Source organism: Microtus oregoni, unplaced genomic scaffold (assembly GCF_018167655.1).
Source record: "Microtus oregoni isolate MIOR12 unplaced genomic scaffold, Mior012 000035F_ref0000213, whole genome shotgun sequence".
NCBI lineage: Eukaryota > Metazoa > Chordata > Mammalia > Rodentia > Cricetidae > Microtus > Microtus oregoni.
The window spans coordinates 16089912-16162000 of record NW_024543094.1 but is presented as its reverse complement, the minus strand read 5'-3'; positions in this window follow the sequence as shown (position 1 = coordinate 16162000).

The window sequence follows — 72089 nt, the reverse complement described above, 5'->3', positions numbered from 1 at the left end:
GCATTTGAATTGAATACAGAAACACCAAAGAATATTTAGTGTGGGACCATGTCAATTACCTTAATTTTCTAATCATTTTGCCTGAATCAAGAAGCCACTTGAATATTTAATTAATATACTTGTATAAAAACACATTCCACACTGAAAAAATATGGTAAATAACTTTCTTACTCTTTGAAGGATCATTTTATATAGAAAGTTAGTAAAAAAGAGATGTTTGTTGCCATAAAACAACATCTTAGCATGAACTTACTCTATACAAGGTAATAAACAGGTTAGGATAAGATATCCATTAAGTAACTGGAAAGATGGGTTAGGCATGATCTGGGAAGACTGAACAGCTCCCTTCAAATAGTAACAAGAAATATTTTTGATAATGGACTTATAAAACTTTGTTATAAAAACATTGTTAGACTGATACAGTGAGATGTACAGTCAGTGCCAATATATTCAGTTTGTAACTAAGCAGAAGACAATTTAAATAAACTAAGCCATTTTTTGAAGATTAAATACTGAGAAAATAACAATTTCCACTTGTTAATTCTCAAATGGAGGTCATTTCTTCCCTGTTTTTTGAAATTTAGGACTTCTTTTTTAAAATAAAAAAAGAATGTTTGACTTATGTACACCACTTGTATGGTCCAGAAGATATAAGATTCCTTGAAGGTAGATTCGTAGGCATTGTAAGCTGTCTCTGGGTGGTGTCTCGTGGGTGCTCGTAGCTGACTCAAGTCCTCTAGAACACCAGTGCTCTTAACAACTGAGTCATCTCTCAATCCCCTGATACCCTTCAATAGAAAGCTTTAGAGTGATGGCTTGGTGGTGTATCCCTAGTCTGTATCTATACATTTACAATCTACATCTATAATCCCTCCACCCAGGAGGCAGGAGCAAAGGGATTGTAGGAAAATTAGGGGCAGTGTGGTCTACATGGCAAAGGCCAAGCAGTATTCTATGTGGCCTTCATCTCTAAATCCAATCAACCAACCAACCAAACAAACAAACATGTTTGGAGAATAACGAAAGTGAAAATGTAGGCTAATCATGGTAACTCATGCTTGTAATCTCACCACTCATAATAAACTTCTGCTAGTATCAAGTAGAAGAAATTAAGTAAAAATTTTTATTGAAAGGAATCCTTTTGCTAGTCTTAGACTAGTGATGCACCCAATAAAGTGAATAACATCTAACTCGAAGTTATTCAGAGTCCATGAAAAACTAATAAAGTTAGCTAGAAATACTGTTTAAAGGTAGCTGTGGTCACATCAGTATCAGAGATAGAGAGTAGAAATTCACTCGCTCTTTATTGTTAGAAAAATGAGATTGAGGCTACACATTTTTGACTAATGCATGGAACTTAAGGCTACACAGAAAAGCCCACAGTAACAATGTTGAGACGACCAATACACTGTTTTGTTTAAACAGAGGACCAATTAGTTCATTTATATAAGAAATAAAACTTGATCTTTAATATAGTGCAAAGAGAATCTTTAATTACATCTTTTTTACATTGGTTAGTTGTATCTTTGTTGAGCTGAATGGTTATTTCACCTGAAGGGATTATAATACTGTTGATCACATCGTATGTGAGTCCTTGCATTTCAAGCATTACAGCACTTGTGTGTGTGTGTCTGTATGTGTGTGTGTGTGTGTATGTGTGTGTGTGGTGTGTATTTGTCTGTTTTTCTATATGAGATGGATGGTATTGTTGTGTGTCCTATATTAAGGATAGGTTAATGTAATAAGGTGAAAGGAACCACATAAAGTTTTTATTTTCATAATTCAATCTAAACTTTGATGAAATGCTTACCATTCCCCATTAGCCAATAAATTACTTTCATTTCTGTTGTGAGGGGAATGCATATATATCCAGAGTTGTAACCTAAAACTCAACTGGCAACCTTACATGAGTGAATTTGGCTGTACCATATCTCCAAGGGCAAGGCTATGTTTAAATGGCTTGCCCACAGGGGATGGGATTCAATGGGCATGGTGGGTGGCTGCTTGCACTCTCTCTGCTCTTGTCCCTGGCTCCAGACATCCAAAACACTGCAGTTGCTCTGTCAGTGCTATTGTGCCAAGTCGGCACAGCGAGCCACTATTTATTTTAAAACGTTGATAATGACCGGAGTCACGAGGAGTGCTTTCCAGTGATAAATGCCCTTGAAAAATGCCATTTACCAACTGGCAATATTTGGCTCTTTCAATATGACATAATAGCAGAGTATTCTAGATGAAGAAAATGGCTAGGTGTTTGTAATATGTCACTCAGTGTTTTGACTGCCACCATTCTGTGGAATGTTTAAGTGCTTAATGACTACTGGCTATTTTCGCTTTTCTCCAAACATTACCTGTTCCAGCCTCAGCTATGGATCCTGCCTACATAATAAACAGTAACAGATGAACTTGCCTCAGGTTATTCTCCTTCTGGGTTGAACAGACAATTTCTGAGTTTCTTTCCCACTTAAAGATACCCTGATTTTATTTGGATACTAGGGAAGTCAAATTTGGCCTTATAAATTTTTAAATTGGAATTTATACCCCATAATAATTCCTTTTAATGACCTTTGTGCTTATCTCAATTCTCACCTCGCAACTGCCATTGAAAATCCCCAAGTTAGTCACTGAGTGCTGTTTGGGAGAATATTCCTTTAGTGAAAATGTTACTCTCTAGGACAGAAAATTTTAAAGGACTCTGGGGAGACATTGAAACCTGGGAAGAATTTATATCTAGAATTAGTGATTACCATGAGTATACTGTTTCTATAATTCTGTAATTATGCAGACGCATCACTTCACAACATTACAGATATGGACCACAATGCCAACATTAAGTAGCTATCGGAGCTTGGATCATTTTAACTGAAAAGAAATCTTTACTTTTATGAATTTTATAACTTAATCCTTATTACATTTTGCAATTATTTATGTTGATACTAGTATTTTAAACTTTAGTTTTCTTTACCTGAAATGTTTCGTTTTATGATGCTCATTTGATATCAATGTCTGAACAAGACACAGTATTTGTTGATTAACAGAGAACTTATTCTGTTGTCCCTTTGAGTGCGACAAGCTTAGTAAGTGGTTCTTACCCACATTCAACTCCACTGCCATAAAACAGAAAAGTCTCCTTAATTCTAATATTGAGAAAAAGTAAGTCTTCTCAGTCTGAAAAAAAAAAAAAACGTGCTGGAGACAGATATGTCTAAATGCATGGTATAGCTTGTTTGTCATGTTATAGAAATGTGTTGTGAAGGCATTTATCTGTTTCCATCCTTAAAGACGTAACAAAAAATGACAACCAAATTAAGAAAGGGGCCGTCTGAGAAATTTGAAGTGCAAAGTGAAGAGAAATACATGTGACCTAGAATATTTATAGAAGCTTTATGCATATATAAGCTTAAGACAAATGTGGACCTGATCAAGAAGAGAAAAATCAGAAGAAACAAATACGCATCTTCTGTCAGTGCCAGCAACTTTGAGGAACACGGTCCTTCTTTGTTCAAACCAAAGGGCTCGCCATATGTCAGAGGTGCTCCTAGGAGTCATCTCCATCCTCAGGAGGTTTGCCCATCACTGGTGACAGCCATGGACAGAAAATGAATTCTAAAGAAAGATGATACTTAAAGAACAGATTTAATAAAGCCACAAGTGTATGCTTGTTAAAGGAGCTGCTTGATAAACAGCACAGTGGCTGCTCAGCACAGGAAGTAGCTGGAAGGGCTTTCTGGGCATATTATCTGATATTAGGTCTAGAAGGATTAATGCAGACCTTTTTGCTATGTCATGTACATTTTTGATTGCAATGATTAGAACCATGATTAAATGACCCCACACAAAGCAACCGGAAGAAAAACAGAGCTTACCCTCTGATTCTCATTTCTCCTTCTGTTGAGTTTCTCTGCTTTAAATGTGTGTATCTGTCATAAATATTTTCAGCAATCTGAACCATCTCTGTCAGAAATTTATCATCAGTATATTTTACTTGTTTCATAAACTCAAATATGTACCTCAGAGCACAAAAGACTCTTATGAAAAATTGTTTAGTAGAGAAAATGACCAAATAAGGATTTTGCAAAGGCAATAATTTTACCTGGTATAATATATGCAAAAATAACTTTTAAAATTGGTTCATTATAATGTGCTTTATGTAAATAATCAAAATTTGAAGCAGTAAACTTTACAATGGATATAATATATATTAAAATGTAAAATAATAATTTTATTCATTGTTCTAATAACAAAATTTTTTTAAGATTTATAAGTATGCATTGTTTATTTAGCTGTGAATATTTTGTAATATTTTTCTTTAATAATGAAGGAAGCAACAATAGTGCAGATTATAAAGAAATCTTAATTCAATTGAGTTCAAAAATAGTTATCACTACTGAAGTCAAATGATGAGCATGAAGAATTTATGCACTGGAAATACTTTACACGGTCAGAACTAAGAGAAAGACCCAGGGACTAGGGAGTCATCTCAGTGGGTAAAATTCTTTCATTGAGCAAGGATGAAGACCTGAGTTCAAATATTTAGCACCCATGCAAAAATCCAGACACAGCTACTCCTGCATTTAACCACTGAATTCAGCGGCTAAGATAGTTCAATCCTATGAACTGACTGGCAGTTATCCTAGGTTCATTGGTGATATTCTAGTTCAGTGAGATGTCCTGTCTCAAGGCAACAAGGTAAAAAGTGATGAAGGAAGACACTCAAGTTCCTGCTTTGGCTTCTGTGTATTCAAATGCCTGTGTATTAACCTGCAACCCAGGTGCACCACATATAAGACACACACAAACAAAAACAGAAAGAAAGAAATATGTTCTACTTTGCTTCTGGTGATGAAATTAACAACATGATCAAAAAGTAACCTGGGGAAGAAGGGGTTTGTTGATTTGCCTTCTATGTCCAGTCCATAACCCATCATTGAGGGAAATCATGGCAGAAGCTCACCTAGAAATTGAATAAGAAATCAAGGAGGAATAGTAAACACTGACTTGCTTTCTGCTGACTTGTTTGTCCATGCTAAGCTAGCATTCTTGCATACATACTTTGGGATGGCACCCTATGAAAACAATCTCTCAGGCCAGTCTGTAATAGAAAAGGCCTCAATTTAGTTTCTCTCTTTCCAAATGACTTTAGACTTTGTCAACTTGACAAAAGCAAAACAAACAAACAAACAAAAAACTGTAAGCATGACAGACCATATTAGTTGATGTAAGAAAAATAAGGAGTCTTCCTAACTTTTAAAATTCTGTCAATAACATGATTTCTTACTTCAGTCTTGCTAGTCGGGGTGGTATTGAAGCTATAACAAATAGCTCATAAGAAGGCAACCTGTTATTGAAAATTATTTTAGTGTTGCGTATGTCTATGATTACTTTAATCACAGCACTTTTCAAAGACAGATGGGTATCTGTGAGTTCAAGGCCAGCTTATTTCTACATAGCATGTTCTAGGTCAACTAGAGTTACATAGTGATACCAAATATCAAAAAAAAATTTTTTTATGTGTCTAGAATCCAAATAAAAGGAAATTATAGGTTTTGGTTGGAGACATTAGGATGTTGGACTGGTTGTAGACGTAAATGGATAGTAGTCTTATTAATAGAACTTGAAAATAGACTGGACAGAACAGAGCAAAGAAAAACCTCCATTATCACGTGTATACCAGAGCTAATGTCAGGTCACATGATTGACAAAAGAGAATAGTTTAGGTCAAGAATAGGCAAGTCAGGAATCTTAAGTTTGGACCTGTGAAAGCAGTATTCCCTTAACCCTGATCAGGTCCCCCCACACCTTTGGAAGTAGAAGCTGAAATTTGGAATTCCTATAAGAATGGTTCTTTAAGGTGGAGGCAGAAATCCTTAATTAAATAAATAAATTAAAAAAAAAGAATGGTTCCTTAAGGAAGAAGTTTCTGCAGCAATTGCTAAGAGTGAGGCAAGGACAATGGGAAGGAAAAATAGGTAAAAATAAATAGTTTTCAGGTTGTGTCTTAGAATCTGAATGCAAAGCAAAGTCCCGAAGCCAAAGTGAGAGTGGTCTTCGTCCAATGAGAATGAGGTAGCTGATTGTCAAACCACAGCACCAAAGGATGGGATGTTCCACAGAAATAGATTAGAGAGAATGTATGATACCGCAGCAGGTGGGTCATGGAACCCTGACTAGGGCCAGGGACCAAATTAAGAAAGGTCAGAGAAACAAAAGGTGGTATGAGATGGGTTACAGGCATTCTGGTAGAGTGGCACTAACTGGCAGCAATCTGGAACCTCGGGGCTCTCAGTATGTCTAGCACAGAAGGAGGAAATAGCTAATCTTTGCAGAAGGTCTCTGTAGATAACAGACTCAGGCTATAAACTTTAGGGAGAACACAGCTGAAGTTGATGGTTTATTTTGCACCTGGACCCCTTAGGAAGACTTTGTCATCCTTCTGAGGACCATCTGGGAAGGATTTGTCACTCTCATGGGGTTGAGGTGTTGGGGTCTTTGACATGACCACACAATGTAAACAATACATATTCACTCAAGACTTCATTCACATAGGGATTCCGCCACTGAGTCTTCATCAAGGTACTAAAGCTGTAAGAAAAGCCTTTGTGGCCAAGAAAAGAGTGGTTAGAACACTCCATACCAGTAGTTCACAAAGACTGGGGTAGAATGTCTGCTCTGCTATCTAGGTTGGAAATACTCTTGAAAGTCCTTATCCCAATTATAGGCATAATTGCAGGCCTAATGCCACCTACAAATTGTAAAGCCAAGATCTAAAGGATCAATAACTAACAAATAACTTGAACACATTGTCAAAGGTTGAAAAAGTCAGAAGAAGCTTATATTAAAATTATGGTTGAAGGAAATTGTGCCAACAGTAAAAGAAAAATACCAAATGAGATGTGAATCTATATTCACAATACTTCGAGACAGTAGAAATAAAAATGTGTTGTTCTTCACTCACAAGTAAGCATATAGAAAGAAAATATGAGATTGTTTTCATTATACTTAAATTCTCCAAAGAGCAATATTGAGAATGAGGATTGAAGATTTCAACAGGGAACAACACACACCACACAACATGGCAGACTCATTGATGAATGTCTGGAATCTCAACAACCCAGGGGGCTGAAGAATTATTACACATTAAAGCCATCTTGGCTAACATAGCAAGACCCATCTTTGTATGAACAAACAAGCAAAGACCTCCAGACCTATGTTTCCACTCACAATAAACATGTGGTGCATTAAACGAGATTGCGGCACATACATGTAATGTTTGAATATTCAAAACACTTAAGAAATAATAATTTTAAAAATGATGAAGAGCAATAATATCTCCTAGCTCAATACTCTGACATAAAACTAGATAAACATTTTTCAAAGTGTATAACCAATAGCACATAAAGTGTGTTGTAAGTTTTCTTATCTGTTTGTTTTGCTTGTTTGTTTATTGAGTTCAATAAGATCTGATTAAACTCATTGTACAGCCTCAAATTTGTGATGATTCTCCAAAGTGCTGGGACTGAAGGTATAAAACATTAACTTAGTTGAAACGATTCTAAGCAAAGCTCTTGCAAATAAAATCCAGTCATATATAAAAAGATAACTGTCTCATGATCAAATCCACTTGATCTCAGAAATTCAAGGTTGGGTTAACAATTGAAAACTGCATAATGTATATTTACAAAGTATATACAGTAAAGACTATTTACTATACTATTCACAGCATATGAACTATGAAATGTAACATGATTCCATAGTAAGCAAATAGTCAACACCAATACATGAGCAGTGTTTACTAGATACTTCATCATGGAGCTCTCTTAGCTTAGCAAACAGTGTGCCATTCTCATAGATACTTCATCAAATAAAATATAAGAATTAAATAAAAGGAATATGAGTAGAATAAAGATATTAGGTGTTATTCACTACTAGTAAAATGATGGTTATAACTAGACAATTTAGCTGTGTTGCTGAAATCGCTCCAACTATTTACCTTCACAAATGTTTTCAAGGATATTTTAAATGAGCCTTGTACCTTGGGTGAGATATAAAATATTTGGAAAAAAGTTTGAACATTTGCTTAAACTTTAATAAACACATAAACTCATTATGGGACATTTCTTTTAAAAAAATGTGTCCATACAAATAAACATATTTCTTTTTATTTAGAAGTATGACATATATCCCAGGCTATCCCCCAACTTGATCTGTAGACAGGGATGAACTTGAACTCTGATTTTTATAAACCTACCTCTGAGAACTGACAGTACTGGGTTGTGCCATCATGCCCAGTTTATTAGGTCCTCGTAATGAAGCCCAGGGCTTGATGACTGTGTCAAAAGCACTCAACTAATTGAGCTATATTTTCAGCCTATGCAAATTTCTACATATGTGTTCAGTTGATAGTCAATGGATAAGAATGACCCACTATCTACTAACAAGAAAATGTTTTTAATGTTTAGCTACACAATAAGATAACTACCAGAAATCATAAAAAGCCAAACTCTTGATGTCCATTGTACAAGTATGAATATCAAAGTAATTGCATTGAATTATGAAACCTTGTGTATGCTTGTGTGTGAGTGTGAGTGTGTGTGTGTCCACGCGTGTGTGTGTATCCAAAATCCAAATGACCTAAAGTGATATACACTTGCTGACTTCTCAGGAAGACAAGGTAAGTGCACAGAGATATTTCAGCGACAAAACATGAAGTATGCAAGGGGACTCAGAAAGTAATGAACATATTTACTACTTTGGTAAACATGATGGTTTCGTGGGCCACTGGAATCATGATAAATTTTACTGAAGTTTACTCTTTTTTATTTTAAATGATATTTATTTTATTTAAATTGTGTTAATGCATTTGTAAAGTTCTTATCAAGAATTTTGTTGAAAAATGAAATCATTGAATCTTGAATATAATTTGTGGAGAATACTGTGCTGTCTTACATATAAGGCTAGGTTAGGTAATGCTTTATAAATTTCCTCTATCTTTATTTATTAGAAAGCATAGATTTCGGCCCCCAGTCAGATAACATGGTTTGTCTCAGTGATGACTAACAGAACTTGACAACACCAGCGTTCTTTAGTAGGGAGGAAACATTCAGTTCTCCGAAGCACTAAAATGTTCTTAGAAGCATAGGCTGGGCCAGCTAATCAATGTATTCTTGTAGTTGATTTACTGATTCTTTTTCTTTTTCATTTTGAGAACGATTTAGTTGAAAATGGTTTTTTTCTCAAATAATATATCCTGATTTCAGTTTCCCCTCCCTCTATTCTTTCTAGTTCCTTCCCTCCTCTCCTACCATCTGGATCTACTCTCTTTCTGTCTCTCATTAGAGAAGAACCAAGTTTCTAAGGGATAATAATGCAACAATATAATTAATATAGTACAATATTATATAAAAGATAAAACCAAAAATAACAAATTGGAATTGAACAAGACAAAGAGAAGGAAAAGAGCTCAGGAGAAGGCAGAGAACCAGACACACTCATTTGCACACTTAGGGATTTCATAGCAACATTAAATTGGATGCCATAATATATGCACAGGGGGCCAGGTACAGACCCATATAGGCCCTATGTGTGCTGACTTCAACTCTGTGAATTCATATAAATTTCTATCATGATAATGTAATGGGCCTTGTTTTCTTGGTGTTCTTCATGCCCTCTGTCTCTTACAGTCTTTCTGCCTCCTCTTCCACAGGGTTCCCTGAGCTCTGAAGGGAGGAATTTAATGGAAAATCCCAATTGGGATGAGCGTTCATGATCTGTCACTCATTCTATAATGTCTGGTTATATATTTCCACATTTGTTCCCATCTGCTTTGGGAGGAATACTCTCTGATGATGGTTGAACAAGACGCTGATCTATGAGTATAGAAAAATGTCATCAGGAGTCATTTTATTGCTACTTTTTTTTTCCTTTCTAGAACAGAAGTAATTGAACGTACTCTAGGTTCCTGTGCTTTTTAGTCTCTGGTTTTTGATAACCTAAGCAATGTTGGGTATGGACTCCATCTCATAGAGTAGGCCTTCAGACAAATCAGGCATTCATTGATTACTCTCACAAGCTCTGTGCCACCATTGCCTGAGCATGTCTTGCAGGCAGGAAACCATTAGAGATCAAAAGGTTTGTGGCTGAGCTGGTGTTTTTTTCTCTTTTGGAAGCATGCTGAGTACATTCCTGTACCAAAGATTCTAAAATGTAGGGCTGAACTCTCCATGTGAGCATGAGTTTAACTTCTCAAGTTCAGTGAGTTGTGTAGGTATTGTATTTAGTAATGGGGACACGTCATTAGTTTGTAGAGAGCAGTCTATAATTTTTGCAACAGCCTGATTATTTGGGAACTCCCATGGAACCCCTTTGGCCAAAAACTCAATTAGAGGTACTCCAATCCCAGTACTGGAAGCTTTATTTGGAAAAAAAAAAGGGGGGGGTGGTCAGCTGGGACTCTTCCCCCCTCCCCCATTATTTGGCAATCTGGGTTATATTGCCCTCAATATACATACATATGTATATTGAAGTTTCTTCTTTATTAGATTTTCATACTATCCCTGAGATGGCCCTTAATTATAGCTGATTCTCCCTGTATTTCCTCTATCCTCCCATCTCCACTTTCTTTCCATACTTGATCCTCATCTTCCATCTCCTCCCATTTATCCATAGCTATCTATTCTATTTCCCTTTCTGAGACAATCTTAGTTTTCTCCTGAGTACATTAATTATAAACATTTCTCATTCAAAACCCTAATCTCGTGCTCTTAGGATGCATTCACTCACAGCAGGAGAACACAGAGGGAAGACTTTTCAGGTGAAAAAATGTGAGGGGGAGACGTGCTACAGTCAATGCAGACACATCTATGAGCCTGGTCAAGTGGGAGGGAAGCTAGACCAGGATGTGCTGTTAAAGGGAGATGCTTGATCACGCTGGCATTTTTAATAATTGCAGAGAAGTAAAGAGCTTTACTCATTCAATTCTAGGCAGGTAGGTAAAACTGTAGGAGACTTTAGCAGAACAGGTAAAAAACTCAGTGTTTATGTAGCCTTGCCTCTCTGTAAGCAGTAAACTATTTGAAAGCAAAGAGATGAGCTCCTTCCAGGGTCTCTCTGCCAAATAATAACTAACTTGATACAAAGCTCAAAATGTCTCGAGGAACAAAGCAATAATTATAGAATTTATTCTTGGAAGTTGTTACTACATCTCCTTATGAAACTGTATCTTTACCTCTATTAAATGATGTCAGGATAATTCTTGGTAATTTGCACACATGAATTATACCTTAAAATAGGCATTTTATAAGGTACATGTTTAATAATTCTAGACAACAATCCATGATTGAAACATTTAAACAAAATACAAACAAATAAAAAAGGGGGAATTACAGTATTTGATTAAAAAAATCTACTATATCAATGACCATGCCTATTATTTTATATTTAAATTCTCTTAAGCACTTCACAAAAATGTTGTATATTGGTAGCTGGATAGATGACTCAGCAAACTGACACCGTCCTGATACACAAGCATATGGATCTGAGTTTGAGTCCTAAAAGTACCCTAAAAGATGCCAGTTTTACCACTGTGCATAAATGTGTCTTGAGAATACCATCTTGAATCCATATTTTCTTTATTTAACATGCATTCACTCAAACATTCATATTCAGTTAAATTTGATCTGCATCACTTAGGTTTTTCACAAGTTTCTCAAAAACCAGAAGCAATAATAGCAATTATTTTCTGCCATTACAATACAGAGAAAAATCAAGTAAAAAAGGCCATAGGGTTACACAAAAGTCATCTAATGTTCTACTCTCATATCTGTCTATCCCTATCTGTCTAGATGCCTCTGTATGGCTTTATTTAAAATGTGCCAAAGTAAATGCATATATTTCCCTTCAGTTAAACAATCCAAGTTCCTACACAGAAACTCATTCCCACAGAACCCAAATAAAAACATCACGACTGTTAGTAGACTAAATAACATTTCAAGTAATTTCCAGGTTTCTATTTCAATGCACAATCTCCCTTACACTTGGTTTACTCTCTTTTCTATTAAGCCCTGGTGACCAGAACTTCTGTCTATGAGTTTTCAAAGCAATGATGACAGCTAAGACTAAGCAGGCTCACATCAGGTCTAGGATAGCAGCAGAAGAACATGGGGCACATTACGTGCTGGACCAGCAGACAGCAATAACAGAATCTTACTTAGCGCCAGCTCCAGAAGCACAACCCTATTTAATAATCACTAGTTGCATTATTATTGAACCATTACTAAACTTGTAATATATCCTATTTCCTGAATCAAAATAAAATGGGGTGGAGATAGCTGACAAAAATACAAAATCGCAGGTTCATTTATTTATTTTGTTCAAGATTTTACTTTTTGTGTAGATTCATGGTTCCATGGTATCTAGTTAAATTTCTGACAATGGATACATTCAACTGCATTTGCTTCATATATTTTTCCTCTTCATCTCTTTTTTCTTTACAATAAACTTTGTCTGAGAAACAATTTGAGGTAAAAAAAAAAAAGTCCAGCCCTTTGAGAAATAGGATCAGAAAGTCTAGCTCAAGAGTGATCATTCAAAGCCACATCCAAGGAATTCGCAAAATAAATGTTGTGAGAGAAATAATTTTATTTCTTATTATCTCCAACAATTCTAGAGCCTTAAATAGGGAAATCATGTATGTGGCATTTGGTGTGTTTTGGAGTGAAAGATGACCTAGCTATACCCATGAAAGAAGAATCACAGTACAGATATTGTTATGCAGCTATGTAAGTCATATGAAGGACTTCAGTGCTAAGCAATATACTGATGATGGTGTTCAGAAAGTCATGTAGAAAAAATTGAATCACGGAGTGGGGGATCCCATCTTATGTCAAACTATATTGGTCTCTTAGTTGAAAGGAAGAGCAGGTGTTGTGTGTTCTGTTCATACATACAGTTCAGAATGTGGAAAAGAATAAGCAACAGAGATAGAGAACAGTGAGGTTCTACTAAAATGGTAACTTTACAAAGAAAATAAAAAGTAGTATCATGAACCAACCTCTCATTTAGTTGTGTGTAACTCAGTTCAAAGATCAATACAGATGCAAAAGTTGCTGAGGAAAACGTCCAATGAACAAAAGATCAAACCATATATTAATGCAGAAAGATACTAAGGAATCTTTGCCATTGTGAAGCCCCCAATCATAATTGCTTACAAGCTTTATAAAAATGACTACATCTGTGAAATTCCCTGTCTAGAGAAAGCAGGGATGTGTTTTGAATATCTTCCCCAAAGACCTCCTACATTTCTCCTTTTTCTTTCCCTCTTATTCTGCCACCAGAAGCCTTCAGTATGCTCAAATAACATCAAGAATGATATATCAGTGAGACATAGTATGAATCTTAATTCTTAGTTTAGAGATATTTAAATATTTTAAAGTTTGGTAATTTAGTGAAGAATTAAATTTTAAGTCTCATTTCTCACCTAATTGTCCCATACAAAAATTTTTATTCTATTCCCAAATTGCTACTTTGGTGTTAAAAGCCATTTGATCTATACATATGCCTCTTTGATCTACCTCCAGCTAAAACTAAAATTCCAAAGACCTGAGTGTCAGTGCAGAAGGTATGCCTTTGGCTAATGTCACAAATACCCTTAATGGATATTTTTTTAAATGTTACCCTGATATAATTCAGAGCTTTGCTTCACTGGCCTCTCCTTCATGTCCATTCATTCTTGTAATAAGTATTTATTCAATGTGTCTAGCTTCCTTTTGAGCCCTAGTCTAAGTATAGGGGATAATATATACACTTCACTGCTAGGTTAGGATTAACAAAGTATGTTATTAATGTATGTAAGTGCATAATGTATAATAAAACATGATGTCAAAAACTGAACCAAAGAAGGGAGATATGAAATATCAGAGATTGCAATAGTGACTCCATTTGAGTCTAGATTTGACATAATCAAGGGGAAGTCTTGTTAGAAGAGTGAGGACTATGTAGAAAGAGAACACCAAGGGAGTGAGTTTGATGATCAAGGACTCTTCTCTAGTATTCTAATATGGAGGAGGACAGTTGTGAGAAGGATGCCTTGGAAGTAACAAAGATAGATTACCTACCATCTTGTCTCTGGTAATGACTTTGGGTGTTAGCAAGCATGAAGTATGCAGAACTGCAAAGTGTTATTGCAGTCATATGAAAATATGTGAATGTAATATTTCATAAAGAATAAACTATGAAGAAGAAAAATTGATTAATTAGTATGGAGGTGAAAGTGATGTCTCTTGAACCAAACAAAAAAGCCTATGAAGGTGATAATGAGGTAGGATGTGTAGTTTGTACCTAAACCATAATCTGGAGTCAGAGTGACTTCAGTCTAGATTACTGCTGAATTCAGAAAGAATTATCAATAACTGGCAAAGTATTCCACTTTACAGAATTAACCACTGTATAGACTAACTTCTGATTTCTTGTTAGTAATAGCCATGGTATTGGAAGAGAGTGTATCATCAGACACACCTAGAGAGTGGATCTGATGATCACTACTCTGCTCTGGTATTCTAATATGAAGGAGGACAGTTGTACAGATGCCTTGGATGTAATGGGGATAGATAAGCTGTAACAGGGTGTCCTAAACACAACAGGTTATGAGTACATAAATTATGGAATCCTCCTATATTAGGGGAACTTATAGAGATGTCACTTATTAAACTTATTTATTTTAGTAGGCCCTTTCAACAATCAAGTGGATTACTTTTCAATCTATCACCGCGGAGGAGTCTATAGATGTTTTCAGTTCTCAAGCCTTGGAGAGACCAATTAAATAGAAATTTCCAAATGTAATTTTGTAAAGAAATTGGCAAAGAAATCCCCGAAATCTCTAATTCATTTTGCTCCTCTTCTCCCTGTGAAGAGCTATTTCCAATGATAGAGGAAGAATATCAAAGACTAGACCAAAATTGTGACTGAAAGCAGGTTGTACAGTTCATTCACATGATAATCTTCACTGGAGTGTTTGACATGTAAAAATCCAAACTCAGTAACTCTTCCATAGCGTATCTATGTCTTATTCAGCAAGGCACTGCCTGCACCAAGTTCTATACTTGGCCCCTCACAGCAAAGCAATAAATCTTTCCTGAATGAATAAATGAGTCTTACCATGCTGGAAAATGATGAATTTTTCAATTTTCTCCCTTGTATGCCACTCGTTGGTAAAGACCCTTTGGTGCTGGGGAATGGAGAGGGTGTGAGGTGGGGGTTAGGGGTGATGAATGAATTACTGACTTAAAAGTATGTTTTAGAATTGAGAGGATCATTTCAACTATCCATTTTTTCATCACTGTAAAATTTTTGCTTCAAAAGAACAGCAGGCTTTTTGAAATGCCCATTGACAAGAATTGGAAATTATTTTTTCTAGGCTTCTTTTCTTTTAATGAATACATTAATGGTAACCTACAATTCTTAGACTACAAATGCCAAATATACATATTTTCTTTATGGAGCTTGCAAACTCATTTTGCACATGAATATTAAATGCAGGTAATTCAAATGGTTATATATATATATATATATATATATATATATATATATGAGTTATAGTATTGAATATCAAACTGGTCGCAGTGTTACATACTTCAATCCAATTAGTCAGGATGCTGAGGGAAAAGGCCAGGAATTACAGGCAAACCTTTGTTATATATTGTAACTGGAACTGCACTTAAGTTTCCAGGTTGCCCAGACCCGAATAATCACACAAAATGACTCAAGTGTATTCCTGGCTAGCTATTATATCTTAAATTAACTTATATCTTAAATTAACTCATTTCTATCAATCTATGTATTGCCATGAGGTTTTGGCTTACCAGTAAGGCTCTGGTATCTTTCTCTTTTGGCAGCTACATGGTGTCTGCCTGACTCTGCCTTCTTCTAGTGTTCAGATTGGTTTTCCTGCCTTCCTATGTTCTGCCCTGCCATAGGCATAATCAGCTTCTTTAGTAACCAATGGCAATAAAACATATTCACAGCATACAGAGAGGAATCCCACATCAAAATGCAATGATTTGCCTCGGAAAGCAAAACAAAACAAAAACAAATAACAAAACCAGTGTTATATATAACAAAGAACACAAAGAATTCAAATAGAGCATTCTATTCCATGAACAATAGTTTAGTACAGGGATATGTGACATAGATATTTGCTCTACTGGAAAAATACGTTGTTCATAATGAATGGAATTTCTCTCCCTCACTAAATATACACTTGAAAATCTTCTGAGAACTTCAGAATGTAACTGTGTATCAAGATAAAGAAAGTTCATGAAAATGAGACCCTCAAGGTGTACTATGATGCAATGACTGATCTAACTCACCTACTTTGAAGAGGATGAGGAAGAACAAGTCACTTGGGATTTGAGTATCTGAGACTACTCTAAAGGGAGTCTAGAGACATTATTTCACTCTTGTGTGTTACTGAAAAAGTAGGTCAGCACCTACCTTAGCTCAGCATTGGGCAATCTTTTGGCCAGATGCTGTCTCTTGACTCAGCCCCTTCCCTGCTTCCAGTTGCTTTGGGTTTCACAATTACCCACCTCTTTGGCAATGCTAGGTAGGCAGCCCTGCTTGACTGTGACAAAGCTGCCTGAGCTTGTGAGGTTTTTTCCACTGGAGACTTCTGAGCCTGGCATAGCTGGTGGAATACACTATGTTTTTCATGTGGCAACGTGACCTAAAACAAGTTCATGGTAGATAGGTTGAGTACAAATGCCTAAGGATGTTAGACAAATACATTACATAATATTAAGATGATGCTCTTCAAGTTCCAGTCAATCATGGGAATGGAGAACATTTTCCACATTGCATAAGCAGTTGGATGCCTAAATAGAGGCAATCTTACAAGGCCAGTACTCACTCAATAAGCTGCCATTCATTTTAAATATGTCTTGTAAAAATAAAATACTTCTCCCAATGCTGCAAAATTTTTGAAAGTAAATGACCAAGAAAGAACATCTGTTTATATCAGTTAAACTTTTTATCCATGGAATATGCAATCCTGATCATGGTGTATTGACCTCTTTAGAAATTGCTAGATTCAGCCGGGCGATGGTGGCGCACGCCTTTAATCCCAGCACTCGGGAGGCAGAGGCAGGCGGATCTCTGTGAGTTCGAGACCAGCCTGGTCTACAGAGCTAGTTCCAGGACAGGCTCCAAAGCCACAGAGAAACCCTGTCTCGAAAAACCAAAAAAAAAAAAAAAAGAAATTGCTAGATTCAAGGTGCTAAATTCTGCCAAATATCTTTGAATTTATGTTCATGAATGATATTAAATTAATATTCTCAGATTCGAAAAATGAGTCTTTTAGGCCTATGGTCAGATCTAATTGATGATCTGGAATATATATTTAGAATACATGATATTTCATAGCTCATTGTATAAAAGAAGTTACTAGTCAAAATAAAATTTGAAATCTGATAACTTGATATTAGAAGGTTTGTAACTAAAAATTCAACTTCTTACATGAAGATATCAGTGTGCATATTTTGTATTCCTAATATATTTCAATAAAATGTACTTAAAAGGAGTTTGCTTGTTTGCTAATAGTGGTAAAAATCATAGGGAATAAGAGCTTCTTTTAATCTGTAGGGTCTGTAATGATGCCTGCCCATGACTCTCAATATCGTGTTCCCTTCACCTTTACAATCCATCTTTAATATTTTTTTAGAAAAAGAGCCTATTTCTAACTTTTTAATTTTTATCATTTGTTTTACACCTTATTGCTTTTTTTGCCTTCATCTACTGTCTATGATTTTCTTATGATATACTTTTTCTAGTTTCTTTAAGATGGATCATTGTAACTTTAATCACTAAGTTTAATTTTTCTTTCATAACCTCAGGATTAAACTAAATTTTAAGTTTATCCTCTCATTATTGATGTTCTGTTTTCATGGCCAGTTTAGAATCATTTTATTTCTGTATTAATATCATCTTTGAGGGTAAATTTTATTCCAATGTTTCCCATTTTCTTTCCCTGCCCCTATTACTACACACCTGATGTTGAGCTTTCTAATGAACTTTTAATATTGTATATACTTTCATGTAATTCTAGGGATTCTATTGTATTCTATTCTATGTTTCTATCTGACTTTCTCTGTCACATATATTAGCCATATCTTTTACATTACACTCATGAAAAAATGCATCATTTTATTCAAAATTTTTGTTACTAGCTCCTAATTCTTAAATCTCTGTAATTGTCTTTTGAAGACCTGACTTTTCTCTGGACCATATGTCTTATCTTTTGCATTCACTCATGCTTAGTAATTTCAAATTGCACCAACTTTGTGTAACTTACTACAGATACTTTAAAAAATCTATTACATTCATGCCAGCCATATGGCTAAGCAGATTTTGAAGGCACTTGCAACTGAAATTGACAACATTAATTTTATCATCTGAATCCAGATGGTAGAAGGAAAGAACAAACACTATCAACTTTCCTCTGACCTCCACATGTGGGATGTAACAAGTTTGTATATCTGCCTGTTGAGTATGAAGGTATTCATGTCCATACATGTTCATGGACAGACCAGAGGAAAATACTGTGTGTCTTCTATGGTTTTCAGCCTTGTTGCCTTTAGCAAGGTCTCTCACTGAACAGGAAACTCATGTTTTGTGGTAGGCTGGCTGGCCAGAGAGCTCTAGGGAACAGCCTTCTCCATTCCCCAAGGGTGGAGTTACAGGTATGTACAATAATACCTAAATTTTACATTTGTGTTGAGTGCTCAAATTCAGGTTTTTACGTTTGTATAGCAAATATTCTTATTCAGGAAATCTCCATTTACCTCCTTCAGCCAAGTTATGGTTTTACCATTTGCAAGTAATCTGGAAATATCAAATCCAAGTTATTGGTTCCTAAGCCTGGATGGTTACCATGTTCCACTTGATTTCAATCTCCCTATGACAGAGATTAAAACACTCTCATAGGAAAAAGTCATTAACAATTCATTTTAAAATGTCCTTATCTTGTATTACATATACCCAGAATCATTTTCAAGATAATCTGATAAAAACATACAGGTTCAATTTACTTGTTTCCCTGTCTAGTGCCTTGAAGTGGTTTCTGCAATTATTTTCATATTAGAAATATATTACTGCTGAGTAGAACTCTAAAACGTATATGTGCCACACCTTCTTTATTCATTCTTTTATTGAGGGGCACCAAGGTTGTTTCCAGGTTCTAGCTATTACAAATAGTGCTACTATGAACATAGTTGAACAAATGCTTTTGTAGTATGATTATGCTCACCTTTCTGGACCTGGGGGGAGCAGGGAGGACCTTGGACTTCCCATACTTGGAACCCTGACTGCTCCTTGGACTGGAGAGGGAGGGGGAGGAGGGTGGGAGGAGGGGAGGGAGTGGAAGGAGGAGAGCAGGTGAAAATTTTCAATAAAAAATAAAAAAATATATATTAATCAATTATATAGAAAAACTTGGAAACAGGAACTTCAAAATTCTTCAAATTTCCAAGCCATTGCACTGAAAATAGAAACAATTTAAGTATTCTTTTTTTATTTTATTTATTTATTTATTAAAGATTTATGTTTCTTCCCCACCACCACTTCCCATTTCCCTCCCCCTCCCCCAATCAATACCCCCTCCCTTGTCAGCCCAAAGAGCAATCAGGGTTCCCTGACCTGTGGGAAGTCCAAGGACCACCCACCTCCTTCCAGGTCTAGTAAGGTGAGCATCCAAACTGCCTAGGCTCCCACAAAGCTAGTACGTGCAGTAGGGTCAAAAACTCATGAGAACCCAAGATCAATTTAAGTATTCTTAAAATAGAATCAGTCATAAGTATCATACAGTCTATCTGCAAAATTGCTTCGATAACACACATAAAACTAAAATCATTTTCATAATATAGTACAATAGTTTTAACATTTTCAAAATGAGTCAGGGAATTCTTTATTTCCTCAAGAACTGTTGGTGTTTTAAAAAAATAAATGAATTTTGATAAATCACTAAAACAAAAAAAAATAGAGTCAAGTAAATGCGCGTGTTCCAGGTACCAATCTAAACACATCATACTGACAGACTTTACACACAAAACAAGACTGTGACATATTTTATAGCCAGACTACCCTTACAAATGAGAATGGGAATCGTAAGAAAAGCATACAATATTCACCCTGAAAACAAATGGCAAAGAAATGAAGCCAAGGCTTGCAGCCTGGCTCCGGAGTCAGAGTTTCTGGACACCTTTTAAATATTCTTTCTTAACCCACGAAAAAGTGGCTTCCCTGCTTGTAACTCACAAGCTACTCAGTCTACTAAATGTTCTGCTTCGTTGGGCCTGTCAGAGGATGCAACATCTTCAGAGATTCATATTAATGTAAATGTCTGCAATAGGTGTACTGGTAACGGAGAGGGAGAACACGAGTTCTTCATCTGCAGCATTTTCCATATCAAAAACTGGAATGTATTTCAGGTTACCAAACTCAAAGTGTACATTCCCAAGAGTTCCAAATATTCACTGTTTGATTCCTTGAATTGAGCAAGCACACTGTTAAGGACTTGTAGAGAACAGACAAGGTTGAAATGCAAAGACGCTTTCCTCTCTCCCTCCCTTCCTCTCCTATCCACCCCTGCCTCCTCACCATCTCTCTCATCTTTCTTCCCTTCTTCCCTGACCACTAACTCTGCCTCTCTATTTCTTTAATAAATACAGAAATGAGTTATAGAAAATTTTTTTCAAAAGAAAATTCTGGGTTTCCAAATGGATAGGAATCCCAACCAAAAGGCTAGATGAGGTGTTCTTAAATTTTTACCTTAATGACTATGAGTAGCAAAAATGCCAAAAATATTAGAAATGTTTAAAGTAGAGGCCACCGTTTAATAAATTTTGTGTTTAGCTTAATGATTTTTATGAGCCTAAATAAAGGACTCTCCTGGGTTCCTTTCATCAGGTTTTTAGCCACATCAACAAATGTAACTAATACTAATCAATTGTCTGCCGCTTCAGGGTATACGGAGGTGCAGTGAGTGTTGTCTTCTTTCCTTGCTCGCTTGGGTGTCCACTTCGCTGTTTCATCCTGACTCAGTGTCTCACTCACCCTAGCATGGTGACTCCTCAGACCTGGTCGGTTAAAGAGTACTCTAGTTCTGGACTCACTGTTGTGGTACCACCGCAGCTCTGCCTCACAGTTCCTAGATGCTGTACTGTTTATTTAGTGATTTTCCTCGTTAAATTGCATTGCTAGAAGCCTCTATTGTTCTAGCCTCAAACTCAGATATTTCCTCAGCTGTATCTAGCCTACTAATTAATCTGTCAATGCATTTATTTTACTCATTACAATAGTGTTGGTCTCGATCGTTTTTAGTTCTTTGTTGGAACCTTCATCTTTCCTCTTTGATTGTTATTCTTGCGTATTGTCTATGTTTTTCAATGAAGCCCAATATCCTACTACAAATCATTGTTGTGCTTTCAGTTCTTGGTTTGAACATTCTAAGACTCCCTCAATAATTAGTTCTGATCTTGGTATTTACTATGTTCAACTATTTTTTTCTTTTATATACTCACCCTTATGTGCTTTTTTTTTGCAGCAGAAAAGTGATTTGATTATGGAATACCAGCAGCTATTATAAATATCCATTTAGTAATGTCATCATATGGTATAGAGAGGAGGAGGTAATATTCAATCTTCTGAGTCAGTCCCTCATTATGTGAGTGTGATGCTGAGGCTCCACTCTAAGACTGCTTCTCAACTTCTTGTACCCCTTTAGAAGAACAGGGGCAGCTTGAGGTTGCCGGAACAGTAGATTTCCTATCCTCCAAAGCACCAAGCAGGTATGGAAGAAAATCAAAAGGTTAGTGGGTTCTTTACTTGAATATTTCCCTTCTTTCATTAGGGACAGAAGTTAATAAAATCCCAGGAGGTGAGGGTTCGGTGAAACAGTCACAACACAGACCTGACTAATGGTCTTGTTATGAATGATATGATTTTTTGGAATATTTCAAAATGGTGATTATCCCAATTGCTTTGACAGAGACGCCAGGAATTTGTGTTCTTCTAAGCTGACTAAGAATCTGGACAGGTTCTTAGGAGTAAATCATAAAAGCTCCGGATCCCTGCACCTACTGCTGTGTTCCCATAGTTACTGATCCTCGCAGTTGCTCTACAGTTGAGCCTCCAGTTGCTTGTGTCCTCTAGTTTTATATTCTCCTGTTCATGCCCTCACTCTAAGGGTGTGTTAAGTTGTGGGTCCCTCATCCAAGAAATTGTGATGTCCTGGTCTCATGTATAAGTCTCTTCCCTTTAAGGGTGGCAATTAGCCTCATTTTTCTAATGATACAAGATAAATTGACTTTGATCTCTGTTATGTTGTTAGGAAGGATGCTGTCCTACAATCATCTTATATACAAGACCAAGTATCCCTGTCCAGCATTTCCATAGCTTTATCTCACATGTATATATTTTCTTTTCAATGTCTGTTCTATATGTTTATCTTTTGTAGTTCTTTTATTACTGAACTTTATACTCTCTCTAAATTATGAATATAAAATCCTTTAAAGTTATTCTTTTCTCTCAGTTAAAGTCTTGTCTTTGTATGTTGTAGGAAGAAAAAAAACATGTGTTCTACTCATCCAGGGCTTAAACAGCAAAAGAAGTGTATGTAGGAGAATTTCATATAAAGTGCACGTAGTGAAGAAACTCTAAGGAAATAGGAATCAGAAGAAGCAAGTAAATATGAATATTTCCAGTGTTAGATATGATGAAAAGTAGAGGTCCATAACAGAAAATATTGGATGAGAGGTGTAAGAGCCAGGTGCAGTAACCTAGGGCTAATGGCTCACAGTTTTAGTTCTGTTCTGTCAAGTTCCTTTCAGAATCCCTGAGTTCAGAGAAAGGCTTGCTCTTTCTTTACAGGTATCAAGAGTATACAGAGGGTACAGACACCAGGGTATTCAGGGCAACTTCCTTTCTCTCTTACTGCTTTATAAATCTTTTTCCCTTAAAGCATTTGGTTGCCGTGGTGCTCTATTTCCAGGGCAATACCTGCAACCTCAAGGTCACTAAAATGAAATCTTCTGAAATAAAAAGAATTTTAACTTCCCTGAAACTACAGTCAGTCAAACGATTTGTATCAAGATAGATGGGTTAGTATAGAAATAGGTCCATATGATTGGACCACATTTTTTATTCAAATGTTGGGATAGTTCCATCAGAATTTTTAGTATAGTAGCATTAAAACAGAATATATTAAAACATATCAATAATGAATATGTATCTATTTCTTTACATGCTATTCATTTTATTCTTTTTTAAAAAAACAAAATTTTAATTTTGTTTAATTTGAATATATATATATATATAATGGGATATGTATAGAAAATAAAATATCATCAAATTGATGTAAATTAGTATATTAGTGTTTTAAAGTTACTCATTTTGTGAATGTGATGAAATTTATTATTAGGGAACCGAGATATATAATCTACTTGCAATGCCCTGTTACTGTATTGTATGTTAGATCTCCAACCTTGCTTATGTTTGTGTTCTTCTATCACTCACTTCTTCCTTTTATTCTGATTCTGGTGCTTGGGGAGACAGTAAAAGAATTCTCGTATTATCTCCTTATACCTGGCTTGAGGTTTTGCTCCATTTTTACATCTATTTCTTTTAATTCTAAATATAAGTAAAAGTATGTAGTATTCCTTTCTGAATCTGACTTTCCAGTTATTATAAAGTCTTCCAAGTTCATCATCATGGCTCTGTCTACAATCTGTCAATCATCTACTTATCATTTGTCTGTCTAATATGTCATCTCTCTACCTACCTATCTAAAGTATTATCTATCTATCCTTCCATCCATATGTCTCTGTATAGATATTGCCTTTTCTTCATCCATCTGTCTATATGTCTACATCTACTCTTGTGAACAATGCTAATATAAGCAGAAGGAAATCTTAAAGGCTGTGCTTCATTTTCTTTGGACACTTGTTCAGAAGACAGTTCCCTGCATTATAAGTAGCTCTACTTTTTAGGGCATTTTTCATAAAGACTTTTTCTTACAATGTATTCTGATTTACTCTCCCCTTACTCCCTCCAGTTCTTTCACACCTTCCCTCCAATCTTGGCCCATACTCCTTTTGTGTCTAGTTAGAAAACAAACAGGCATCTAAGAAATAATAATAAAATGAATAAGATGTTATATACCCAAACAAATCAGAATAGGACAAAACCCCCAAGCAAAGAAAAGCACAAGAAACACAGGTAGACACAGAGATACACATGTTCATATACACGCAAGTAGATCATAAGAACATAAAACTAGAAGATATAATATATACATAACACAGTAAGTTTTTAAAAGTAGTTTAAAAAAAAATAGACCCAAACTCAACACGGTAAGACAAAGGACCTCCAAATATGCTATTGAGTTAATTTTGTGTTAATTTCTGGGCATGGTTCTTCCAAATTCTCCATGTTGTTTTCAGTAAGTGCTACACAAATATACTCTTTTGTCCACAATGTGTGACTCTCCACATATTTACCCCTTCTTGTTCTCTTTTCTTCATGATATATTTGACCCATACGAACATTTATTCACAATAAACATATATTATTAGCTAGATTATGTAGTAGGAGCTGCAGGCTGCCTTCCTGCCACCCAGCTCCTGGCTGTCTGGCTAGCTTATGCCCCAAAATAACAACGCACAAACTGGATTCATATAAACACTGCCTGGCCCATTTCTATTAATGTCTGTAGCACCACAAGGTGGTGAATTATCTTGCCTAACCCATATTTAGTAATCTGTGTAGCACCAGTCTTACCGGGAAAGATTCAGCATGTCTGACCTGGCAGCTTGCTTCATTGCGTCTACCCTGGAGAGCAGAGGCATGGCGTCTGCGTCACTTCCTCTTCCTCCCAGCATTCTATTCTGTTTACTCCACCCACCTATGTTCTAACCTATCAGGCCAAGCAGTTTCTTTTTTAATTAACCAGTGACCTTCCTCCATCAAGATTATGCATATAAGAGAACGTGTTGTTTGTCTTTATGAGATTGTATGGTGTTGCTCTTATTGTACGTTCTAAGTTTCTGCATTTTTCCAGAAAATTTTTAAACTTTATTTTCTTTAGAACTGAGTAGTGTTCCTGACCAAGTTATACTATAAATTAAAGGTGATAATGGCTATGTGGCATAAAAATAGATGGGTAGACCAATGAAATCTAATAGAGAGGTGAGAAATAAAATGGCAAAGCTATGTCCACTTAATGTTTCACAAAGGAGACAAAAACATGCTTTAAAAAAAGGTAGCCTGTTCAGCAAATGGCACCAGAAATACAGGATTTCTACTTGTTGAAGAATGAAATTAGATTCTTATCTTTCATCTTGCACAAAATCAATTCAAAATGGATCAGAGTCCTTAATTTAAAACCTGAAGCTTTTAGAAGAAAACACAGGGGATAACCTTCAAGATATTGGGGTAGGTGAGCACTTCTAAAATAGAACACTAACAGCATAAGAACTAACCCAATATCAGCGCTTAGTCAACATGAAAGGAAACAACCAACAGCCTTAAGAGATGGCCTACAAAAGGGAAGAAGATTTTTAGCAGCTACACAGCTAATAAGAGGCTAATATTTAGAATATATTATTCTAATATAAGAATTACAAAATATGGGGCTGGAGAGATGGCTCAGCAGTCAAGAGCATTGCATGCTCTTCCAAAGGACCCGAGTTCGATTCCCAGAAACCACATGTTGGCTCACAACCATCTGTAATGAGGTCTGGTGTCCTCTTCTAGCCTGCAGGCATATATACAAACAGAATATTGTATCCATAATAAATAAATATTTTAAAAAGAATTATAAAATATAAATTTCAATGGAATAAAACTGACAAAACTGAACAAATAAACTAAATATACAGATTTTAAAAATATTAGTGACCAAGAAGTATTTTAAAAGTTATTCCATATCCCTAGCTATTAGAAAACTGTAAATTAAAACTTTCTGAGATACCACTTCATGTCACTGAGAACAGAAATCTGACAACAAACACTGGAGAGGCTGTAGAGAAAAAGGAGCCCTTATTCACTATCGGTAGGGATCAAATACAACTGTTGTGGAAATCAGTTTTGAGATTCATGAAAAATGTTAAAAATAGAACTACCATATGAACCTGTTGTAGTTATCTCAATTCAGGAAATAACAAGGCTAGCTAAAAGATAAAATAATTGTATTTTATTTATTATAAGGGGGAAACTCATAAAACAGGAATGAGAAGTCCGAGTTCAGTTGTGCTGCAAGGGGAACCACACAAATACTTCTGGGTCCCAAAGCCACACCCTAACTTGGTCCCACCTCTTAAAGGTAATTGGTTGGCAAAGATTCCTCATCACCTCCTCCTTTTGTCTAATAAGAGTTATCCTATCCTGAGTGAGATAACCCAGACCCAAAAAGATGAATATGGAATGTACTCACTCATTAGTGGACTCTAGCCATAAACAAAGGTCATTGAGCCTATAATTCACAAGCCTAGAGAAGCCAAATAACAAGGAGAACCCAAAGAAAAACATATATTGATCCTCCTGGATATTGAAAGCAAACAAGATTGCTGGGCAAAAGTTGGGAGCATGGGGGTGGGGGTGAGGATGGGGGAAGGGGAGAGGGGAAGCGAGAAGGGAGAAGGAAAAGACTGGGGAGAGCTTGGGGGAGTGGTGGAGATGGAGAAAGGGCAGATATAGGAGCAGGGAAGAAGATATCTACATTAAGGGAGCCATTTTAGGGTTGGCAAGAGACTTGGCTCTAGAGGGGATCCCTGGTGTTCACGGGGATGTCCCCAGCTGGGTCCTTGGGCAGCAGAACAGAGGGTGCCTGAACTGTCCTTGCCCCAATATAACACTGATGAATATCTTGAATATCACCATTTATCCTGCAACGGATAGGGATAGAGACAGAGACCCTAATTAGAGCAACGGACTGAGCTCCCAAGGTCCAGTTGAAGAGCAGAAGGAGGGAGAAGATGACCAAAACAGTCAGGACCATGAGGGGTTGTTCCACCCACTGAGACAGTGTGCCTGTTCTAATGGGAGCTCACCAAATCCAGCTGGACCGGGACTGAACGAGCATGTGATCAAACTGGACTCTCTGAATGTGGCTGCCATTGGGGGCAGACTGAGAAGCCATCGATAATGGCACTGGGACTTGTTTCTACTGCATGTCCTGGCTTTTTGGGACCTTAGTCTATTTGGATGCACACCTTCCTAGGCCTGGATGGAGCGGGGGGAGGGTCTTGGACTTCCCACAGGGCAGGGTACCCTGCCCTCTCTTAAGGAGGGAGGGGGAGGGAGAAAGGGAAGTGGGGTGCGGGGGGGGGGACTGGAAGGAGGGGAGGAAGTGTAAATTTTGAATGGAAAAATAAAAATAAATAAGAGTGATACAAACCCAATACAAAGCTCTATACAATAAGAACAGACATCTAGTGTAAAATTACAACCAACATAAACAATATTAAGCAAGTAACACATGATAAATGTCTTAATAGATGTTCTATTCCAAAGAGTCTAAGTCTTGCATTGGAAATGGGCTTGGCTGAACCATAAGAAGATGGTAACTATGACTTTCTCGCCTTCAACTCCATCGAAGGCCTGAGAAGGGACATAATAAGTAGGCAGAAAGTGCAATCAAGCAGCTTCCAAAGCGAGCAGTATTGGCTTCCTGAGCAATCATCCAAAATCTCATTTGCAATATTGAAGCAACCAACTTTGGCGAAGGCTTAGCATAACTGACAGACCATTTTTAGAAGCAGGAAATTTTTCAGAACCATCTTACCCTGTCTTGGCAAGGTTTGACAGTCCTTTTCCTTGTGTCCTGTTAATCCAGTCCGGATACCATGTACTTTGTCAGTGGTTTGGTAAAGTGGTTCTGGTAGTTTTTCTCTGATATTTGTGAACTCACTAACTCCATGTGATTGCACAAGTTTACAGTATAAGACATGATTAATATCTTGTTAAATGGGCCTCATATCTTGGTGATAACTGTGAGCTCTTTACTTATAAGTTAGCATGCAAAGTAGAGTATTTCACTATAACATTATCACATACATATGTGTGTTGTCTATTTCAGATTAATATATTACATGAGCTAAAATTCAGTGTAAATGTATTGTCATTACCTAAGAAGTTAAATTATTATGTTTATATTAGAACATTCATAATATTAGAATATTCAGACAAAAGACTGATCTCCAAAATATATAAAGAACTGAAGAAATTAGCCATCAAAATTCCAAAAACCCAATTGAAAAATGGGGTACAGAACCAAAATGAATTCTCAACAACTGAATCTCAAATGTCTGAAGACACTTAAGGAAATGTTCAACATCCTTAGCCATAGGGAAATGCAAATCAAAACAATTCTGAGATACAATTTTATACCAATCAGAATGGCTAAATTCAAAAACACCAATGATAGCTTATGCTAGAGAGGATGAGAAATAAGGGGACTGCTCATCCATTGCTGGTTGGAATGCAAATTTGTACAACCACTTTGGAAGTCAGTGTGGCAGTTTCTCAGAAAATTGGTAATCAGCCTAACTCAGGATCAAGCAATGCCACTTTTGGGCATATACACAAAAAAGCTCAATTACATTACAAAGACATTTGTTCATCTATGTTCATAACAGCATTATTTGTAATAGCTAGAATCTGGAAACAACCTAGAAGCCCTTTAACTGAAGAATGGATAAAGAAAATATGGCACATTTCCACATTAGAGTACTACTCAGCAGCAAAAAAATAAATAAATAAATAAATAAATAAATAAAATAAAATAAAAATAAAAAAGAAAAAAAATGACATCTTGAGATTTCCATGCAAATGGAAGGAACTAGAAAACACCATCCTAAGTGAAGTAAACCAAACTCAAAAAGATGAATATGGTATGTACTCACTCAAAAGTGGATATTAGCTGTAAACAATGGGTATTGAACCTATAGTTCATGATCCTAGAAAAGCTAAGAACACTAAGAAAAACATATATAGAACTACCTAGAAAGTCAAAATAAACAAAGTCACCTGACAAAATTGGGAGCATGGGGGTGGGAGGAGAAGGGAGAGTGGGATGGGAAGAGGAGCAGGAAGGAGAACTAGAGGAAATGGGATAGTCAAGATAGAGGAAGGACAGAGATGAGAGGAAGGAAAGAGATATCTTGATTGAGGGAGCCCTTATGGGCCTAGCAAGAACCTGGCTCTAGAGTGTTTCCCAGGAATCCACAAGAATGATCCCAGCTAAGACCCTAAGCAATAGAGGAGAGGCCGTCCCAAACTATACTTGCCCTGTAGACAGACTGATGAATATCTCATATATCATCATACAACCTTCCAGCAACTGATGGAAGCAGAGGCAAAGACCTGCGTTTGAACACTGGCCTGAGCTTACAAAGTCCAGTTGAAAAGTGGGAGGAATGAAAATTTGAGCAAAAAGGTCAAGACCATGATGGGTACACACACCCACTGAAACAGTCTACCTGAGCTAATGGGAGCTTGAGCTCACCAACGCTACCTGGACTGGGAAGGAACAAACAGCACCAAACTAGTCCCTCTGAGTGTAGTTGATAGTGGTATGGCTAGGACAGACTGAGGAGCCACTAGCAGTGGCACCAGGATTTATCCCTACTGCATGTACTGACCTTTTGGGAACCTATTCTCTTTGGATGTATACTTTGTTCAGCTTAGATGTAGTAGGGAGGGCCTTGGACTTCCCCCAAAGCAATGTGCCTTATCCTTTCTGTGAGGTTGATGGGGCATGGGGTTGGGTGTTAAGTGGAGGATGAGAGGGAGTAGAAATTTAGATTGGTATGTATAATGAAAAAAAGATAACTTGCTTTCTTTTAAAATAAAATAAAATAAATAAAAATTCAAACATTTAGTGTAAATTTATTGTCATTACCTAAGAAATTAAAATATTATGTTTATAATAGAATATTCCTAATTATGATTTTTTAATTGATTTTTATTGAGCTCTACATTTTTCTCTGTTCCCCTCCCTGCCTCTCCTCTTCCCCCCTGCAACCCTTCCCTCAAGGTCCCCATGCTTCCAATTTACTCAGGAGATCTTGTCTTTTTACCTCACTCAAAATAATGTTTTCTAGCTCCATCCATTTTCCTGCAAAATTCAAGGTGTCAGCATTTTTTCTGCTGTGTAGTACTTCAAAACAAAAACTGTAATTATGATTTATAAACAGTGATACAAAAACAAGGTTGTGAGTTATTTAGTTTAGTTTATTTAATTTTTTGAGATGTAAAACCCAAATCCCAGGGGGTAAATTGTCCTAATCAAGCATGAGTAGTCAGCCAAAAAAGCACACATCATTGTCATTGTTGCACTGTTAATCTTAAGAAAACACTAATAAATCTTCAACTTTCTGCTCACATTTTGTATCATAAGCAATAACTTACTTTTGGGTTCTTATTTTCCCTCTAAATAAATTTTTATGCTCTTCTAGCTGCACACTCTCCTACAAGCGTAAGATACATTAAATGAGATGGTAACTTCCAGGGATATTGTAAAGATTAAGATAATCAATCCACTATCTAAAATACTTCCAGAAAAAATATGGATGGACTCTTTGTAGAAAAAAAAAATTAAACAGAGGAAGAGGAGAGTCTTGTCTAAATGTTTAATGTGTAAACTACTTGGCTATTGGTCGTATGTACACCACAGCATCGTTTAAGTTTTTTCCATGTTGGCAATAACAGTTAGACAGTATGATGGTAGTTTTTTAATCCCTTTATCAAATAAAAATTCACAAAAGTTGTTTGTTCTAGAAATGAAATTAGATCCAAAGCTACAGAGAAACCCTGTCTCAGAAAAACAAAAACAAAAAAGGAACGAAATTAGAATTTCTTTTTTCTGAGTTCAAGTTCATTTTCACCCTGAATACCATCCTTATGATATTTTTGCTTTCATGTTAAATTTTATTACCAAAGAGGCAAGGAGGGGAGCAGAGAAAAATATAGAGCTCAATAAAAATCAATAAAAAATAAAACCTCAAAAAAATTCATGGTAATGCTAAAGCACTATCGAAATGAGGTCAGTAATAGTGTATTGTAAGCAAAAAGTAGAGTGTTGTAAGTGGTGAGTTGAAAAATAAGAGATGCAGACTCAGTATCACTGTGATCTCCCCACTCTATGGTTCCTCGTAAATGAATTGTGTGTGGTCCTTCCCACCACACGCTCTTGGTATCTTTTGCCTTTTCAGGAATGCGCATGTTTTGAGAGATTTGCTTCTTTAAAGAACATGCCCTTAAGCTTCTCTCAGCCTCATTTCCTGAGAAATTCTTGTACTTATTAATCACGGAAATAGAATGAAGGTATACTCAAGACTGATGCATAAACTCAGTGTTCAGAGAACCATGAACTGAGGACAGAATGTTATCTTTGTTGTTTGTACTCCAAGACAAAAAAAAAAATCAAGAAATTATAAGTCATGCGATAAAACTATTTCTCAGAAATAACTTAATCTTACATCAACAAAAACATTGCCCAAAATCTTCTCTTTTGAAAAGTTTTAAGAATACCTTGAGGGATAAAATAACTCTAAATAACCAGAAAAATACGGAAAAACCCTTCAAGATGTAATCACATGCACAATTTATTCATCACTAAGGAATTAGCATGTTTTATCTGGTTTAATTTTTAGAACAGTATGGAGAGTTAACGTCATCCCCATTTCATTTTAGAAGGGAAAGACTTACAGTTCAGAGAGTTTAAGCTTTCTGTAAAGTTTGGTATTTTAGCTAAAAAAGTCAGCAAATGGAAGAGCACAAACTCATACTGAGATCTAACTACATCCCCAATCCATATTCCACTTGTATTTCACTTCCATCTTCTGATCAGATATTTACAAATTTATATTCAAGAAAAGTAGTCACATCGAAGTGATAAATTAAAAATCTGCTTTAAGAGGTTCAGGTTCTTTTTACATTTTTTTTTTACATTTGTTGTATGTATAGATGTCTGTTAGTTAAGAATGTGTGCCTTGCTTACTGTGGCACAACGGAATGCTGATGAATAAAGATCTACTATAGGTCCAGGGTTTGGAGAGTGGAATGGGTATTTGATCTCTGATATCCAGCTCTCTCTTTTCCCAACTGCCAATTGTGGACTGTTAGCTCAACAGATTTTATGAGAATGAATTACATTATGAAGGGTTCAAAACAAATTTTTAATTCTGAATCATCCAGGCCAATAAAATTTAAGAAATTACATTTTAATATGATAAAAAATTCATACTGCAGGAAAATCAATTTCATAATCAATTTTGAAATGAAATGTTTTTATTTCAAAATTAGTGTGTTTAAATATAATATTCACACCAATTTTGACATAATTAAATTTGTAAAATGTATTTTTAAACACAAAAATGTGTTAAAGCTTAAAAACTCTAATTATTTATTTTTCTGTATTTAAACACTTTGAAAAGTAATTTATTACATTTTATGTATATTGGCATTTTGCTGTCTAAATGTTTGTGTGACACATGTTTACCAAATTCCTGTGAGAGCAGAAGATAACATTGGATCCCCTGAGACTACAATTAGGAGCTGCCATATGGGTGCTGCCATGTGGGTGCTGAGAAGCAAACTTCTTATATTTAGTTCAAACCCATAGCACATTAAAATAAAATAGCTCAGATGTATAATATGTTCATGGACAACTCAAGGAGCTTTAAATGTCAAGTGCCTGGAAATTCAGACAATTGATGGAGACTCAAGAAGGACTTGAACTGCAAGATAAGCAACTCCTTTCTTATTCTACAGCGTTTAAAGTGTGGAAGAGCTGGGATTCTGGTGTCACACATCCAAATAAAACATCTTCTGTCAATTATAGATACCTACCAAGCAAAACTGAATCAATGAAAAAAAAAATGGAAACTGTTTTGGGGTATGAAATTAACTTTTTGTTTTGTTTGTTTTTTTATTGAAAAAAAAATTTCTGCCTCCTCCCAGCCTCCCATTTCCCTCCCCCTCCTCCCATTCTTCTCCCTCTCCCCCCACTCCTCTCCCCCTTCCTCTTCTGTCCGAAGAGCAATCAGGGTTCCCTGCCCTGTGGAAAGTCCAAGGTCCTCCCCCCTCCATCCAGGTATAGGAAGTGAGCATCCAAACTTGTTAGGCTCCCACAAAGCCAGAACATGAAGTAGGATCAAAACCCAGTGCCATTGTCCTTGGCTTCTCATCAGCCCTCATTGTCCGCCATGTTCAGAGATTCCGGTTTTATCCCATGCTTTTTCAGTCCTAGTCCAGCTGGCCTTGGTGAGCTCCCAATAGATCAGCCCCACTGTCTCAGTGAGTGGGTACACCCCTGGTGGTCCTGACTTCCTTGTTTATGTTCTCCCTCCTTCTGTTCCTCACTTGGACCTTGGGAGCTCATTCCGGTGCTCCAGTGTGGGTCTCTGTCTCTATCTCCATCCATTGCCTGATGAAGGTTCTATGGTGATATGCAAGATATTCATCAGTATGGCTATAGGATAGGGTCATTTCAGGTTCCCTATCCTCAGCTGCCCAAGGAACTAACTGGAATTGTTTAATCTATAGTGAATTTTAGGCATTTTATTAGACCATCACGTTAAAAATCTATTTGCAAATGATAGGATTATCAAGAGTGGAATTATGACAAATTTTCAATAATTCCACAAGAAATAAACAGAAAATAGAATTATTCTAGTATATTATTTTATTTTAGCTTTAGTCTTTTCAGAGTTTTGCACATGGGTATATTATAGTGACATCTTTTCATCCCCCTTTCCCAATTCTTCTGCTGATAGACCCTCAAGGCTATTCAAATTCATGACCTCATTTACTTTAATTATAATTATTGTATGTATATACACACACAAATATAACATATAAAATATATTAGACATATATATATACTCAACTCACTCTAATTAATGTTGCCTAGTTGTATTGGAAAAAATACATGTGTTTAGGACTGACCACTTAGGATTCAAAACCTATCAGGGTGCTCATTCCTGGAGAAAGCTGATTTTCCCTCCTTCAGCAGCCATTGGTTGTCTGTAGCACTTTATCCAAAAGAGATGCTGAGTCGAATTTCATCCCTTCAAGTTCAGCATATCTTCTTGTACTCTCTTTTTTTTCATTTATATTATATATTTATTTCAGATCTTTAAAACTCTATGTAGTAAATGTTAAAAATGTCAGTAGCCTGGAAAATGTATTATTCTATTTTCGTGATTTTCAGAAGTTCATTATTTTACAAATATTACATACACTTTTTCTTATGATCAAGTGTCTTGCAATCTTTGTAACTGGGAGATATTAAGTCATTGCAATTGCTTTCTCATGTACAGATGACAGCATTTACCACAACCTGTGTGGTGTACAGATTGTAGTAACTGAGGCATCAGGGACTGAAGAAATGTGAAGAACCACATTAACAATAGCGATAATTTGGACCAAGGACTCTGAAGGAAACCACCAACAGCATCCTACCTCAGGCTGTTTATTAAGCAGTGACCCTTGACGAGGAAGCTGTAGTGGTTGTATTCTGTTTTTGTCCTGCTCTTGTGCAAGCAGCCCTAGTGTTGAGAGGTCATGGACGCAGCATCCCTGCCATGTCTCGATTTTCGCTCATACTAGTTATCCCACTTCTCGTAGTTGGAATTTTATTGCTGTGAAGAGACACTGTGACCACGGCAACTCTTATAAAGGAAAGCATTTATCTGTGGCTGGCTTATAGTGTAGAGGACATCATCTGAAGTATGTGCTAGAGAAGCCAAGAGTCCTACAACTGGAGCAACAGGAAGCAAACTGGGCCTGGTTTGAGCTATGAAACCTCAAAGCCCACCCCCCGGTGACACACTTCCTCTAACAAGGCCATAAGTACTCCAACAATGCCACCTCTCCTGAAAGTGCCACTCACTGAAAGCCTATGGAGGCCATTTTCATTCAGACCAGCATACCACTTTTCCTCTCATTTTCCAGTCTTTCTGCCTATATGTCCAGGATATTTCCTGATACTTAGGGATGGGATTTGTGTTGTAGATATTACATTTGATGCTGGGAACCCCACAACCACTTACTCTCTGTGTTTGACCAGCTATGAATCTCTATAGTAGCTTCTTGTCTGCTGCAAAGACAAATCTTGTTAGTGAGAAGGAAGAGCTACACTATCTTTGGGAATGAAGATGAATATATAAAATGCAGTTGGAGAACATGGTAGCTTAGGGAAAATGGGTGAGCAGGTTCCTCTCTAGGGACTTAGATGCTGTGAAGAAGGAAAGAGGGGAAATCTCGGAATATCTAACTAGGGAAAGGGAAAAATTTTAATATAGAAAAAGAGAAAAGAGAAATAAGTTACACTAAAGATGTTTGAAAAGACCATAGAGAAAGATTTTTCATGAACTCAAAATTATGTCCTTACTCCACTCTCCTTCCAGGTAGTGTGCTTTGTCATGGTAACAGCAGATTTTTAAATGTTCCTGGACACAGCATCACCCAGAAGTTTATTATAGACGGAATCTTTAGCCTACTACAGTCTACATGACCAGAACCCACATGCAAATACAGAGGATACAATGAGTGGAAGGAGGAAAAACTACAGTTGACATTTATCGTATGAGGAAAAAATAATAAAAGTTAGGTTAGTAGAAATTCCTGGGGTATTTTTGCACATTTTTCCTCTTTGTCATCAATCTTGCTGCTTAACTAAACCATGAATCTTGATATTATTCATGATAAACTCTACCTTCCTGAGAGTTGACCCCTCTTATATATACACACAGGGTCCTATGATTCCTCTTTTTTGGTACTTACTACAGAAGTGCTTAAGTTCTTACCTGTAAAATTATTTTACGACTCTATATGGCAAGCTTACTTAGGGAAAAATGCATATCCCTTAGTTTGTTAATTTTGAATTGGTTTATTGCTGTAACAGTAGAACCTTCCACAGTGCCTGAAATTTGGTGCTCATTCCTTTGGACTAAATGTCTGAATAAGTTAAGTAGAGCAACATAATTAAAACTGCAAATTCACATGATTTTCTTGATAGGGCAGAGATGGAGATAGCATAACCCTATGACTTAACAACAGTCTCTCTTTTAAAAGACTGATATTCCAACTCCATACATGCCTTTTATCATTCTGATGGCATGAGCATGGTATGGACCATCTGCTGCAGATAATATTTTATAAAATAAACAGAAATGATACCTATCTCAAGTATCAATGTGAGAATTCATTAGGTAATGAGGAGTGCTTGATTCTACTCCATATACTGTCTTTTTGGGAGCCTAGTCTGTTTGGATGCACACCTTCCTAGACCTGGATGGATGGGGGAGGGTCTTGGACTTCCCACAGGGCAGGGCGCCCTGACTTCTCTTAGGGCTGGAGAAGGGAAGGGAGGAGGGAAGAGAAATGCGAGGAGGGGAGGAGGTGGAAATTTTTGATACATAAATAAATTTAAAAAAAACTTCTGAGCAGGTAAAGTATAGGGGGAAAGTTATGTAAATGGTTATTAACCAAAAAGGAAATGACTCAATCTAATCCACGACAGAAGAAATAGAAATTAAAGCAAAGGATAACAGTTCCCTTATCAAATTGGTAAACACAGAGATGGCTGATGCTGTGCACTGCAGATGAGGCTGGGGCTGAAACATTTGCATCTCTGTACCATTGGTGGCAACATAATTTTGTGCAAACCTTGAAAGACATTTTCAATATCCTTTAATATTTAAGATTTGCGACCAGTGATTCAGCAACATCAGCTCCCAACATTTACACTCTTAATGAATCACCACAGCTGCAGAATGACGCTTATGTTCATTTCTGGTTCATAACATTTCACAAAATGGAGTAAAAAAAAATAAAAATGACCCCCATTTCTCCAGTTTCTAATATTTAAGTAAAGTTACAGAGAAGCATTGTTTTAAAAAGAACTAGCTTTATCACTAAGACACCTGATTATTTCTCATCAGACATGAGATAAATAAATGTCATTATCATTACAGAAATTGTGTCAAAGAGGAAAAATGGACAAGTTTTCCAAATCCATTTAGAGCAAATGGTTTAGATGGTGGTTGTAGGGCACACACACTAAAACTGGAGAATACAAGTTCAAAACCAGCCTGGACTTCACAAGAAATATCTGTCTCAAAAAAAAAAAAGAACAAAAAAAATCCCTAATTTTCTAACCAAATGAATGAATATACAACCAACCAAATAAACCCATACAGTTGAGAATTTTTGTTGTTTAGTTTTACAGCTATTGTTGCCTATTTTCAATGCAAATTCACAGACTTTAATAATCCTAGAAGGAGATATACAAAGCAAGAAAACCTTTCTCACCCAAGTAAAAGTTTAAGGAAAACACAGATGAATCACACAATTCTGTATAATCTGTGCTTTTGTCAAGAGGTTGCCATGACTCATTTTTTACTTTCCATAGTTTTATAACTCATGTTTTTTACCAAAGAAAATTCGCCTGTGGTACTTTTATGCTGACTTGAGTCAATAACACACTCTTCAGTTTATGGATGACTGGTTTTGTTGACACAAGGTCCAGTTTAGTTTTATGTCTTGCTATCACTCCACAGAACACAATCCTGTACAGAAGAGAGATTGTTAAATCCATTACCCATCTTTACATAAACAGACTGTTGGAAATGCTAACCTGTAACTCATAGCCCAGGAAACAAGGTGGAAGCAATAGTACTAGAATTCGAATCCCATTGACCATAATATAACTTAAATCCTAACTTAAATCAACTCTACATGAATTGATTATTTAGCTGATATCACACTTCCAAGATCAAGTCTTCAGAAAAATATTTTATAAAAATAAATGTTTTGTTCTTCAGGAAACTTAAACATGGTACAGAGAAAAAGTAGCATCTGTGGAAAAAATTCTACAGTGGTTTTATCTTTCCTAATAATATTAATGGAAGCAGACAAAAAGGTTATTTTCCTAAATATCTGTAATAAGAATCAACACTTGAACACAAGAATGGTGCCTATTGAGAACAATTCTTTTAAAACTAATGTTCTCATGAAGAATTCCTTAAATAAGTCAATTTCTGCATGGCCCCTGAAGAGTGATTAAGCTGTTTGTTTCAACTGTTTCTAAAATGTTAGCAGTTTTTTGTTTTGGGGTTTTTTTATGATATAAGCATTAAGGTACGGCCTCTTTGATCTTCAGTATGGTAGTGGGAACAAGGGAAAAATGCCTTCCCCTTACCTGTACTGTCTCCAACTGGCAAGGGAGCTGACTTGCTTACCAGCCGCCAAGCCCAGGAAAGCGGTCCCTGAACCTTGTCCTGGCAGCACAGCAGAGCTGGCCCTGTTGACAGGGCACAGGTGAGCCAGCCCTGGGAATACGAATATGCGAGGCCTGGTGCAGCCCCTCAGTGGCCATATGACAACAAGGCTGGGGGAGACATGCTCCTCCCCTACAGTCAACACCTGAGACTGACGGGAGAGCTGGCACTGAGGTCGTAGGAGAAGAGCTGCCCCGTCCCACACCAGCTGTAACACTCGGGAGAGCAGTTCCAGCACCTAGCACGGGCAGCAAATAGAACAATCCCTGCTGGTGGAGGTGTGAGTGAGCCAGCCCCTCAGCTGTGAGCATTGGGAAAGCTGTCCCCATTACTCATCTGTCATGTGGCAGCATGGGTCGGTGAGAAATTCTCTCCCTCACCTCCCACCCTCCAACCCTACCCCTGCCCATCAACGCCTGAGGCAGGTGGAAGATATGGCCCTGAGGTCATAAGAGATGGAGAGCTCTCCCTGCCCCTTCTCAACTACAGTACCTGGGAGAGTGTACCCCACACCAAATCTGAGCATCCCAGGAAGCTGGCGCTGAAGGATTGGTGTGGGAGAACTAACTGATCCTGACAGCGTGAATGCGGGAGAACTTGCGCATGGCTGCAAAGGGTGAACTGGTCAGGGCAAGGCAGGAGATTTCATCCTGGAAGGGAGGACAAGGAAGAGCCAGTGGGCTGACCAACCCTGCAACTACCCAGGCCCAGAACCAGGGTTGTAAATTGGCCCACCCCAATATCCACTTCATCTGTGATCTGCTAGAGTACATGAATGAACCAGTCCTGCAGACCCAAACCTTAGGATCTGCACAACACAGGGCAACAACAGGAAAACCATCTGGAATTCTACTGAGGGCCCAGCATCGATAACGTAGCAGAAGCCAGAGACCTCAAACCAGATCAATGACATTGCAATGAACACTTGCAAGTAAAAATATATGGATGGAAGTATTTACCATGTGACTCCCTGTACTACGTCTTCCACCATGAGATTGATTTTTTTTCTTTCTTTGCTTCCCTTTTTTCTCTCTCTTAAATTTTATTTTATTTTGGTGGGGATAAGAGAAGAGGTTCCAAGGACAGAAGGCTGATATGAAGGGATTGGAAAATGAATGGGATGGACAGAAAGAATAAATAAAAAGGAAAGTTTAAAAAGTAAATAAGCTTTGATTTACCCCATCATTTCTTGGAGAACTCCTTTAGATATGGTACTTTCGTTTAGTTCCCATGTCCACTCTCTCTCTGGAAACAATTACAATAGGAGGTAGTAAGTTGATGCTGTTGCTTTTTAGATGCAATCGAGATGGTTCCCCAACATTGTCTTCAGGCTTTAAGTGGTGACTCAGAGATGAAAAGCTGAGGCCCAAAACAAAAACCACAACGATAAAAGTTTGGTTTCTCCCATGTTGTCTTCACTTCTGCGTGAAGAAACTGAGTACCATGTCCCATCACTTAGTCATAATCTATTTTAAAGTCATCGCATAGTTATCTTAGAGCTGTTTAATCTGGAGGGTCCGAACAAAGAACACCTATTATAACATAGACAATACAGTGTAACATCCCTGATGAGAAAACTTCAAGTGTTTTATATGAGACAAGAGACAGTGTTGGGCTTTTTCCTTTCCTTTTATGTCTTCTTGCTGTTTACTCTTATAAGTGACTATAGTGGAGGGAAAGGAAATTGGGTGTGGTTATTATGCAGTTCCTGTCTTTAATGAACTCCTAAATTGCGTCCTAATGGTCTTTCTCAGATATTACACAGCTCTGGAGTCCTTAGACAGAGAAAATAAATAATTTTAGCATAAAACAGAAGTCAGTTGTGGTGCTATCATTTGCATCTACTGTTTTTTAATTTCATACCTTGAATCTATTTCAAGAGATTTATTTAAGCCCACGTTGCTTTTCTGGAACTTGGGCACTGTAAACTCCACTTTGGGAACATGGGCACCCAATTTTTAATGCTACTTAGGATTCTACTTGGTCACAGATTATTAGCAGTATTTTTATTTACTATAATCATGAGTAAATGAATCAATAATTTGAATTCTGCTCACGTTTCTTGGCTAGTCACATTGAGTCCCAACCATCTGAACTTACAAATTACCACAAATTAAAAATTTCACCTAATAAAGATGTATGTATTTATTTGTAAGTTCTTCCTCCGTTGTTTTAAATTCCTGCTGCTTGTGACATTAACAGATTCCATAATGTGGCTTCAAAGCCATGTAAACATATACATAATACCAAGACTACAGCTATCATCAGGTAGATATTACTAAGCTTGATATATGTATTGATATAAAATGGGGATCTAAAGAAAGTCAACCAGAAATAGAGAAACAAGAGGTCACATAAGCTCTCAATGACTGTAAATTAAATATGAAGTTCCTTAAATTGAAAGGACCAATTTCTTTTAAATAACACAACGAAGGACTATTTGAATCAATTAAGAAAAAAGAGGTATCTCTTACATTTTACAGTTCTTTACTACTGTTGCTACTGTTATTATTATTGTTATTGTTATTGCTATTACTACTATTGTAATTATTAATACACTTTACCTCTTCAATTCTGATGTTTCTCAAGTTTCTGTCCTGGCAGTGAACTTTGCTCAGCTTCCCTTGGCAAGGTCTTAGATTTAAACAGCACCATGGAGCAGTCCACATTGTTTCTTGAGGTTCTCTGTTCATACTTACTAAACACACACCAAATTGAAGTACACACTCTTCTTTAAATTTTACATTTAATTTCAGCTTGAGCTTTAATCACCATAGCAACTACTCATGAACCAGCTACGACTTACCCTATTAGGCGAACTTTAGGGTGATATCCTTTCAGTTCTTGCAGTAAATAAAAGAGGACACTAGGACATACTCGCTTTGCAAAAAATAGAAACAGAAACATAAAAATCTGTTCCAAAATTAGACCAATAGTATGTAACATAAAACTATGCTTTGCCTACTAGACTGTTTTAAATCATCTTCTTTCCCCAGAATTGAAAGAAACCTCAAACACATCTTATTGTTAGTCTGCCTTTTAACTACCACAATTATTTATTTGACTCCTATTTTTAATATATACTGTCTTAAATAAAAGTAATATATGCAAATAGTGTAATCTAGCAAGTGATGATAACTTCGGGAAGTTTCTCAAGATTTAGGGAAAGTTGGAACAAACATTTCTTCTGCAAAAGTTGATCTGTTACTCACGGCTTAAGACTCATTGTGAGTTGGTATGGCCAAGAGAAGACCAAAGCATGGTAATCAGTGGCATAAAAGACAGATGCTAAATATGCATGAGGAGAGACAGAAAAAACAAGCTCTTAGTACATCTTCATTGGTCTTTTAGACCAGTTGCCATCATGATCTATTTCTATTTTAGCTTCATTCTTACAATGCCCATACTTTGGAAGGACACAGAATTATTAACAGACAGCAAAAATATGAAAGAGTGAATCAACTAGTGAGAGTTGAATGGGTAGGTGTATGACTAGGTGATTGGATCGATGGATGAATGGGTGAATGGATGGATGGATAGACAGGCAGATGAGTGGATGAGCAAATTGAAGTAAACAGATACAAAGAGACATGTGAACTCTGTTTTAGTAGAATGGCACATATTCAGATTTTAAATGATTCTCAAGCCCTCAACTTCTTAAAGAAGAGACGTAGCAAAGAACCAGAAATCTGCTTTTTATTGTTCAGTCTACAGACTCTTGGTAGGTCTTCTCATGTGACAGGTGACTTGCTAGTACTTCATCACCATATCCCTGCTTATTCGGGACTGTATCTTACATGCCAGGAAGTTGCCACACATTACAGACACAAAGGAATAATGAAGTCTATGGCAAGTAAACAGCCATTTAACAAGTCTATCAAAGTAATATATTTAACTCCCAAAGTTAAAAATGAAAACAAACCTTTAGCTCCTAGGAGGGAGGATTTCTGGAGACAGCATTCTGTCTTGTCAAGAATTTCTTATCATCCAGGAAGAATAAACACTCTAATTATTTTTTTTTTGCCTTTTTGTTTGTATCCTAATTAGATCATTCATTATTCCCTGGAATTCAAATCAACATCAGATTTATAGTGGGAGACTCCTGAAATATTGATTTGCTTATAGAAATGTCAAGCTTGGCAGGTAAGCTGTCTTGCTGCTACAGATTCTCTGGTTTAGTGAGTTTCTTCGTGAATGGCTGATAGGGCAGAACGAACAAGCAGTGTGCATTTGTACTAGAAACAGAAAGGACCTTAAAAGCATGTATACAGCTTCTCTAGAGTACTCCAAATTCCACACTCTGAGAATGAAGAGAGAACTATGAATCATAGTATATACATACCAACCACTAGAAGATCTGCACTCGTCTGTCATGTCTACACACCCATGTGGCCCAAAGAGCGAGATGGCAGGTGACACACAAGCATGGAGGATGTCATAATTAGGACAGAACACAGAGACGCAGGTTCTAAATTGTTCTTTAATTTCTAGCTCTAATAAACAACATGGCATGCCATCTCTCCATATATATTAGTTTTGGAGTTAATTTACAAATAACAAACTATTCCCAAAGTGTATACTCACAAATTGTTACCTCTCTGCATTGAAGAAGTTAAAAAAAAAAAAGGACTATTTTCAAAATACTGTTCTCGGCTTACAACATATATTCCTACCTTGGGCAATCATTCTAAAATTCTCATATGTGTGTTTTGTACAGGAAAAATACAAGGAAGCACAAGAGAGACATATATAAGAAATAAATCCCTATATGACATTTAACTTAGAACATTCTGCAATATATGAAAAGTGTTTTCTAAACTGCACATAAGGCTAATCTTGCCATATGAAAACCTCTTTGCAATCTAAAGATAAACACAGCATGTATTTAGAATTAACAGTGAACTCTCTCATGGTTGGTGAAGAAGAATGAGTTAATGGGAACCAGGTGAAGGATTTCTCTCCTACATTTGCCCCAAAATAATTATACAAGGTTTCAGAGACTTAGTGCCCTCATCCATTCACATACTAAGGGAAACGAAGAGGTTTTCCTTGAAGGAAAAGCACTAATCCCCACCACCAATTCCATAAGCATTGTACATGTGTACCTTACAGGGAAGGGCAAGAGCTAAGTCATACTGAGTAGGCCTTAGTGGAGCTAAGTCCTCGGCTTGTGAGTACTGAGAGGTTAACCAGCTTTGGAGAAACAGTGCAAATTTGTCTCGGATTCAGGGATGAGAATAATATCAACTGTGGTGGGAGTTGTTGCCACTTGGCACTTATGTTTCAGGGAAGCTTCGTAGAGCAGGGCTTTCTGTTCAGACGGCATATCAACACGACGCTTTCAAGTGTTAGTAGAACGGCTGAGCTTACTAGCTCGCTCTTTCTTTTATACACTTCAATCTGGTGATTCAAAAGCAGAAACTTTAATCTCATCCCGCTGATCAGCTAAGATGTTTAATGTTTAAGTGCTGAGTAAAAAGAATATACTTCCTCAAAGAGAATGTCTTTAGACTTCGCTGGCTGTCTCTAAGATTTAGCACGGGAAATTAGCTGCTGGCCTGCTTTTGCCCACGGTCTTCAAGTTAAGAATGATGCCCCTGGGATCCATGTAACAACGCCCACTGCTCTTCAGGAAGACTGTGGACAACCCGTGTCCCTGGCAGTGCAGCGTGAGTACCCTATGCAGTATTTTCCTCCAGCCAATGTCTTCTCAAACGGGATAGCAATTTCAGAGTTTCCCTTTCATCTCGCCGCCCTAACGGAATAGAATTTCCTTTTCTCTCATGTAGTTTTAATAATGTGAAAATGATGCGCATTATGGAGGATCATAAATCAGCAAATCGTCCAGTGTTAAAACTCTGTGTGGTTTCTTTTGTGAAAGTGACATTTGAAGGTATTTGACACTTACATTTATGGTACAAATGCAGAAATATTAATCATACCAGCAAAACGAGTTTCGGTTTCAAGACCACAATTGTGCTGTGCTGTCCAAGAAATGCACACATGCCAATGTAGAATTTCTTTTTATTCCCTCAAAGAATTTACAAATATTAGCAGAGATATAATTTTTGTGGTGAGTTAAATTGCTAATTGTATACTCAAAGAAATATCAGAAAGATGAATAAATTAGAATGTACTATTGATAAAGAGAAAATTAAATTGGTTTCATCAACTATTATGTTGTGTTTGGTTTATATATTTTTTTTTTTGGTTTTTTTGAGACAGGGTTTCTCTGTGGCTTCGGAAGGGTATGCTTTTATATTTTTAAAATCAGAGAAGCAAAAATGGACTGAGAAAAAAAGATAAAAGTGTTTTTTTTATCATGGGCTTCCTTTTTTGGCTGTTTTCAAATTAGATATTCCATTTTTTCTTGCCTACGTAGGTATTTTCTATGAACAAAGGCACAAGAAAAAAAACTAACCATCATGTTTCATGTGTATTATTTATAATGAGCCATGTAACTTGGGACCTTGTGGTCAGAGTACCCTTGAACTGAATTGATAAAATTCCAAATGCTAAACGAACTTTCCTCCTTTATACTGCACAAGTAATTGCCCAAGAACCCTTTGGAAAGCGTAAAGCAATTCCATTCAAAGGAGTAAAAAAAGTAGATGTAATTACTTATTCGTTGTCAGGAGAAGTCATCTCAACCCTCCTGGAGCTGCTCTTCCTAAAAGCAAAAGAAGCTCACGTTTTCAATTGTTCAGAGACATTGGAAATGATGCGGTAACCACTTACCTGACATCCGGTCTTTCACCGAAGATCACGGAAGGGGCAGTCCAAGATATATGCTCTACGGACTTCTTTTGTAAAAATAGATTAAATATACCTGATTGATGTTTACCAAAAAATTTTAAATGTAATGAAAATATTAAATAATAAGTAAAAATGGAAGGGTATTTTCCCTATGTATTTCTTGTAATTCAGATAATATCAATGGCCCATAGTTTTTCAAAGAAAACTTAATTTATTTAGTATGCTCATTGCTTACTTGGAAAATTAAATACTCTCTTGAATGCTACCTGGGGCTAAGAGTAAGGTCTACCGATGAATTTTCCATGGACATTCAGTCAATGAAAATATGTATTGTAGTATTTCAAGTGGTGGAGAATTAGAAAAGTGCAGGTTCCCAGAATATAAAGGCCGCCGGGGGAAGCCAACCAGCCTGCATAGAAACATAATTTACTTTTTATATTTGTATCATGTCCTTAAATGTGTAAAGAACTCTTTTGTGCCATCTTAACAGAATGTCCAACTCCCAGTGCAGCCGAGAAACGGTGCATCTCATAGTAGAAATGACAGTGGGCGGCGGGGGGTTGGAGGGGACAGGATCAGTTACTGGCTAACTAGGTGTAACCCTAGTGTGTCTGATTAATCTGGTTTAACTACCAGAGTCAGGTAAATCACAATACTTACAACACAGTTAGAGGCTTAAAAAGTGGTCCATTTTTCTAAGAAAATATCAGTTGTTCGGTTTCCATCACAGTACTCTGGAAAGGAAAACGGAGGCTTCAAGAGAAGTGAAAGTATTTTTAAAGGATTGGAGACTTTAGAAAATATTTGACAACTAAATTATGACTATCTACAGTGAGCTCAGACTGCTGATGAATTTAATAAATAAGCATCTGAAGATTTTAATTACAATGCTTTTACAAAAAATAATTTTCCATTTTCTTAAAGTATATATAGAAAGATATTTAATCGAGTATGTGAGTTGTACATAAATAAATAAAAGCATATTTCCTTTGTGTTTGTAGATCGCCCACATAATAAAAATCTGATTTGATCCTTTCCAGGTCAATGAACTGCCCACAGCTTTATTTTCATTAAAACCACACTGGAGAGATGAATTGAGGGAAGATAAACCGAGAGCACAAGGGTCAGTTGAATGACATAGTGGAAAGTGTCACTGTTGTGCTGTCGTGTATTTGAAGTTTGGAGCCCATCATTTCCTGGTTCAGCTCTGCCCACAGGTCTCCCATAGACGAGAGTCTGGTGAAGCCTGCGTGTCAAAGGGAGGGTATGTCCCCAGGGACTGGTTTAGTCTGGCAATACTGAATTTCACATTTTCCTCTTCCAGACGCTTTGCTTCCAGACCAAAATTTATTCACGTCACTTTTTCCTTGTTTTTATGAGAAGTAGTCTCTAAAACAGAATCTCCTTAAATAATAGAAAAAATATTGGAAAAATAGTGATGGTCATGGGAAAGCCAACAAATGTTTTTAGGACGATGGAGCTGTAAGCATTTCCTTGGTAAATCTCAAGCTAACTCTAAGCAATCAGAAAAGTTTTCTTCACCAAACAGCAAGGTGAGGGTTAGACATTAATACATTATCTCAGGGACAAAGAAAGAGTCAAACTTTTCAGTGAGATCTCTTGAATGTGCAGGAAATTGGCTCCAACTAAGCCTGCTGCATTCGAGGTGAGACAAAGCAACGGGAAGGGTTCACTGATGGCCACTGCAGGTCATGCACATGGGGAGATCCTTCTTCTTCACCACGTGCAGCACACTGGAGCAGTCCTCAAACAGTAAAACTCAACAACTTCATCAGGACAGCTCCAGGGCTCTAGAAGGGGATTTCTTATCCTTCCAACACAGTGCTTAAGTCTGCTGTTTCTCTGTGCTGTGAAGAATCCGGTTGACACTTATGAACCTCTGTGCTCCAACATGCCATAAAATCACCTTTATATGGATAGCCAGACTTCTTGAAAATAGCAAAAGAAACAAAAACAGCACAGCAGACAGAGGCGCAGATTTAAAATACGAATTTTATTAAAGGACTTATGACTTTCCGTGGGGTTTTGTCACCGTGAGTAAAGTAAAATCCTTGTGGTCATACATGGCATTTTTAGGGTTTCAAAAATGACTCCAATACTCCTCTGTAGACTTAGTCATCCCCAGGCCCTGAGAATACTGCATGTGCCAGAACAGCTGATCTCCGTGCAGACACTCGGACGAGGCAAACTCGGGTATTTTCAGTTACACCAAGAAGCAGGGAAAGATACGTTGGCGTACTGTTTCCTCACTTATTTCATACCTATAAATAAAAATGATTGACATATGAACCTGAGCATAATAACTCCCTAAAATAAGATTATAAAACTGTTGATTCAGAGATGAGGGGAAAAAATTTCAGCATGACAATATTAGAAGGAATGAGGTATCTGAATATGAATACCTAGCACCATTATAAAGATCAGCAATGGTATAAAATGTGAAAGTTGGTTATATGCACTCAGGGAGCATGTGCATTGACAGGACTGTAAATCTTGTATTTTTTATATTATAGTTACAGTAATGGATATGTAACTATGTAATGAATTCATGGTTTTAGAATAATACTATTGTCATTAGTATAATTTAACCTAAATATTGTTTTTATATTAGGATATTTTAACATAAACAGTTTATGAACATATATGTTTATAACATAAATATTTTGGAGAGATCAAACTCACACACAGGTTGGTCTTTTAATCTTTCTTTATTTTGGAAAAGTCTTATGTATTTATTTCATTTTATATACCAACACCAATTCTCCCTCCCTCCCCTTCTCCCATCTGCTCACCTACCCCCACTCCACCCCTCATTCCCATATACCACCAAAAAGCCAGTTCATGCACCCAGGATAAGTTCTGGGCCCACTGCCAGGCTCCCCCACAAGAGATTAAGCCACATAACTGTTACCCCCATTCAGAGGGACTAATTTTGTCTCATGCAAATTCCCCAGCTAACAGTCCAGAGTCCTTGTGATCCATAGGTGAGCTCCTGGAAATGAGTTGAAGAGAAGGAGGTGGGATCATATAAGCAAGGGGGTCAAAACCACAATGGGGAAATTCACAGAGACCTTTGGACTTGAATGTGTGTGTGTGTGTGTGTGTGTGTGTGTGTGTGTGTGTGTGTTTGTATATAGGTATATATGCATGTGCACATTAGTCTGAATTTTCTCAAGATGTAGTCTACCTTGCTTTTTGAGGCAGAATTTCTCACTGGAACTCACCAAGTAGGTTAGGCTGACTGGACAACAAATGCTGGGGGTCTGCCTCTCTTTTCCTCCTCAGCACAGGGTTTTCTGTGTGTGCCACTAAGTCCAATGCTTGTCCTTGGGTTCTGGGGATCCAATGCAGGTTATCATTTTGCAAAGCAAACATTTTATTCAAGAACGTTCTCCCCAGAGCATGCCATTCTCTGAAAGTGAAAACCACGAAGTTAGGGCAGGAAAGGAATGTACTTAGTTATTTTGGATGCAACATGTACCGTGGTGACTTCGGGAAAATAGAATATATCACATTTTTAAGCACATTTTACCTACTTTTGGTAGTTTATAATTGTTTTATGTAGAATTAAATGAGATTTCTCTGTTTATTTGACTTTCGAGAGACACAAAGTAAACCTAATCAAAGCATTTATGAAAGAGCTCAGAACAAACTACTTTGCTGGCACACCTCCTACTTGATATCTGAGGGATTGGTGTATTTTTTACTGAAAGCACCGGCATGAAATCTATAGAAAGAATATTCTAGAAGATATGTAATAAATTTAAATGATCTTGCCACAAACACTGGAATTTTCGAGTGTAGTTAGCATGTGTTTGATAATATCAATGCTTTGAAAATTGACGTGATTAAGATAAAAAAAATGTAGAACAAAAATCAATAAGCTCAGTGAGGCTATCACATTGAGGCTAAAGGGAGGCTGCTGGCATAATTAGAGTACCAAACAGAGAAGTTTTCTGGAGCTGATGCTTTGTAAGCTGTGTTTGGTAACGAAGTGTTGCAATAGGTGTGCTGACTTTCAGGCAATTATCTCATAGGCAAGCATCGCTGGTATTTAAAATCAGTACTCATGGTCCAGTGAGGACCAGCACTCACTTATCAGGTCTCTGTTATAATCAGAATTTTGAAAACTCTTACTTTTCACAGATAATCAAGTCCTTAAGATGCATTTCTTCAATAAACATTTGTGTAATTCTCTATACATTATGAGTTCCTCTCAATATCTGAGGGCAACCAAATGCTTGCTCTGAAAATTCTGCTGGAGATTTCTAGTCACAGAACAGAAAGTCCAAAAACTCTCGTGAATTCCTCCTTTCCTAATGGTGCGCGTTTGATATTTAATGTTGTGTCCACTACAAAAGCAAGCTATATCAGATTCATATGCTTTAACGCAAGTGCATTCCATACTTAACAACAAATCTGTGAAGAATAACCTAAGTACAAAAATGTGACAAATATTTAGAAGTAAAATAGATGGCAGGCATGTATTCCCTTAAGTTACAAAGTTTCTTGTTTACTTCTTTTTCTGCCCTTTCCCCCTTTTACTTTTGAGAATAGGTCTTGTTGTGTAGCCCAAATGGACCTGAAACTTGTCCTGTCATCAGACCACTGAGATTCTAGGTGTGTCAAATTTGATTTGCTTTCTGTTTAGTTTTGAAGATATTATGATAATATCTCTATGTTTCATCAAACTCTTCTAAGGATAAAACATACTAGTTTGCATAGGAGAAGCTTGAAGGATCAGTAGTAGGTGATGATTTTAGATACAAACTTCCCCAATACCATCTTCAGGTGTCTTCAAATGTTAGGGGTAAAGTTGAGAATGAAGTCAGTTGTCAAAATTTACCGCTCTCGCAAAAATCGTAAGTAGCAATAAAATGAAAGTATAACTGGAAAATAATGGACACTCTTATCCATTTTTGAAAGAAATTTCTAACTAATGACATAGGGAAGAAAAATTCTTATGTGTGTGAAAATTAAGTGGACTTTTAGGAGACACAAAGTAAATCTAATCAAACCATTTATAAAACAGAAAGAGAGAGAGAGAGAGCAAACTGAATGCGAACAAGAATCAGGATTCTTTCTGAAACTCCCTGTATGATCTGTCAAATACTGAAAAACCTTTTAGAAAAATCCATATTTGGTACGAGTTTCTCTGTTCTTTCTTTTATGCTAAATGAAATCCAAAGAAAATAGATGTTTAAGATAAAAGCTTATTTACCTAAAAGCTTAAGAGAAAAAAATATACAATAAACTATTAAAAAGTAATACGAAGATTTTAAATACCTAACTATTTGAGCTTATTCATATTTAACATATTCATTTGATTTAAAGGTATTTTAAGGACGTTATCAAATTAAAGTCCTTCTTGATGATTTTTGAGACAGTCTTGCTACATAGCTCCAGTTTGCCATCCTCCTGCCTTAACCTCAGCAGTACTGGGATTACAAGCATGCACTACTATTTCTGGCTTCAAATTACAGTCTTGAAATTCAGGATCATAACATCAATTAATGAGAAAATTTCAAGTATGGTTCTCACTTCTTCACTTGATTGACAATTGGAATGCTTTGAATCACCTCTGTTGTTTGTATTTTCATGAACCCACTTGAAGGTTTACGTGGACACAGACAAGGTACACTCTCAAGAAATTGCATCAATCAACTTGTAAGTGAAATTTGCCTTACTATCATACTAGTTCTGAAGTGTTTTATTCAAAGAAATGTATATATCAATGAACGAGACATGTACCTCAATTTCATCAAAAAATACTACACAACAAAACATAGAAATTCTGAAGATTGATAGATTAGCAGAATTTAATAAAAATCCGTGGACTTGATTCTTGTGTGCATAATTTAAATAATAGGTTGCAGCAACCTCTCGCTGTGACTTAGGAAATTGTTTCAGAGTTTTGGTTAAAAACCTCCTTCAGTTCAATTACCAGGAACACAGCCGTTGATGTATTCTAAAGTAAAGGTAAAGTTTTCCACTCTGCACTGTGGTCTAAGTTAAGTCTGGCAGGCTTTTTAAAGGTCAGGATAATCCCTAGAGACGGTTCCTAAGGCTGCCTTTTGCAATACTGGAGACCCAGAAGGTTGGATTGTTTCAATGGTAAAGTAACAGCAAAGGACTCCAGTGACTGGGTAGCCGGCAGTATCAAAGCAGCTCTGATCTCACAGGTGGGGGGCAGGGAGAGCCAGCATCAATATGTTCTGTGAAGCAAAAGGCACAAAGAGAAGAATCAAGCGGATGTGCTGGGTTGAGTGTCTACTCAGCAGGAAGTGGATCCACGGCTGAGATTGCTACACTGCAGTGCTGGTGTATCTTTCCCGTCTCACTTTGAGGGCTGATTGGTAAAATGCCACAACTCTTTTAATGTCTTAACTTTCTTTACAGTACATAAAAGAGACAAGAAAGAAAGAAAGAAAAAAAGAAAGAAAGAAAGAAAGAAAGAAGAAAGAAAGAGAGAGAGAAAAGAAAGAAAGAAAGAAAGAAAGAAAGAAAGAAAGAAAGGAGGAAGGGAGAAAGAAAGGAGGAAAGGAGAAAGAAAGAAAGGGAAGAGAGAAAGGGAGGAGAGAGAGACAGACAGAGAGAAAGACACACACACACAGAGAGAGAGAGAGAGAGAGAGAGAGAGAGAGAGAGAAAGAGAGAATGGTAGGAAGGAAGAAAAGAAAAAAAGGAACACAAATCTTAAGGTCCAGGCTGACCTGAACTATGCAGTAAGACATTCCTTGCCTAAAAGTTAAAAACATGAAAAAAATAAAAATGAATGAAATTTTTTTTATCTTGAAAAACATCAAAAAAATCTGCTTTTCTTGTTAACTATATGCTAACTATTTCTTCCAATTAAGTACAGAAAAGATCTGGCTTTGTGTTATTTTTCCAAATTCTATATTTCTGAACTACCTTATATTTCTAGTCAGTACCCACAGTCAATCAGCTTGATATTTATTTGTAATATAAAGGATTTTTTTTTAAAAAAAGAAAACTGGTTTGTGATAATAACCTATGCCCACTGAGGACAACCGGAGTCTAAAGATGCAATTTACACATTAGTGAACAATAGCACTGCATTTTTCTTCTTTATAATCGTTTAATTTAGGGAACATTTCCTTTGTTATCATTATCTAATTTGTGATTCCAATACATGAAACATTTGTTATTCCCCATTTAGTATTCAATTATTTTATAAAATCTTAAAGATTGGAAGCTATCTTTCAATGCTTAATTTCATGTTGTGCCTGTTTTTACCTGTTTAGTAACTGTTTTATGTATGGTATTTGTTAGTTGCTGCTCCATAGATGAAAAGCACGGGGGCCACGACACTTTCTCCGTCTGCAGGAGTTCAACCTTCTCCTGAGTTCTAAGGACAGTAATTATTTCATTTAATATAATCTGATGAGATAATATGGTTTTATCCATTTTAATATTAGCAGTTTTCCCTTTGCAAAAATTACTTCTCTGAATAAAAATAGCAAGATAAGATTATATGGTTTGTTATTCTAATGGTGGATGAGAATATTTAGGGATTTTTGTAAAAAAAAAAAAGGGGATTCTTCCTTTTGCCCTTTCTTCCCTCCTTCTTTTCTTCATTCCTTTCTTGTAATTTTGTTATGTGACAGATTCTCCTGTAGCCCAGAGTAGCCTGGAACCTGTTCTGTAGCTGAGATTTCCTCTGATGCCTGATCCTCCTGCCTCTGTCTGCAGCCCTGGGATTACAGGTGTGCTCTGCCATACTCGGCTGCCTTCCAGTTTTAAATAACTGACAACAGATTTAAGGATTATCCCTAAAGTTCTATGGATTGCCCCAGGCTTTCAGAATGCAAGTGTTTACATTAAAAACTAGTCAAGATTAAAAGGAAACTCCTTCAACCCACATGGTATATAATTGAATCTAGTCACACATTTTCACTCTTGGTGTCCTGTCTCTAAAACTTGATGTTTTTAGGAGAGATACCTTTATGCAGCGACAACTGGGCTTTATAAACTCTATGTATTTTGCCTAAACACATTGATTTTTTTTACTAGGAAAGATTAGACTGAATTGAATTGATTATTATAAAACTAAATGCCAGGGAATTTTTTTTATTGATTTAACTACTTGCATTTTGGGGAGTGGGTCTAAATATGCTCCCTAGGATGCCTTTTCACTAGCTGCAATCCCTCTGTTCCAGCATCCTAGTATTGAAATTATAATAGTGAGCCGCATTGCCTGGCTCAAGAAAAAATTAAAAGTTGAAATGACAAAAAGAATACTTTCAGAACCCCTTAATTAAATTATAGAAATAAATTTTATGCAAGAAATTGTCATGCCTATAATAAAGATGATTTTGTTACAGCAGTAATAAGAGATGTGTTATCTAGTTGCATTAATCTCTTTTTGATCAAACAGTCTATGTTAATACATGTAATGAGCACACATTTAAAAAGTGAACCTGTTTAATGTACTGTTGATTAGATTTTGTTTTCATTGCAATCAATTGTTTGGAAATATACCCGCATGACTTTGTATAGCTAGAATAAAATTCTCAATGAGTAAACAGGTCTCTCTTATTGCACTGAAAAACTATTGCACACTTTCTCAATGAACTCTGAAGTCTAATTCTATTTAGTCGCAGAGACTCTGGTACAGGCTTATAAATACATATACATGTGTAGACACATACATTCACAATTAGCACCAGCATATTTTTAACGTTTTACTGATATTTCTATCCTTTTTGAAGTGCTTACAAGTAAATAAGTTGGGAAACAACAACAGGGGTTATCCACATGCATGAAAAGATGTGTGGTTACAATCAATTTTTTGTGTGACTTCCTGGTTTGTGGCTTGGCTTTGCTTTCTCAAGGTAAGGTTATTCAGTGTCTATTTTCTGTGCCAATTTGCCATAATTTTTCCTGAACTCAAAGTTATCTCCTTACTCCTATCTCCTTCCAAGTATTCTGCTCTGTTATTGTTAGAGCAGGTTTCTAAATGTTCCTGGACCAGTAACATGGCATCACCCAGAAGTTTATTATAGCCAAAATCTTCAGCCTACTATAGTCTTCATAAACCACAATATGTAAATATGATCCCTGGTTGTTTTCTCTCTACATGACACCTTTAAAAGGATAGCTGTGTTACTATCCTGCAGTTGGTATCTTCCGAGCAGAGCTGAGTGGCAATGAATACCCTCTTCATCTCTTCAAGCAGAAGCAGACACTGTGTGATTTATTTTATTGTCATTACTGCTTCCTATAAAATGTTTCGATGATATAAGTAAGTATTGAATCTCAGAGAACTTGGACTCGAAACTCTGCATGACTTTGGGTTGCATTAAGTTCGAGTCTTCCATAAAGGCCACACAGTATTCTACTTCCCATAACAGAAGCATGTCATGAACTGAGGGAGTGAAAGCTTGAATACATACTCTATGATTGGGTGCTGATTACTTTGTTTTGAGATAGGGCCTCCCTATCTAACTATTGAGGATGGCCTAGAATTCAGGATCCTTTTGCTTCCGATTTCTGAGCATTAGGATTACAGGTGTGTAACAACACAGCTGGTTGATCATACAGGGCTGTTCTGTAGGAGTGGCTGCCCATTGCTGTTTAGCATGCCTCAGCCTGTTCGCCTGTTAAGGTATAGCTGAATGGCCTTATACTCTGGGGGTATCACTGGGCTCATTGGGCAGGTGTTTCCATTACTTCCTACTCTATGGCATTTCTAGCAGCAACTTGGAACAGAGTTTTAGGAAGATGAAGGAGAAAATAAAACATCTGGGCCTCTCTGGTCCTCGCCTAGATACCTCATGAAATTAAAATTATCTGCTGTCTTTTCTTGCTATTTATTTTACTGTAGCTTGATTTATGGATTTAAAGGTTTGCTGGAGAACGCATAGCAGGCATGAACAAGGAGAGCGAGGGTTCGTTTCAAGAGGTTCCTTGCAGCTCTCTCCATTGTGCTATGTTAGTTAGGAACAGAAACTCCTAGGAGGTTAAGTCTGCCTCTGGGTTGGAAAAGACACCTGACAAAGCTTCAGGAAAAAGGACTCAGCCTCAGTGAATTTGCTTATGTGTCATTCAAGGTATAAACTATTGCAAGTTCCCTAAAGGTGACTAAGAGTTCCTGACTCATGGACCTTTTGTGCCAGAGAGATGAGCCAGGTGTGGGTGTTCGCACCTACAATTCCAGTGCTCAGGACCAACACAGAGGCAGAGAGAGTGCTGCGAGTTTGAGGACAACCTGGGCTGTCATGTGAGTGCCAGCCAACCAGGACTACACAGGAAGATCCTGTCTCAAAACAAACAAACGAGCAAACAAAAGATAACCAGCAAGGAGTCAGGACTAGAATGCAATGTGTGCGCAGGCTATGTTTGCCCAGCCTCGCCTTTCCTCACTCTGTCTCCAACCCATTCCTCCATTCTGCCTTTCGAAGGGTGCCAAATTCCACAAGGTAATTTTCATTGCTATTTAAGTATACGGTAAAACTCCTTCTTTAAAGCCATGTAAGCATTTTGAAGGAATTCCGCCGAAAAAGGCCAAGAGAAAGACAGAGCCATGCGTCGCCCTGGGGCAGTGGAAAGGGAGGCAGAACACAGTCCCCAGCTAACCAGAAAGTGAAAATTTCACTGAAATCTTTTGCTACCCAGATTACAATGCGCAATGCTCAGTTCCCACGCACATTTTCCTTCACACAGTATTTACCACTGCGTTCTCTTCTCACGAGCCACAGACTTTGCTTTGGGACTGTGGTCACAGTGCTCTCGGCTGATGTTTACGTAGTTATTGCATTATTGAAAGTCCCTCTTAGGAATAGCTTTAGACTTTCTCAAACTCCCCTCCTGCAAAGTACCCACTCAGATATAAATTCTAAAACTGAAGTACTACTTTAGCCCCAAAACAAATGAATAAAAATTAACACACTTTAAGGATCTTAAAGAGTACTTTGGGCTTAGGACCATATTCAGGTGATTAGTTGGAGCTGGCTCACCAAGATAGTGGAACTGTGTGCCCTGACACACAGGCACACTCTCACACACACAGGCACCCTCTCTCCTTTTGGACTGTTTGGGTGTCTGGGGGTGGAGTGGGTGTTGCTCCCAGTCAGGTCTGACAGAATAATTACCTTTGGAGGTTACTGCATCGCCACCAAGAACATTTTACAATACGCAGTCTGTTGCCACACTTTTCTTTCTCTTAAATCAACTTTGCAGCACCTGTATCTATTTCATTGCTACATTTTTTTTTTTTCTGATGTAAGGAGCCAACGCAAGGTCTTCCAATGCTACGCAAGTGTTTCCTCTCTCACCAAGCTCACCCATAGCCCTACTCAGTAAACCTTAATCAGTTTATGACATCTCACCAGGCTATAAATTATGCAAGGTCAAGATGAACTAAGTAAGTCCTTATTCAATTTCTTATTCAAAGGTTATGAAACATTATTATTAAGGAAGTAATTAAATACACTTTAAGAGATGATGAAGGGTGGACTATCTTTGCAGTACAGAATAGCAGACAAAATTCACATCATATTCCCACACAGGACCCTATAGTTCCTAGCATTAGTCCAGGTTGATTCCTTTGAAAGAAGAAATTCTAATTTCTTTCTCTCAATATTATCATCTAGACCATATGAAAAAATGGTTAGCAATAAGAAGGACATTCAGCACACATCTTTCCCTCAATCAGCTTGGGACTCTAGATCTGCTATGTAGTCTGCCCAGGTCATTGCAAACACCCGATGACTCTGTGGACCCCCCAAAACACACAAATCCTTCAAGAGAAAGCAATTTACTTTAGTGAAACCTTACAAAGAACACTTTCGTTATTATTTTCATTGGTTCAGTGTTTAGAAGACATAAATTGTGATTCATTTGTTCACAAAATAGTTTTAGCCATGTTAGTCTTCTTCAAATCAAATGTGATCTCAAAGGTTAGACAAGGTTGGGTGGTACAGCATGGGGAAATATGTCCCCAGAGTGACCAAAGACACCTCAGTATCTGGGAACTGAAAGAAGAAACAGTATTTAATTAATAGCTAAAAATTCAAGAACAGATTTTGCATCTTATTTTTATATTTCACTAAAGAATCCAAAATTAATTACAACCCATGATCCAAATCTACATGATTAAGCCAGGCATGGTGGTAAGTGCCTCTTAACCCAGGACTCAAGAGGCAGGAGATGGAGAATCACCCATAAGTTCAAGGCCTGCCTTCTCTATAGTGAGTTCTAGGTCAGCCAGAACTATATAGTAGAACTGTGTCTCAAATTACTAAAAAGTTTCATAATGTATTTCTAATAAGAAATAAAAAATATTGCTGATGAAGCTGAGCTTACTACTGAAGCAAGCTGTATTATTTCTAAATGATAATGAACACAAGGACCAGAACCTCAGTTATTTGTTTGAAATAGTTCACTCAAGCAAAAGTCCTACTTCCCAAGCAGCAGACAATAGCACCATTGTGATTCTGAGCCCTCTAACACAATGCAAAGTTCTTTGCAGTGAAGCAAAAGCTTCCAGTTCACAGTTTGCTTCAGATTGATTATTTTCTGTTTGCTCTTACATCCCTCCAAAGCTGGCTGTTTTGAGGAGTATGGGTGTGTTTTCTTAGGTGAGGGGCTGCTTGTAGTGCTTTCATGACTGAGGTCCACTCTCACTAGGAAAAATTTAAGTTGTTAAGTGATCCTAAAGCTCACACATGCCTGGACTAGCTGGGTACAGGGTCTCAATGTTATAAGTCATCGTGAAGTCCATGACAAAGTGCAACTTGTATATGGCTGTACCTACATACTATAGACCTGACTGAGTTTGTAATCTATGATAATTCCTAAATTTTGTTTTATTTGCTGCCCATTTAGGGATTATGGTCCCTAATTTCTGACCTTAACCTTTCTTCTCACAATTACATGTAATCTCTGGGATGACTTACCTCATTATTTAGAACTAAATAAGATCAAACAGACCAATTCCTCTCCATTTATTTTTGCACTGTTGTGATTTAAACCTTTGGCCTTGCATATGGCAGACAGTCACTCAGTCACTGAACTACAAAAAAAAATCCTCTTCACTATTTTTCAATTTAATATATTATCTCTAAATAAACCCACTTTGACTTGGATGGTCAAGACAAGTTATTTCTTCCTAAGCATTTTAAAGAAATGTTTAAATAATTGTATAGGAAAATTAGCAACAGGATTTATAGAAATCTCAGTCCATAGAAGAGTTTGCTATTTCAGCATCTGGGTTTCCAGGAGTTGGAGTTCTATAGAAAACTTCAGTCATTCTTTGCCCTGAGCAAGGTCTTAAATTTTTAATTATGCGTAATAAACCCAGGCATATTTAATCCGTATATTTCATGATTCATTTACACTTCAATCACTATGTTGTTATTTTGAAAAAAAAAGTCATTTGATGTCTATAAGCCCTCTGAGCCTTTAATACATACTTATAAAACTCAATCCCTCCCTATACACACATATATACATATGCACACATTATTTGGAAACAGATCATTATATTTTGCCCAAGGTACAAAAAAAGTCCAAATGCTTACATTTAGGGTGTGGTTCTGGCCTTAATACTGCAGTTGGCTAGATACTGTGTTCTTTTAAAAACCATTCCTAAGAGATCCTTCATGAAAAAGGCAAATTTAAGCTAAATGTTTTTGATAACTCTTTCGGGGACTCAAATGACAAACTACATAGCCAATGAAGTAGTTAACTAAAAGCATAAAAAAAAGAGTGATAATTCCTGTCCTTAATTTTATTGTCAACATCTGTAAGGAAAGGTCCATCCATCACCACTTCTCCATCCAGCTGTTACACTTTTCAGAATGGGTCTCAAATCTATCGAAAACACATGGACACTCAATTTGTTTACATCTTCATAACCTTTCTTCAAAACCAATACTCCACCCTGTCACCATAACCTCTTTTTTCTCCATCCCTTGTAGGTTTGTTACTTGAATTTAGGATCTACTCAGTTGCTCTCTAAACAATTGGTAGAATTGCAGTACAGGAGGAAAATTCTTGCTTCTTATTACAAACGTCTATGCTATGAAATTCTAGAGGTGGATCACAGCACTCTACAAGAAATGGAAGCTGTCTCCTTGTTTCCAGTCTTAGCGATTTCCTCACATGCATTCTCTAATGCATTTCCACACAGATATCCAAATAGTCTTCAAAAATAAAAATTCCATCTTGATATTTTTTGTTTAATGTTTCCCCTTCTAATAGAATAAAACCAGTTATTTCCCAAAATTAGAGGGGTCTGTTCCCTCTAATGCTATGCACTAGACAAAGGAAAAGCACCTGTGGATGAAAGTATTTAGGGAAAGACACTTAATTTGCTTTACTGAGAGACTTTTGCTATTATTGTCACTATCTATGATTTCCCCATAAAACAAAGTACAACTGGTTTTTAGTTTGTGGTGGCTCTCTGAAATAACTGTGGTTTCTGAAAAGGCTATATATTCTGAATTAATGAGGATTTCACCTCATTAATAGAGAAAAGAGTCTATTTTTGTTTTTCTTTCTCTTTCTTTCTTTCTTTCTTTCTTTCATTCTTTCTTTCTTTCTTTCTTTCTTTCAGACAGGGTTTCTCTGTAGTTTTGGAGCCTGTCCTGGAACTAGCTTCTGTAGACCAGGCTGGCCTTGATCCCATAGAGATCCACCTTCTACTGCCTTCCAAGTGCTGGGATTAAAGGTGTGCGCCACCACCATCCTGCTAGAGAGGAGTCTATTTTCAATATCAAAGAAAAGAAAATGGAGAACAAATGGTCTCAGAAAAAACACATTTAAAGAGTAACTTTTCAAACTCTTCTCACGAGTACCATGAAAGTGATGAGGGTCCTCTGCAACTCCTCCAAACCAGGGACTCCCATTGTGGCCATTGTGGTTGGGTGTGTAGGGACATCACTGTGGTTTCATTTGCACTTCCATAAAAGTTAAGCTTAATGGTTTCTCAAGCAGTTCTATATGCATCTTTCATAGAGGCTAGAAATGTACACTGGAGGGTAAAACCAGTGAAGTCAAAACCTATATTCCACAGATATGTCTGTGCACAAAATATTCATGACAGCTCTCTATAATAATCAAAATATTGAAACCAACCCAAATTTTTTTTCAGTGGGTCAAGATTAAACATTTGCCGTGTATCATTATTAGGAAATAAAAAGGAACAGACTATTGATTCATCAAAAACTTGATAAATGTCTGAAGTGGAAAAAAGCCAATTTTAGAAACTATTCCTGAAATGAGAGAATTATGGGAATGCAGCAGGTTAGAGGTTGCCAAGGATTAGGGTGGGAATGGAGACAAGCAGGAAGTGGGTGTGGCTATTGGGAGGCCAACAGGAAGGATTCCTACAGTAGGGGAAATATTCTGTTTCACATCTTGCTCAGCGGTGAATTCTTGTTTTGTAAAATGGGAAAGTAGAATACATTGTAGACAGAATCCTTTCCAACTGTAATAAATATGAAAATATTTGGTGGAGGTCTTGGTTTTTCCAGAGGGATCAAATTAAGATATTTTCCTATTTTGGTTACTACAAAGTATACACACCTGTAATATAGTCAACTGGTGTCTGCACTACATACAGCCATAATGAACTTGGTTGAAAAAAAAAATTAAGTCTGTGGTTTAAACCATGTAGAAGAATGAGTTGATTGACTTTAGGGGATTTTCCCCATGTTTGAAGCAGCGATGCTTATATCCTGTATGCATATCCAGAAATGATTATTCAAAGTGCAAATTAATGTCATACCCAACACATTCAAACCTACTCTGCCTTTGGTTCTTTTGCCCTCTCACCCATAAGCACATCAAAGCCATTTTGTAATGGAAGTAATGGAACTTTAGTGACTAGGGAAGGCAAGTGAACATTCTGCAGAATACTACTTTATAACCTCCTCCCTCAAAAATTACCTAAAAGCAGGTGGGTGGCTTCAAACTTAAGTATGGGGGAAAAACAGATTCTAAGAAATCAGAGGGTTTGGTACCCATTTGGAAAGATGTGGGCTATTTTTAGATGTAAAGAGGATGTGGTGGTTAACATGAGCCTGAGCCATGTGAATCCAATCACAGCACTTTCCAGATCAAAATGCTTTATTATATGTTATCACAATGCTGAAATACAGGTAGGACTAGGCAATTGATTTTCATCTTTAGTTGGAAGATGACAAATGTTAATGAAAGGCACATCATATAAAGCAGATAAGAAAAAGTTATCGCAACATGCCATTGATATAAGGGATTTCAAGGGTAAAATAAGAAAAGCAATCTACAAGTTGAATTAGGCATTTGGGGGTATATGCATGGAGTGTGTACATGTTCCTATGTACATGTGTGCATGAAAGGACATGTACATGCGTATGTGGAGGACAGAAGTCCATGCTGAGTGTCTTCCTTAATTACTCCACACCATATTTTTTGAGGCAAGATCTCTCACTCAATCTGGAGCTCAGAGATTCAGGTCAGCTGCCGGACAAACAAGTATCAGGGTCCCACCTGTCTCCTTCCTACCTCATTCCTGCATTTATAAACACACACCACAGTACCTGGTGTTTCATGTGAGTTCTGGGCATTTAACCAAGGTCTTCATGCTTGTCAGAGAAACACTTGACAGACTGAAACATTTTCCCAACACCAGAGAATGAGGCATTTAACTCTTGAAAATGGCCATCTCCTAAATGTCAGTTAATAGAAGATAGAGACATAATTTATTCTGAGTCTTGATAGTGGCAACATACTTCGACAGTGCTAGAGAGATAGTTCAGTGGTTAAGAGCACCTGTTGTTTTTGCAGAGAACCTGGACTCAATTCCCAACACCTACATGGTGGCTCACAACTATTTGTAACTCGAATTCTAGAAAATCCTATGACCTTTTTTGATTTCCATGTGTACCAAGCTGCACCTGGTACACATACATACAGGTAAAACATTCACATGTAAAAAAAAAAAAAAAAAAAACAAATCTAGCAATGTCTTCCAACACATTACAGGCAGGAATTCCTTCAACGATGAGACTCTGGAGGTGGGACTTGAGTCATTTTTTGCTCTGTAGCAATGCAATTGAACTCGGGAAATCTCACAAGTTCTAACTCCTGGGCATATATTCCCAAATATTATAGCCATATCTTTACTCTTCTCTCATCTTCTCCCACTCAATAAACAATTTAACCTTCCTACATGAGTCTGCAATTGTTTTTGATCACTTTAAGTAGATCTCAATTGGATAAATTTCTAGAGATATTCTACTACCCTGAGAAAAACAGAACATAAAACATTAAAAGAAGAAAATGCAATTCTGTTGCTTTATAAGGCAAACTCAGATTCTCAAATAGAAATATCACTTAACCTCTCTTAGCCTTTGTTCTTATCCAGGATTCTAAATATGGGCAATAATTCTGATAATCCAAATTATTTGGAAAATTAAAGGAAATTTTAGAGTTAATTTGATAGGTTATGCAAGTAAGAGTGTTAGTTCGATTCATATATATATATATATATATATATATATGAGGTTAGCAATAGTGAATGGTGTTACTCCGGTTCTGATAAAAATTGTAAATTAATTCTTCACAAAATATATGTTAAAAGTTAGACAATAAGCAAAACAACTATAATCCACATACTGAATATTGTCCATTAGTTCAACAGAGACACCAGTCATCCTTTCAGAAACTGCTTTATAAATGTGACCACTCTTTGATCACAACTTTAATCAGAGACATCTTCTTTCTTTATAATCACTACATTGATCAAGCTCTATGATCAACACAGTCAATATGTTAAAATATATAACATTTTGCCCAAAATTCATGTGCAACAATTCTTATTTTTGATGTATCTAGCTTATTTTCATGAACTAAAACTCACTTTTTATTGTCTTAGCACAACAGTTCACGAAGTTCCTTTTTTTCCTTACAAAGAATTTATCAGAAAATGTAAACCAAATTTCCTCATACTTCGCTTTGAACTATGGGTAAATGTGAGTGTTCAGTCGGTGACCTCCAGGGTGTGCCGCATTCTCTCTGTGTTCTGTAGGACAAGTAGACTTGATTACTCTCTAGAGAACATATTCTCTTCTAGGTTAGTTAAGGCTGAAATGATGCAGCCAGCCTTTTGTTTTTTGTAAGTTGTCCATGAATTCAAGTTTGTCAGATTGAGTTTCTCTTTTTCTCTTCCCCACTTCCTTCCTTAACTCTTTTTTCTCTATGAAATATGACATGCATTACATAAATACATAAACACAAACATATATTCACAGATCACTTGCTCCCATTTTCTTTTACTGCTCATCTCAAAATGTCAAATGACTTTACTTATCTTTAAAAAAAAAAAGAAAAAAAAAACCCAACAAAACGATATTCCTAACCAGGGAGATTGGTCTAATATCTAGGGTTCTTTGAAACAAGGATTATCTTTCAAATATAACAATATCTTCCCTCATAGCTTTTCTGTTAAGACACAGAATTGCAAGAAACTGTCTGATTGTTGCAGTAGGAGCCTGTGGTAAGTTTTTTGGGGAAATACAGCCACTGTATTCCTATTTGGGAATAGCCATTGACTGCAATGAAGATACATGATACTGACTTCCCAATTTATCATTTTTAATGAGGCAATGGATATACGATTTTACAGTAAATATTATGAATTGCAGAATCTATGAACAGGAAACAAGCTAAAAGAACCTAAAATGAAATTGTAACCAGCAACAAACCCCAAGATTTCTGCTGAAGAAAACACATCTAAACGGCAATTTAACTGGGGAGTAAAAAAATGTAAGAGCCAAAATAAATAAATAAATAAATAAATAAATAAAATGTAAGAGCCTGCCACAGGCCAGAAGGGGCAAATAAAACCACACACTTCTAGCTTTCAGATTGGAATCTGTCCCATTTCATTTTAGGAAGTTCATAGTACACTCGTAAGTATGTCTTATAAATCCTTAAAAGCCAGCCAAGTCCTTCTCTTTCAATATATCTACCCAGTTGTAACAGTTCTGTGCTGTTGGTGATAATCACAAAATGCTCATTTAACTAAATCATTCACTAAATGGCAGGAATGTGAGACCATTGTCTCTAAACAATTTTGCTTGCCCTGTTACCAAACTTCAAATATTGACATTAATCTACGACTTTATGCTTTCTGGACAAAAACAGATCTCTTAGAAAGCATCAAGCTCCGTTGATATTTATTTAACGTTTGCCCATGACTCAAAGGTAAATTCCCAAGCTAAGGAGCTCTGACTTGACACAGAGAGACGTAATGCAGATTACTCTCCTTCAGTAATACATAAATATTAAAATGAACTCACAACTTCAGTCTAAATGGATTGAATATAAACATTGAACTCCTTAGCTATGAAATTTAGCATGTCTATAATCTTTTTTTTAAAAAAATGAATGAATTATCTTGCTATTTTAGAGAAAATGCTGTCTCTGACAAATTAGAAGTCACGTTTCCACACTTGTCTTTTTACTCTCTGTTCACAATGATTCTGTAAGGGCATCTCCCATTTGTCATCATGCCCTCCCTCCAAAGCTTTATTTATTTTGTCACTTTCAGCAAGCTTGGTCTGTTGACAAAGAGAAACTGTAATCCAAGCCCTCTGTGCCTTTGTTTACCTTCTAAAAGGATAGGGCTCATTTATAATCCACTCTGACAGTCTTTCCTGGCACATTCTTTATAAAATTCAGGGTTCTCATTTGCATTTGGTTCTGTTGGTGTGAGGTGATATGCCCAGGTATTAAGTTTACAGTGGTAACATGAACTAAGTTCTTTTCTAAACTCGAGGGAGACACTCAGTCGTGAAGTGGCACCAAATGGCTGGCTCACTGGAGTCGGAGTTATCAGGATACTCTGTCTGGGGCATGATAATGCCTCTGTTGGTGACAGCCTGTCTACTGCCTGTGGTATTCATAAAGAACACTTTTTCTTGGGGCAATGACTATGCTGGCATTGCTTCTCTGCCATCTGCCAAAGTCTATACCCTGTAAACTTGATTCACTTCACATTTCACACGGACAAAGGGACTCTGGAATAGAGCACCTGTGAGTCTCGCAGAGCCTGCATTCGGTTTTATTTTTGAAACCTTTAAATGTTTGAAACAGATACTTATTTCTACCACCCAAATAAAATCAACAGTTGTCCACTTCATGTAGTTTAGCTTACCGGTGGCCATATCTCCTCTGTCCCCAATACACTACTCACGGTGCTAATATATTTTAAAAGGACAGCAATAAGATAGTAATAAGTTCCCATAGGCCGTGCTTGGCACGCACACCTAGCGGTGATGAAGTGCCAGACAAAGAATTATTCCTAGTGGAAAGCTCTGAAACACTTAGGTGTTCGAAATTGCTTTGTTCGAAGTACAACTGTTACCAAACAGCAGTCCAATTCAGTCTTCTCTGATGTTCAAAACAGGGGATTTTACAGTTTGAACAAATAGTTTGTTTTTTTGTTAATCCTACAAGGAGAGTAAGAGAAAGTCAAGTTTACATGGAGAGCTGTGAAGGACGAATACCACAGCAAAATTCATGTTCTGCATGTTCTGGAAAGGACAATCTTATCCAAAGAAATCCTAACTTAAGTATGGAATTCTCACAAATGTCAGACTTCACAAAATCAATCAGCAGTAGTCATTAGACAATCTGAATATTTTCTGAATTTTTTGATAACAAAGATATTAGGTGGCTTTGATAAACTTCCTAGAAAACATAAATTCTTAGTCTCAAAATTTGAAAAGTATCATATTGTAATTAAGTCCAATCTGCTTTCTGTTTTTAAATGGAGGGAAAAATGAGAAAAGGAAGGGCAGAAAGAAAAAGTGACGAACAGGAAGCAGACAGAATAAAGACTGATTCTTCTGATATTAGAGGTTCATAGAGTATGTAGGGAGAGATAGCAATTATAACTAAATTTAGGGGAGAATCAGATTAGTAAGTAATGTCTGTCCAATTAAACAAAACACAATTCATAGTTAGCTGATCTGGTAGGGAGCAGTTCCTCCTTACTACCAGAAGATGACAGTTTCTCTCAGAACAGAAATGGGAGGAACACGCCAAAGCAATTGAACCTTAGTAAAAGCCTAATAGAATGATCACCAAAACAATGGCTGACAGCTTGTGGGCGGAATGGAGTCATGTTTTTCTATTTTGTATTTAATAAACATAATTGAACAGAGAAGGAAGAAAAATGAGGATGTGGATTTTTGTTCAGTGTTAAAGGGAAAGAAAGAGACCTGGGACTGGCATTTTGGAGGGAAGTGTACCCATCCCATCAAGACCAGTGTGACAAATGGGGAGAAGCCATTGAAAAGGGGCAACCTTGAGATATCTCTCCCACGGTGTAAGACAGAAAGATGACTTTAAGTCTCAGAAAAGTTTGTCCCATGTCATCACAGGAGAGAGAATGTTCCAGAAAGTGTTGCTTTATGATGGCTTTTCATCTGCAAAAGAGAAGAAACTGATAAACTGGGTGGGAAAACGCTGCGTCGGTGAAATGAATGCACAATGCATCTACAAGAGTGCTTGCATTTAGGAGCGGATGTTAATAGTAGTTGCAGTAGAGAAAGAATGAACAAATAAGGAAGTCAATTTATATACTCTTTAAAAAAAGAAATGCAAGCCTATCTCACCAAGAGCCACACTGACCAAGTGAACCTAGTGTGGATTCGAAAATAAAAATCCAATTCTGAGTAAGCCAATCACTTCTAGGAATAAACTTAAAATTCAACAATTCCAGGTACGTGGAATGTACAGAAAGGAGGTGCACTTGCTTTTGTGATTTTTCAAGCAGCCAAGAGCTACGTGGGTGCTTATGTCCTTACACACTCCTTCACATTACAGTTTACATTAGCAAAGGTTGGACAGTATTCAAAGATTTTTCTATGGATAAATCAAAGTGATTTCATCACAAGAGTCTATGCCAGGAAGCTGTTGATGAAAGCAAGTTGACAGAGAGAGGGAGGGAGAGAGAGAGGAAGAGACACAGAGAGAGAAAGAGCGAGAGTGAGTGAGAGAGAGAGAGAGAGAGAGAGAGAGAAGAGGAGGAAGGGAAGTCGAGTGAAGTTTACTTGTCTACTTTATGATTCTCTAGCTGATACACAATTTAATAATCATTTATTTATTCACTACACATTGCTTGAAGCCAAAATTCATCATTTTTTATCATACTGTATAGATTCCCTAATCCTAAATTTTAGGTCTGAAATATGTCTCCTTAAACAAGAATTTTCATTAAGACATAAAGGATTATTCATGCACACATACATACGACTAATATGTTGACATATTTGCAAAGTCAAGTAGTTCAAAAAGACATAAAATCACATTTAAGTGCAATATTATTACAATATGCAATGTCAATTTGATAGCTTAATGCTGCCCTCAAATGTTCAAAATTAAGATTTGGAAGTGTTATTTTACAAAGTCATCAGTACAAGAATATAAGAAGAAACATGAGGAAGGAACGCATATTGGAACCATGACGTCTATTCCACCCATGAGCAGTGAAGTGAGGCTCCTGCCAGATAGCTTAGCTGATCTTACTGTTATCTCTATATTAATTTGTCTATAAAACCCCCCATGAACATATATAGCATGTTGGAAATGCTTGTCTTTTTTCTTTGTCACACTATTTTTGACTAAGAAATCTATTGGCTAGAGCTGTGCCCTTATTTAGAGTGGAATGTAAAGGTGAAGAGCCCCAGGTGTGTCCTGGCTTGAAACTGTGACCTATTCAAGGGGGCATGGGTCCTGTGTGACCACTGTCAATCAGAACGCTCAGCCCACTTACAGAAATGAATGTATTCCTTAAGTGAATCCTTCTGTGTTTTGATATGTAGTGACAAAGTTCTTGTATGCAGAAGAAAAATTACCTATGTAGATATTGCTGAAAAATACCTATTTTAGATCCTAGGACACATTTGTTTAGTTAAAGGGGCTCCCAGCAATACTTCGTGTGTCCAAAGTCATAATTCTGTATGAAGAGGAGCTTCTCAACAGGAGGGTCAGGCGATACTCATATTTGTTGTCTCTTGATATTGGGCATTGGTAACTCAGCTAAATTTCGTAAAGAATTAAATGAAAACAAAGAAAATGATGTATGAAACATAACAAAATTTTAATGTGCAGCACTGAATCATAAGTACAAAGGACCACAGCCAAATAAAGTACAGGTATTTCATAATTTCATGATGAAGAAATTATTGCCAAATATATTCATATTAGTAATCCCCAAGAAAAGGAAAACAGCTATTTTTCCATTTCCCACACTTAGCCCGTGTGTTGTTTACACTTAAAGCTCTCGATTTACAGGTAGGTCTATTTCATGCTTCTTTCCTAACAAGATGGAATCATTTCTAAGAGATCTGGAGTTACTATTGTCCTATTTATTAATATTAAAATGGCCCCATATTAACATTGAATACAATAGCACTAGACCGATGCTATGGTTTGTACCTTTGATAATCTATGTTGCATCAAATTAATTAAAAAGGACTCCAAGTTTCTGACATGATTTCAGGTTATGCAACGCTGTGTTACCAGCTCACCATGCTTATGCCTGCACCAGCTTGGCTTTTGTTCTTTTCCAGCCCCACCCTTTTCTTCTTTGAAGTTATTGCCTTCTTAATCAAGCAGAGTAAGAATACTTACATAAGTTGGGCAAGGCAGAAATGCTAGGTAGGTATTTATCATCTCTCCGCGGTGCTCTGAATGACAGAAAGAGGTTCTCTAATCCCGAGGGAGCATCACTCTCTCGCGTGAGTTTTTCCCTGACCCCACACCCAGGTGACGGCACCTACTTTATGTGAAGACTGCTTGCTAAGCTGAGAGAAAGATCAGAGACATGACCCAAAGTGAAAACTGCCCATGATCCCCTGCTCTGATAGCCTATTCTTTCCCACATTCAACCAATATACTGTGGGCCTTCTTCGTTCGACCATTGCATAGACAACCTTTCGAAAGGGAAGGAAGCCAAAGTTGCAGTTGCCCTTAGAGGCTCACAGGCTGATTAGAAAGAAACACAGACAGGCAACAGAACCAAATCGCAGGGCTGAAGAGCTGCAATTAGTTTACCAGCTGCATGACTAGGGGCAAAGCTATGTCATTTCACCACACAGACTTTCCTGTATTTTGAAGATCGGGGCGCAGTCCGCCTCCATCTCGCTTTTCTACTTGCTCGGTTACCACTGTCTGTGGTTCAGTTTGGGCGCTCGGATATGAAGCGCTGCTGTGACGTTTAGAGATGCCCTCTGCTGCGTGCTTAAACAGCCCCTTTCACTTCAGATGATTAAAGCGGCTAAAATACCTGCACCTTGCTTTCTTTGGGCTAAAAACAATTAAGAAGTTGAGTTAAATCCACTCTCTCAGTTGATGAGACTGAACAAGGAGGGTTAATCAGAGCACAGGGGGGTTGGGAGGAGCACACAGTGTTGTTAGTACCGCCATGGCTGCAGAGTCCATGGAGATGCTCATGCCTCTTTCCTCCGTGGCTTCCGCTTGCAGGTGACTTCTCCACCATTCAATCATGCATGATCACTAGGAAGATTAAATGCATCTGAGAAAAGCAGAGAACACCGCCACAGTTTTTTAATCTGCCACAGTCTTCCACCACTTCCGAGCCGATTTGACAACTGCATTTATTTCGCATTGCAATTGCTACAGGTTAATAATATTGTTTTATCGGGAAACATTTATCTTGAGGAAGAAAGTTATCCTAATACAGCAGATAACTTATCCAAGGACAAATAGAAAAGGGGGCTGTGTCTAGAGGGTAATACTAATGCCTGCCGTGCTATAAAAATAAATGAAATCTGATTAAAACTACTGGAGAGAAGAATAAGTCACCATTTCCATGAAATATCATTTTCCTGGTTGGAGCCATTTCCATTTTTTGTCAGCTTAAAACACTGTATTAAGGATGAGATGGCTTTGAAACAGAAACAGATATCTCAACCCCTACAATTATAAATGGTGTCATAGGCTTGTAATCCTGAGGGTTTAATCTAAAGTATTTTCTCCCTAAAATTGATAGAGAAGCACACTAGGAATTCAGAAGATTTTAATTAAAGTTGTTGAAAAACATTTAATAGAATTTTAAAGGCTGGCTCACAAGTATTTCTGATAATGAGTTTAATTTATGCAAGAAATTTCTTAATAAATTTTGCAGTGCCAAAATAGCCCACCTGAGCATAATATATATTTTCAGGGAAGCATTTTTTTTTAATTAGCCAGCTTTAACTAATTCACAAATGTAAGTTCATTTTAAGCCCCATTCAAAATTGGATTATTAAATCCACCGTTTAAAAATAATGGAGCAACAGTGTTTTAAGGAAGGAAAACAAAGCACAAAGATGAGCCAGCACCGTCTTAACCATAGACATCGTTTTATGTGTTAAGTAAAAGCAGTTGGAGTTGCAGACTAAGGAAGCATTCAGGATCATGATTTACTCTGACCTGGAAAGCTGAAACACATTCCGCCTAAAATGATTTCTTGATTTCCTCTAAGGTTGCCAGCAGCATTGGACAGAGTCTCAGAGGTTACTCAACTCAACCCCACCAATGCTAAGTGACTTGCGAGGGAAGGCATGCAGCTGTCAGCAGCAGGTGGGCTGCTTGTAGGTGCAGGTGAGGTTTCCATCATAAATCATCTCCTAATGACAGCAGCCTGCATTTCTGCGAGTTCATTTTATAAAGGACAATGCAGTTTAGATATACTAAAACTTGGAAGGGTGTGCTTGCTTCATTCTACAAGAGATTTTCTTTCTGGAAGAAATTTCCTATGTGCCCTCTGTTGACAGACAACGGCTGCAAAGTGCTAGGCTTCATATCCCTCCTTTTAAAAACAAAAACCAAAACAAAACAAAACCTAACATACTCTAGGTTGGCAACAGCAGATCTCAACCTGTCTCCAGGAAAGATGAATGACAGGGAGACAATTAAGGAAAGAAAAAAAAATACAATCATAGCAATTCTATGCTATAGTAACAAAGTACCTTCTTTTGACTTTTCAATTAAATTTTCTAACAAGCCTACAAAAGGTATTGAACTTTTTACACTCATGAACCCTGAAGAAGAGGATGTATATTAAAGAAGGAAGAGGACCAGGATGGGAAGTGATGATCTCAGATGGCATGTGCATAAGCCAATAAGGAAGAGTTACATTACAAAACTCGCATTTAATCATCTGAGAGGTGGTGTGTGTTGAAATTGCTCATTTATGTTTATTAATTCTTTATTTGCGTGATCATTTCTTTATTTTGAGATAGAGGCTTGTCTGAAATGTTTGATCTTCCTGCCTTAGTTCCTCAAGGCCATGGACCACAGGAGGCTACCACCTCTGCCAGCTTGTTTGTTCGTTTGTTTAATTGTTCAAGCAACTGGAGTTTCTTAAGAAAGACTATAATATAAACAATATAAAAGACCAAAAGTGTCACTAAATTTTATTTGTTTGTTTTTATTTTCTGTGCATTGATGTTTTGTCTGCATGCATACCTGTGTGAGAGTGTCAGATCCATTGGAAGTGGAGTTACAGACAGTTGTAAGCTGTCCTGTGAGTGCTGTCAATTGAACTCAAGTCCTCGAGAATAGTAGTCAGTGCTTTTAGTCCCTGAGCCATCTCTCCAGCCCCTTTAGTGGATTTTAAAAAGTTCTTCATTATCGATACATTAACTATGCATTATTAATGTGTTCATTATGATTTTTCATATATATTTATAATGTATTTTGATCACATTTGCTCAATAGTATCTCTTACACCTCCCACTGATCTCTCCTTTCTACCAAATAAACACTTTCTTTTGTGACAGTCATTCAATAAAAAAACACTATAGAGGAGGAGGCTCGCACCTGCATGTAATCCCAGCATTCAGTAGACTAAGGCTGCAATATCAGGAATTCAAGTTCAGTCTGAGATACACAGTAAGACCATGACACAAACCAATGTAAATAGCAGTGTGGAGGGAAGAAAGAAAGAGAAAAGGG